The sequence below is a fragment of the Symphalangus syndactylus genome, chromosome 17 (assembly GCF_028878055.3).
Source record: "Symphalangus syndactylus isolate Jambi chromosome 17, NHGRI_mSymSyn1-v2.1_pri, whole genome shotgun sequence".
In the NCBI taxonomy this organism is placed as follows: domain Eukaryota; kingdom Metazoa; phylum Chordata; class Mammalia; order Primates; family Hylobatidae; genus Symphalangus; species Symphalangus syndactylus.
The window spans coordinates 20655587-20726279 of NC_072439.2; the positions used below are offsets into that span (position 1 = coordinate 20655587).

The 70693-nt window shown below is 44.9% G+C and overlaps 2 protein-coding genes and 1 pseudogene across 8 annotated transcripts in view; all 3 read right to left on the bottom strand.

Annotated features, from left to right (window-relative positions):
- Nucleotides 1-266: 266 nt before the first annotated feature.
- Nucleotides 267-1033, bottom strand: LOC129466792 (heterogeneous nuclear ribonucleoprotein A1-like; annotated as a pseudogene).
- Nucleotides 1034-17644: 16611 nt separating this feature from the next.
- Nucleotides 17645-30936, bottom strand: CEACAM6 (CEA cell adhesion molecule 6). 2 transcript variants are annotated; one of them, XM_055250373.2, is made up of 6 exons: nucleotides 30764-30936; nucleotides 29523-29882; nucleotides 24957-25235; nucleotides 24261-24515; nucleotides 20193-20309; nucleotides 17645-19050 (listed from the first exon to the last, which is right to left on the bottom strand). In XM_055250373.2, the coding sequence occupies exons 1-5, from the start codon at nucleotides 30825-30827 to the stop codon at nucleotides 20233-20235; spliced, it is 1035 nt and encodes a 344-aa protein (XP_055106348.1). In that variant the 5' UTR covers nucleotides 30828-30936; the 3' UTR covers nucleotides 17645-19050; nucleotides 20193-20232. The 2 variants fall into 2 exon arrangements, with proteins under 2 accessions (XP_055106348.1, XP_063477132.1); XM_063621062.1 differs by having other exon boundaries at nucleotides 17650-19070.
- Nucleotides 30937-56615: 25679 nt separating this feature from the next.
- Nucleotides 56616-70693, bottom strand: part of CEACAM5 (CEA cell adhesion molecule 5) — a 21741-nt gene continuing 7663 nt past the window's right edge. Inside the window, exons 5-10 of one of the 6 annotated variants that reach the window (XM_055250326.2) lie at nucleotides 69273-69551; nucleotides 68625-68879; nucleotides 66801-67079; nucleotides 65844-66098; nucleotides 59713-59831; nucleotides 56616-57854 (exon numbers count right to left, since the gene is read on the bottom strand). In XM_055250326.2, coding sequence (XP_055106301.1) covers nucleotides 59749-59831; nucleotides 65844-66098; nucleotides 66801-67079; nucleotides 68625-68879; nucleotides 69273-69551 — 1151 coding nt within the window. In that variant the 3' untranslated portion in view covers nucleotides 56616-57854; nucleotides 59713-59748. Of the gene's footprint in view, nucleotides 57881-59712; nucleotides 59841-65843; nucleotides 66099-66653; nucleotides 66683-66800; nucleotides 67080-68624; nucleotides 68880-69272; nucleotides 69552-70693 lie in introns of those variants that run through there. The other 5 variants (XM_055250327.2, XM_055250329.1, XM_055250328.1 and 2 more) reach the window with 5 other exon arrangements.

Below are 70693 nucleotides of genomic sequence, written 5' to 3' on the forward strand. Positions count from 1 at the left end.
TTCAAAAATTGAACACACCCAGGTTCAATAGTAGCTAGATCAGGAAACAAAACCTTCCCAGCACCCTAGAGGCTCCCTCATACCCCCTTCCACTTATAGATTTCTTTTTTTCTTTTTTTTTAAAAAAGACATTTATTCAGTGTCACGATCAGACTATTACATTTAGCAATCAACAGCATTGATGCAAAAAAAAAATCTACATTAAAACTCTTTGTTGGAATGCTTTACATTTTCCACAGAACAGAGACTAAAATAACCTGTTTTACAATTAGTTGCAAATACAGTCCACGAGTTTTTTGCCCATACACACGAGTATTTGTCTAAAACATGTCTTCTTTGTAGCAGCTAGGCCCTGCCACCACTGTGCTTGGCTGAGTTCACAAATCTGTTGTAACTTGTAGCTTCCCTGTCACTTCTCTGGCTCTCCTCTCCTGCTAAGCTTTGTTTCCTAATTAAAATCTTCTGCCACTGTCATAGCTACTGCTGCTACTGGAACCGCCATAGCCACCTTGATTTCGTGGTTTGGCAAATATTGGCCTCCACCACTATAGGGGCCAGAGCTTCTGCCTCCAAAGTTTCCTTTCTTCATGGGTCCAAAATTTGAAAACTAATTGTTGTAATTGCCAAAATCATTGTAGCTTCCACTATGTCCAAAGTTGCTTCCATCATTACCAAATCCGTTATAGCCATCCCCAATGCCACCATATCCACCACCAACAAGGCTGCCACCAAAGCCACCATGACCACTGAAGTTTCCTCCATGACCAAAGTTGTCATTCCCACCAAAACCACCTCCATGACCACCACCAAAATTTCCAGAACTGCTTTGATCTCTTTGGCTGGATGAAGCACTAGGCATCTCTTGCTTTGATAGGGCTTCTCTAATTTCACAGTTTTGGCCATTCACTGTATAGTATTTCTGAATGATAATCTTACCCACGGAGTCATGGTGATCAAAGGTTACAAAGGCAAAGCCCCTTTTCTTGCCACTGCCTCGGTCAGTCATGATTTCAGTCACTTCAATTTTTCCATACTGTTCTAAAAATGGTCTCTGCCTTCAGGAGGCTCAAGTCTAACCAGGGAGATGACATCCACTTCGTAAAACCTAGAGATATGAGTGCAGTCATCTCTTGAAGTGGCAGGAGTGCGGGGTGACTGAGAGGGACTTGGCCGGGTGGAACTTGAGCTGGAGGTGGGGGAGGATTTGGGTTGACAGAGGGCAGAGAGGAGGGCCATGCAGAGCAGGGGTGTGTTGTAGGAGAGGTGCCCCTGGAGCTCATTGGATGGGGATCTTAGAGGACAGGAGCTGTTTGTGTTCATTTTTGTATTGCCTGAACTTACACAGGGCCTGACACTTTGGGAGTATTCTATAAATGACTGTTGAATGGAATGATGGTTTGTAACCTGTTAACTTGTCCTGATGTGTTAGAAAGTGTGCAAAAGTGAAGCCCATTAGCAGAAAGAAAATCTTACTGAAAAATGATCCCATGTATGCATATAGCCTGGTGCGGCCACTGTACTTAGGCTGCTGAGTTCTGCATCAGTCCACACCGAGGCCACCGCAGGGGCCGGGAGCTCCTCCTCAGACCTCCCTCCGGGTGCCTCGGTCTCTTTACCCCCTGTTCTTTCAGGTCCTGCTCCCTGTCAATTCACTCCATCTGGTTTCCCCTCCATGCACTTGGGGTGGGTGTTGCAACCTGTGTCTCATCGGGGGGGCTTCGGGTCCCTCAGTTCCATTGATTAAAACATCCCCAAGACAAATGGACTTTCCTCTTGCTAACATGACAACTTCTTATAATGCATCTTGAGAACATTATCTGTGTCAAGAGTCTCTCTGATGTACAGAGGCCCTCCCTCCCCCAGGAAGGAGGTCAGAGGAAGTTAGGAGAAAACACCACCCTGCCTGGGTTACTTATTTCCCTATTCTACAGTGTACTTGGTAGACTTTCAAAAATATTTGTTGACTTTGTCCATGATCCACACAGCTCTCATATAGTCATTTATTCACACACACACATTCAGTGAGGCTTTGAGCACCTAGTGTGTGCCTGGTATTTGCTAGATGGGGGATGCTGAGATCAGGTGTGCTGCTGTCTCTGAGGAGCTCTCACTATACAGTGGCACCTAGGGTGACCGAATCCACCTGCTCCACTTTACAGACATGGAAATTAAAGTGCAGGGAAGTTATAAGATTAGTTCAATGTCACAAAGTCACTGGCCTCAAAGTTACCGGAATAAATCAAGTTTCCTGACTTCGTGGATTTTCTGTTAGTGTGCAGCCACCTGGCTGCTGCAGGTGCAGACATGTGAGCTCCAATAGGAGAGAGGACGCTCAGAGTGAAGTGGGAGCCCTGAGCACCCTGGATTAGCCAGGAGGACATGTCGGGTTCAGCTGTGACTGCACAAAGGACTATGGGGGACATTTGCATTGTCTTTTTCACTTTGAGCTTGAAATGACGAAATCTCAGCTCAGAAATGATCCCATGTATGCGTGGAACCTGGTGAGAAAACCAAGAGTGGGAGATTTTTCACAGGTGAGATGGGTCGGAGAAGCCTGTGCTGACATCTGTCACGGTGTTTCTCACTGAATGGTAATGGTCTGACTTTGAGTGGGTTTCATCCATAGCCTGGAGCTCTGTGAGGCAGGGACCGGGTGTGATTCACCTTTGTCTCTCCAGTGACAGTACACAGCAGGCTCCGATAAATATTTCTTACAAAATAAAACTGAATAAAAAGTAGACACCTGCACAGGTGTAGGATGACTGAGCAGCAGCAGAAGCAGGAAAAGTCAGCGTCCCCAGATCAGCTGACAGCAGGTTCAGCTTCTAGATGGGGGTGAGGTGCCAGAATGGGGATGGGGGTCCTGTGGCTCTGTTGCTCTGGGGAACACCCCTAGGATTCGGAGCGTCTGCTGTGGTTGCTGCACTTCACTCGTCCGTGGGAAAGGGACCGGAGGGCGTGGTACTTCACGTGACCCCACGTGGGAAACCACCAAGGGAATTTGGGATGGGTGGCACATATTTTTTTTTTACCCAATATTTGAAGGTGGGTTGTACAAAGAAGTGTTAGACTTATTTCAGCCTATGGAGGACACAGGACAAGGATTGGTGAGTGCGAATCACACATATTTTGGCTCAGGATGTGAAAGAACTGTCACAGTAAAGTAAGTTTCCTTGGGGAATTACCCGTTTACTGGCAGAATTCAGGCTGAGGCTGATGTTGTGGCCTGGCGCGGTGGCTCACGCCTGTAATCCCAGCATTTTGGAAGGCTGAGGCGGCGGATCATTTGAGGTCCGGAGTTCAAGACCAGCCTGGCCAACATGGTGAAACCCTGTCTCTACTAAAATTACAAAAATTAGCCAGGCATGGTGGAATGCGCCTGTAATCCAAGCTACTCGGGTGGCTGAGGCAGGAGAATCGCTTAAACCCAGGAGGCAGAAGTTGCAGTGAGTAGAGATCACGCCGAGATCACGCCAAGATCGCGCCACTGCACTCCAGCCTGGGGGACAGAACGAGACTCCGTCTCCAGAAAAAAAAAAAAAAAAGAGAAAAGAAAAGAAAAGACCCATTACAATGATTTTTAAGGTTACAAGGGCAGAACTTGGCTTGGAACCGCTTCTCACTGATCACATATTGTTATAAAAACTGTTTTTTGCAATGGGTCATTGCTCTGTGATGCAGGCTGAGCTCTCTCTGACAGTCACTTCCAGTCTTTGTGGGCGGTTATGGTTCTCTTACCTCATCTGTGACTTGGACTTCACCTCCTACATCCTGCCCGCTCCAGCCCCATCCCCTCCACGACTGGTGAGACCGCTAAGAGTTAAGTGCATTTACTGATGATGGTCACAAGGTGGCAGCACAGCCTTTCTGGTGTTTTCTAAATCCTCTACCTGGATGTGGGTGAGTCTAAGAGGCTGTTTTAAGAAAAGGTCACAAATGAGGCGGAGGTAAATGTTATTTTCCTTCTTTCTCCTGTAAGGTGACGGAGTTCGGATGACTGTGAAATCATTGCATTTTAGAACTGGAAGACACTTCAGAAAACTGCTTCACAATCTTTAATGTGCTCACAGATCCCCCAAAGATCTTGTTTAAATACAGATTCTGATCCTTCTGGTGGGGTCTGAGATTCTGCATTTCTAAGGAGCTTTTGGACATGTCGTTGCTGTTGGTTGGTGGGCCGCACTTTGAGTAGCAAGGGTTGAGGGTCATTTAGACATTAATTCTCACTGCACCTGATTATAGATGAAGAGAGACTGAACTGCACAGAAAGAATGTAACTTGCCTCACCCTGCCATGCCCTTACTGCATGACTTCTTGTATTTAAACCCACAGCTTTAGCCTCTCCGACTAGTTCTTGCTCCATGCATCACGTGGTCCTGTCACTGTTGTTGGCAGCATCTCTCTAGCTTAGGAATCCAGACTCCCCTTTTCACCACCTTCTTTGTTCTTGGCTCAAGGTTTCACTTTGGCTGCTTCTGCCCTCTCAAAACCTTCAGTGGCTTTTCTGTAATCAGATCAAGTTTGAACGTCTGTCTAGTGTTCATTTCTCTGCAACATATGATCCCCGTTTAGCAAGCTTACCTAACTTCCCTGTTTTAAAATGGTTTCTTTCTGCTTCAGCTCTCCCTGCTCCTTCCTGTTCCCTACACATAGCCTGTCCATGTCTCTCCGTGGTAGTGGTGGTGGCATGGGTTCCGGTGTTAGACTTACTGAGGTTCTAATCCCACATCCACCAACAACCTTGGCAAGTTACTTCCCCTTTCTGAGGATCAGTATCCTCCTTGTGAAATATCCCCATATCGTGTGTGAGAAGAGTAAATAAAATAACATCTGCAAACCCACTCTTATTCCTGGGACCCTCTTCAAAACTAGCATCTCCACTGGGGCCTGTGTGCATCTTTGTGCATCTAGAGTGGTGCAAAGTGTGCATCTTTGCATGCGTTGTGTATTTCTATCACATGATTCATAATTTCCTTCCCGTCAGTGGCAATTAGGAGCTCATCTCAGGCTTAGGATAGTAAAATTCTAAGGCATGTGTTTTCACTACAATAAAGGTCCCTCTGAGGTCTGAGGAGGAAATCGGCCAGGAGTCCTGGATGCTTTACTTAGGTTCCCTTGGCTTCTGTTTCTCTTTGTGTCTGCTTTCCTAAGCCTGAATCTTTCAGGGCCTAACCCAAATCCTTCCTGTTTTGTGAAATCTTCAACCATTTTTGACCCAGTTGATTCCACCCTTCTGTAACTTATTTCATCCATGTATTGGCATTTAATTATGTGCCAGCCCTCCCAGTGAGACCCCCATAGAGAGGCTGGAAGGGTACTGGCTGTGTGAGAATTGAAGGTTGAGTGAGTTCTTTTCTTACTACTCCCTGAGTGTTAGAGCTGCTTTCTTTTTTTTCTTTTTTTTTTTTTTTTTTTTGAGACAGGGTCTCACTCTATCGCCCAGGCTGGAATGCAGTGGCATGATCTTGGCTCACTGCAAACTCCGCCTCCCAGGTTCAAGTGAGTCTCCTGCCTCAGCCTCCCAAGTAGCTGGGATTACAGGTGCCTGCCACCATGCCCGGCTAATTTTTGTATTTTTAGCAGAGATGGGGTTTCACCATGTTGACCAGGCTGGTCTTGAACTCGTGACCTCAGATGATCCGCCTGCCTCAGCCTCCCAAAGTGCTGGGATTATAGGCGTCAGACACTGCACTTGACCCTGCCTTCTCTTTTTTTCCAGCTATTGCCAGCAGCAGTTCCTCCTGCACCAGCAGCACCAGACCATGGCAGGCATGTGAATACCTTAGGGATTGCTCTTGTCAGGGTCCTTCCTGCCTCTGGGTTTTGGTTACAGTGGCATTTTTTTGGCATGTTATCAGATGGCCCCTCTAAGGAGGGGACTGATGATATCTCCTTATAAAAACCTCAGGATGATAACTCTAAGGAAGTTAAGCACAGTATCCTCTTGCTTAAACAGCCGGGTGACAGGAGATGTGTACATTTTCCTATTTTATGCAATTTATAACAGTCTTTATTCTCTTACTTCAAAAGAAATTAAGGACAAAGGACCAAGTGGCGAGGACAGGGTTGTTTAGGGGAGGTCATGTATCTCCGATGTGGATTTTGTGAATTTTTCATTCAATTATACCCAGAAGTGTGCATCTTGGCATATGTGGTCATATATTTCCATGACATAATTCATAATTCCCTTCCCGTCAGCGGCAATCAGGAGTTCACGTCAGGCTTGTGATAGTAAAATTATATGGTGTGGGCCAGGCGCCCTGGCTCATGTCTGTAATCCCAGCACTTTGGGAGGCCGAGGCCCACCGATCATGAGGTCAGGAGATCGAGACCATCCTGGCTAACATGGTGAAACCCCGTCTCTACTAAAAATACAAAAAATTGGCCAGGCATGGTGGCAGGAGCCTGTAGTCCCAGCTACTCGGGAGGCTGAGGCAGGAGAATGGTGTGAACCCGGTAGGCGGAGCTTGCAGTGAGCCAAGATCGCACCACTGCACTCCAGCCTGGGCAACACAGAGAGACTCCGTGTCAAAAAAAAAAAAAAAAAATTATATGGTGTGTGCTTTCACTACAATACAGGTTTCTCTGAGGTCTGGAGAGAAAATAGTCCAGAAGGGCTGGACACTTTTCTTGGTGTCCTGCCTCTCTCTCTCTCTCTTTTTTCTTTTTTTTGAGACAGGGTCTTTCTCTGTCACCCAGGCTGGAGCACAGTGGCGCAGTCTTGGCTCACTGCAGCCTCAACCTCCTGGGTTTGAATGATCCTCCCACCCCAGCCTCCCAAGTAACTGGGACTACAGCCATGTACTACCATGCTTGGCCAATTTTTTTTTTTTTTTTTTTGTAAAGATGGGGTTTCACCATGTTGCCCAGGCTGGTCTTGAACATCTGAGCTCAAGTTATTTGCCTACCTTGACCTCCCAAAGTGCGGGGATTACAGGCATGAGCCACCGCACCTGGCCCTGCATTCTCTTTTTATTGGATAGCAGTCTACTCACCCATCATTTTCTCAGTTAGGAGATTTTTTTGCCCTCCTATTCCCCTATCATGGGTCCATGCCAAATATTGTGTCTGGAACTGGATGTTAGGCCCAAGGAATGGCTTCTTAGCTGATTTCCAGGATTCTAATCTTCATGGTGTAAGCTGTAGTTGCTGGTTAGAGTCACCTATATGGCATTTAAAACTTACCAGTGCCTGTGTGTTCCCCTAAGAGAATCTGATCTGATTGGTACATCATGTGGCCCAAGTATTGGTCACTTACAAATGCTTCCAAAGAAAATAGCCATTTTACAGTGGGGGAACTTTAGCCCAGTGCTCAAAGTTAATGTCTCCAGTAATCAGAGATACTGACATCTTAGAACATCCTAATATGATGGATGGAGAAGGTGCAGCATCACCTCTGTGGTGTTCTTGTCTAACGTGTACAACCTAAGTTTAATCATGAGTAAAAAATAAGAGCCCAAACTGAGGGTCATTCTACAAAATAACTCCAATACTCTTCAAAAATGTTAAGGTCATGAAGGCAAAAGAAATTCTGAGGAACTGTCCCAGTTTAAAGGAGACTGAGAGGATAAAAAATGAGATGCAATGTGTGATCTTGGATTGGATCCTGGTCTAGAAAGAGGACATTAGTGGGGAGATAGAGGAGATTTCAATAAGGTCTGCAGATTCATTCATTGTACAATGTCAGTGACTAATGTATTTATTTTATTTTTTAAATTTAAATTTAATTTAATTTATTTTTTGAGACAGAGTTTTGATCTTGTTGCCCAGGCTGGAGTGTAATGGCATGATCTCGGCTCATTGCAACCTCTGCCTCCCGGGTTCAAGTGATTCTCCTGCCTCAACCTCCCAAGTAGCTGGGATTATAGGCATGTGCCACCACACCCAGCTAATTTTGTATTTTTAGTAGACATGGGGTTTCTCCATGTTGGTCAGGCTGGTCTCGAACTCCCCACCTCAGGTGATCTTCCCACCTCGGCCTCCCAAAGTGCCGAGACTACAGACGTGTGCTACTGTGCCCGGCCCATCTTTTGATTTTAATGATTGCACTGTGGTTATCTAAAACAATATTTGGGGAAATTGAGTGAAAAGTATATGGGGACTCCATTTTTGGAACATTTTTGGAAGTGTGAAATTGTTTCAAAATGAAAAATTTAGAAAAAGAAAAAAGGTTGTAGATAATTCTGTTAAGTCATCAGAGTTCAGAACCGTGTCTCTAAATTATCTTGCCTAACACTGTTGTAACCAAGTACCCCTATTTTTCTAGAGGTGGCTTAATCTTTTTTATTGTTTTAACAGAAATAATGATTTCATTTCTCCTAACCCCACACAGTTACTGACCAATGGGTAGTGTCCTGATTTGGGTCAGGACCATCCTAGGAGCAAAAGCTGCTTGTAACATTGGCCCTGCTTGCAGGGATAGGTATATCCCTCTGGTGTGGAGCTTCCTGATACTATAACCTGTGTATAAAAATACAAGGCACGCTTTCCCAGAGACCGTCTAGACCTCACACCATAATGCTCCAACCAATATAATCTATAAGTCCGGGTACTCATAAATATTTCCAACTCCAGGTAGATTAGTTTCATTCTGATGCTCAATGACTATACCCCCTTTCAGCAAAAAGTACTCAGAACAAATATGGCACCCAGATCCCATAAAGATAAAAATAAAGCTTGGCAGTGGAAAATGGTAACTGAGTACCCCCATTTTTCTAGAGGTGGTTTAATTATTTTTTTCCTCCCTCTGTCTGCTGTCTCATTTCCCTGGCTACCCATTTCCTACTTAGCCCTTCAGAAATGCATATATAACCTTCCACCTCCCCCATCACCAGACATTCCCTACAGGGCAAGTTCCTCTAGCTATGTGCTCCATGATGAATCTCTCAAGAGTTGACAGTCCATTAGTGGACCAGAGAATACCTGCCATGGAACTTTCACCTCCAGAGGGTTGCCTCAGAGCTTCCATCCTGGGTCACCTCAGAACTTACACCCACTAGGGGGACATGTCAGAAGCATGCCCACTTGGCCATTTTTACAACTTACTTCTGTCCAGGAAGGCACCATCTCAACTGCCCGGTAGATAACTGCCCAGTAGCAGGGGAACGCTTGTTCTTGCTCATTTTATCCTTTACCTTCTAAAAATGCCTGCTTTCTGCTCCAAAGGTGGAGCAGCACATTTAAAGGCAGAATGCTTTGTGCTCCTTCCTCCAAGCTAGCTTTAGAATAAATTCACTTTTTTTTTTTGTATCGGACCTCACTCATGTTGATGGGACTCTACATGCAGCATGCGACTAACCTGGTTTTCGTTACACTGGTTTTTGGTTACACTGTCAGAGTAATCTTCCTGGAAATGCTATTTGTCATGTTACTGAGCTTCTCAAAGCTTTCCAGTGACTCCTATCATCCATAGGATGAAGTTCCAATTCCTTAGGCTGCCATTCAAAGGCCCCATAACACAGCCCCAGTCTACTCCCTTGGTCTGTGTAGAAAGACTTGATCCCCATTTTATGTTTTCATGTCTGAACTTATTCTAATTCTTTCACTCCTTCCCACAATACCTTCAACTGTCTTCTCAGCCTCCCGAGCTGTTCTTTGTCCTAAGGCTTATTTCGGACCCTGGCTCTTCATTGAGGACTGTATGGTTCTTTTTGTTAGAAGCAGTTATTCTGTCTTTCTTTCAATTCATATAGGCTCAATCGCTCTGCAGTGAAACATGACCTTTAGATTCAGAAATATGTGAGTCGGAATCCTGGTTCCACCTTTGACCAATTCTGAGGTAAAGGACAAGTTAATTGATGTCTTGGGATAGGGGGATAATAGCGCCTACTTAAAGCGTCATTGGGGGCATTAGATAAGGTGGAAATATAAAGGTTCCAGCATGTAGCAGGTTCCTTCCCCATCACTTTTGTAGCTCAGTGCTCCCCAAAGCTACTGTGGGTTGTGCAGAGGCTCTTATCAACATTTTCTGGAGAGCCTTTAAAAAATATTTGTTCCTGGTTATCATTAAAATGAGAGACACTCTTGAACTGAATTGAATGCTTGGGGCTTTAAGGAGTTCAACTGAGATTTTTTTTCCCCTGGAAAACAACTCAGTAAATACATGATCTGTGGACAGAGGAATGTAACCCAATAGGGGAGAAGGAAGGGTCAGTGGGTTTCTAAATAGGAAAAAGCTGTGATGCCTTCCACACCCATCCCTTTGACCTCAGCGGAACAGCATCGAGGAAGTATGGCCCTTTTTTTTTTTTGAGATGGAGTCTCGCTCTGTCGCCTAGGCTGGAGTGCAGTGGCGTGATCTTGGCTCATGCAAGCTCCGCCTCTCGGGTTCACGCCATTCTCCTGCCTCAGCCTGTCGAGTAGCTGGGACTACAGGCACCCGCCACCATGCCTGGCTAATTTTTTGTATTTTTAATAGAGATGGGGTTTCACCGTGTTAGCCAGGATGGTCTTGATCTCCTGACCTCGTGATCCACCCGCCTTGGCCTCCCAAAGTGCTGAGATTACAGATGTGAGCCACCGCACCCAGCCCCTTGACTCTTAAAATTCTGTAAAGGAAAGTAAAAATCTCAGGACTGTCAAACTCATTACACCAAAGGGATAGTTCAGTCTGGAGGCTGAGTCATGTGACTCCACCATCTTTTCCCCAGATGATCAACTGTTATTACACAACCTGTGTCAAAGCATTGTACATTAGCCAAACCCCCACAGGAAGGCAAAAAGACCTCGGACATCTCTGGGTGACTATCCTCACAGATTGTTCTTTACTGGCATTGGAACTTTTCAAGATGTATATCCTCCATAAAACAAAGACAAAGCGGCCGGATGCGGTGGCTCATGCCTGTAATCCCAGCACTTTGGGAGGCTGAGACGGGCGTATCACGAGGTCAGAAGATCGAGACCATCCTGGCTAACGTGGTGAAACCCTGTCTCTACTAAAAAAATACAAAAAAATTAGCTGGGCATAGTCGTGGGCGCCTGTAGTCCCAGCTACTCGGAAGGCTGAGGCAGGAGAATGGCGTGAACCTGGGAGACGGAGCTTGCAGTGAGCCGAGATCGCAGCACTGCACTCCAGCCTGGGCGACTGAGCGAGACTCTGTCTCAAAACAAAGAACAAAAACCAAAAAAAAAAACAACAACAAGGACAAAGCAATTGTAACGATAGGTGTGCAAGCTAAATCTAGCTTCTAAAACTAAAGCCTGTTAGATTTCACAATGATAGTGCTTATATTTCCAAGTACAGAAGAAAGACTAGATGAGACCAATTATTCTTCCCTCTACTTGTCTCTTCCTATCTCCCTTCTCCACTTTAAGCAGATGTATAAGTATCAGGCCTCCTGAAAATCTCTTCAAAGATGAGACAAGCTATGGAGCGTTTTTATGACTTATGTTTTTCCAGGGCGTGCCCTCAAGCTCTGGTTTAATAAATGGACTCAGACACTTGCCCCAGTCACTCATTTTGGTTAACATTTTGGTGACCATGAAGGAACCCTCTGAGTGGAGCTAATTAGCCCTTTAGGCCTGCAGCGATACTCCTGTTTATGCTTGGTACCAACTATCAAGCTTTAGCTTTGAGATTTTGTGACTTTCTGAGGATCAGATGCTACTCCGTCTTGAGGTCCCTGCTCTCCCCAGTTGATTGTTTGAGATCTGAGTTTTGTTTTGCCATGAAACTCCTTTACTCTTGGAGCTTTGCTCACTTCCCATAAGGAAGGTGAGTTTTCTTCTCCTGTGCCAATGGAGAGCAGCCTTCAGCTCGGTCCCCTCCCAGGTAAGGAGCTGGGTTGGGGTTTTGTTTTAGCATTTGATAGCTGCAGGTTAAGGTTTATTGCTAGTTGACTCTAACCTTTCTCTCTCTTTTTTTCTTTTTTTTTTTTTGAGATGGAGTCTCACTCTGTGGCCCAGGTTGGAGTACAGTGGCATGATCTCGGCTCACTGCAACCTCTGCCTCCCGGGCTCATGCCATTCTCCTGCCTCAGCCTCCCGGGTAGCTGGGACTACAGGCGCCCGCCACCACGCCCGGCTAATTTTTTGCATTTTTAGTAGAGACGGAGTTTCACCGTGTTAGCCAGGATGCTCTCGATCTCCTCACCTTGTGATCCGCCCGCCTCGGCCTCCCAAAGTGCTGGGATTACAGGCGTGAGCCACTGCGCCCGGCCGGCTCTAACCTCTCTTTATGCTTAGAGTTTTCAACAGTACGTAATTTGTGCAATCACTTGTTGTGTTTTTTATTTTTGTCATTCTTCCTTTGGATTTGACCAACTGTTGACCCTGCATAGTGTCCAAAACACCTTCCAACTTGGTCAAATCCAGCAGAAGCTCTACATATGGTGAACCGTCCTCAAAATTGTCTAAAACCCCTGCAACTGCAGAACACCAAGTTAAACCTCTAGAAACATGTGTCAGCTGAAGGAAATAAGATGTTTAACCCAAAATATATTTTTTGACCTATTTTGAGATGTCTGTCGGAGGGCCAGCAAGCAGAAGTGGCCCTGCAAAGCTGTCTTTCATGAGATAATTGGCATCTGTAGAGAATCCCTATTAATACAGGCAGCCTTTCTCTTGTCTGGATCCAGGAAAAATGAACTGAGCCTGATACCTTAAAGATCTGAAATAAATATTTACCATCTACTCTTTCTGGGAGCTGCTACCTGTGAAGTTTCATCTACATAACAAGACCATCTTTGTTAGCTGAGCCTTCTCCTTTCTCCCTCCCGTAACCTGTCTTGCTACTAAAACCCGATGTACAACCATAACCTGTTTTTGGCCATGACGGAATCCAGGAAGATGATCAGCTAGCAAAAGGGTAAGAATTTATTTCCAGTGAGGCTCCTGGCTTCTCTTTCTCTGTGCAATCTGGTCAAGCAGACAATAAAAATCACCATTTCCTCTGGAAAATTTTGGTTAATCCGAGAAGATTTGTGTAGGACTAGCCTTGATGTAGTGACTCCGCTGTACTTTTTGGTACATTTTTGTGTATCAAAACTAACGTTTTCAAAATTTTCTTCCGTTTTTCTGACTTGGAATCATTAGAAATTAAAACAGTGCTTTTTCCTAAAGCCCTGCAACCTGAAGCTAGACAATTTAAGTAAACTTCTGGAGAAAACACGGCATTATATATCAACAACCTTCATGCTTGCTGATGTGTGGACTACTGAAAAGGCTCAGTTGTACACCTGATTCAGACTACAATCCAGAGGAATCTGCCACTGGAATTTGAAGATGCTTCAGAGACTCTAAAAAAAGAAAACAAACAAAAAAAAACTAGCCTATAGTCTGCTCCACATATTACAAGTGAGCCAACATATAACTGAAAGGGTTAGAGTGATGATTGCCTAAAGAATTGCTTTAGTTGGAGAGGCAGCTGTGTAGCTTGAATAGGGTTCCAGGATTACTTTCCCTTTGTTTTTGACTTTGGTCTTTTTCTAATGAACTTCATGCCCTTCTCTATGGAACACAATGTCCTAAGAATGAACCTTCCTAGTGATGTAGGATCAGACGAAACATACAGCCAAAATCTCATTTTGAAGAACAGGTGCAGTGGCTTATGCCTGTAATCCTTGAACTTTGGGATGCCAAGGCGGGTTGACTACTTGAGCTCAGGAGTTCAAGACCAACTTGGGCAACAGGGTGAAACCTCGTCTCCACAAAAAAATACAATAACAACAACCAAAAAAAATGTAGCCAGGTGTGGTGGCATGTGCCTGTAGTCACAGCTACTTGGGAGGCTGAGGTGGGAGGATCGCTTGAGCCTTGGAAGTGGAGTTTGCAGTGAGCTGAGATTGTGCCACTGCACTCCAGCTCAGCTACCTGGGTGACAGAGAAAGACTCTGTCTCAAAAAAAAAAAAAAGGGAGGGGGGTAAATGTAAAGGGGAAAAAAATCTCAGAACCCCCAAACTCTTTATGCCAAAGGGAAGTTCAACCTGGAGACTGAGTCATGCAACACCATGATCATTTCCTAAAATGAATAGCTATTACTACACGACCTTGTGTCAAGGCATTGTACATTAGTCAGACCTCCATGGGAAGGTGAAAAGGCCTCAGGCATCTCTGGATAACTGCCCTCACAAATTGTTCTTTGATGACCTCAAAACCTTTTTATTTTTTATTTTTTTGAGATGGAGTCTCGCTCTGTTGCCCAGGCTGGAGTGCAGTGGTGTGGTCTCGGCTCACTGCAAGCTCTGCCTCCCAGGTTCACGCCATTCTCCTGCCTCAGCCTCCTGAGTAGCTGGGACTACAGGCCCCTGCCACCATGCCCGGCTATTTTTCCTTTTTTTTGTATTTTTAGTAGAGATGGGGTTTCCCATGTTAGCCAGGATGGTCTCGATCTCCTGACCTTGTGATCTGCATGCCTCAGCCTCCCAAAGTGCTGAGATTATAGGCGTGAGCCAGCACGCCCAGCTTCAAAACCTTTTAAGATGTATATTCTCCCATAAAACAAGAACATGTCGATTGTAACTTTAGTTCTGCAATCTAAGTCTAGTTCCTAAGAATAAAGCCTGTTATATTTCAGACTGATAATACTTATCTTTCCAGGTACAGAACAAAGGCAAGATTAATCATTCTTCTGCCTACCCCACCTCTTCCTATCTGCCTTCCCCACTTTAAGGAAATGTATAAACACCTGGCCTCGGCCGGGTGCAGTGGCTCATGCTTGTAATCCCAGCACTTTGGGAGGCCAAAGTGGGTGGATCACTTGAGGTGAGGAGTTCGAGACCAGCCTGACCAACGTGGTGAAACCCTGTTTCTACTAAAAATACAAAAATTAGCCAGGTGTTGTGGCACATGCCTGTAATCCCAGCTACTTGGGGGGCTGAGGCAGGAGAATTGCTTGAACCTGGGAGTTGGAGCTTGCAGTGAGCCGAGATCATGCCACTGCACTCCAGCCTAAGAGACAGAGTGAGACTCCATCTCAAAAAAAAAAAACCAAACAAAAAAAAACCTGGTCTCCTGAAAACCACTTCAGAGAGAATGCAAGCCACAGAGGTTTTCTAGGACTCATGTTTTCCCAGGGCGTGCCCTCAAGCTCTGGCTTAATAAACCTCAGTTGATTCAGACCCTTGCCTCAGTCACTCATTTTGATTAATTACCATGAGTCCCACACAGGTCTTCACGAATCCACTTTCTGCCCAGGTGATGTGTACCTAGGTGAGTCAGACGCCCATAAGTTAAACATTCTTCTCCCTTTTTAGCTCCTCCACCCTGACCACTCAGTGCTATGTGCTCTGCTCTGGCCACAGCTCCCAGGTGGTTAGTATTGATCTAAGAAAGCAAGGGCAGGAGGGGCAGGCTGAGAAGGAAGATAGAGGCCACCAGGCATGGAAAGAGACAGGTGGGGCTCTCATTATTCAAAGGCCATACTCTGGGTGTGTTTCATGACTGCTTCTGGATTTGAAATCTTCTCCTCTTTGGGACCATTCCAGGAAGTCACCCTCCTCCTACTTCCTTCTCATTACACTTTCTGTCCCTAGCGTACCTCATTTGTGGCCAGGGAATGGCTGTGTAAGTAGTTGACAATTGAGTAAAAATGACTTTTTATGTGATTGGGAACCTGGCCCTGTTTTCTTCCAAAAGAGACTGAATTTCATAAAAGCCAGGTTTTATGCAGATCTGAGCAGTTGTGAGTGTGGTGTTAGGGAACAGGTGCATAAGTGAAGGGTGAGACAGAAAACAAAATGCTGGCTGTTTGTCAAATCCTAAAAGTAGAGGGGGCAAAAATTATGGAAGGTGGATGTCATTCAGGAGACCTTGGAAATCTTAGGGTGTCTTCTTCCCAGATAAAGTGGAGGATGAGGTTAAATCAGTTGGGTGACACTGGGTACACTACTTCACTTCTCTGCCTCAGTTTTACAAATCTGTAAAAATGGGGATGGTGGCACTCAGGATGTTTTGTGAGGACTGTAGCTAGCTGGAAAGCTCTTAGGATAGTGCCTGGTGCACAGTGAGTGCTGCATCAGTGTCAGCTATTATAATTATGGGAATAGGCAAAGGTGCCACCCTGGCCATCCAGCATGGGAGGTATTTTCCAGCCAGAGTCCTGGCAGTCCACCTGGTGATGAAGATGGTTAAGGAGGAAGTTTAACTTCCAGGAGTGGAAGTACTGGGGAGGAGTAACTCATGCTCAACATTCTGTGAAAATACATTTATCCAACAGCAGGAATATGCGGAGTGAATGTGGCTTCTGTGGTAATTATCGTCTCCTGGTTGGGGAGCATCTAAGAATGTGTTGTAGGCTCAAATGGTTTTTCCAAAAGCCAAGCCTAAAAACAGGCTCCGAGGTGCCTTGCAAATTAGCATTCCTTTTGCCAAAAAAAGGCATTGATTTTTTTTAATGGAAAGCATTCATCTTGCTAAAAAAAAAATCCCTTCTTGTGGCCTAGGTCATTAGTTTTGTCTCTGTGCTATCCTAGATTATAAGGTATAAAGAGAAAGACTAAAGAAGAATGAATAAGGAAGTGCACGTATAAATTAACAGGGCAGAATTGGGACGGGTATGTGTAAGTTAAGGGGACGTATGTATAAATTTTTTTTTTTTTGAGACAGAATTTCACTCTTTGTTGCACAGGCTGGAGTGCAGTGGCGTGATCTTGGCTCACTGCAACCTTTGCTTCCCGGGCTCAAGCAATTCTCCTGTCTCAGCCTCCCAAGTAGCTGGGATTACAGGCACCCTCCACCACGCCTGGCTAATTTTTGTATTTTTAGTAGAGACGGGGTTTTACTCTGTTGACCAGGCTGTTCTCGAACTCCTGACCTCAGATGATCTGCCCGCCTCGGCCTCCCAAAGTGCTGGGATTACAGGCGTGAGCCATTGCGCCCAACCACATGTACACATTTTATGTGAACATAAAAAGGACCTCTTGTTCTAAACAGACCTCTCCATATAAATAACGTGGGCTTTCTTGAGTAGATAGCAGACTCCATCACAAGAACATTCCAGCAGAATCATGAGAGAATGGGTAGTTGGCTTCTTTGCTAACTGGTAGGGTAGACTGTGTAAGTTGCTGAAGAGAAAGAAGATGAAAGGGCAGATGGGTGAGTTTGAAAGAAATGGGATGTTGAAAGAACGGGATGTTGAAAGGAAGAGACTGAAAGGAATGTTTACTGAGGGCTCATCAGGTACCAGGCTCTGTGTCTAGTACCTTAATTTACTCTTGCACTGTCATTTTCTGATGCAATAAGTGTCATCCTTGTGCTGCAAATGAGAAGAGACCGTGGGAGGTGAAGTGAGTGGTCCAGGATCATCCAGGCAGTTCATAGCAGAGCTGGTGTGTTTCACCTTGAAGTTTGTGCTCTGGCCTGTGATTCAGACAGAAGGAAGGCAAAGCAAATTTTTGTTGTGGGTGATATTTATGAAAGTTACTTGTGTTAGGCAGAATAATGACCTCCTAAAAATGTCCACATCCTAATCCCTGGAACATGTGCGTGTTACTTTATTTGGCAAAAAGACTTTGCAAATAAGATAAAGTTAAGGATCTTGAGATGGGGGGTTATTCTGGATAATCTGCGTGGGCTCAGTGTAATCAGAAGGGCCCTTGTAAGTGAAAGAGGAAGGCAGGAGGGTCGGGGTGAGAATGATGCAGCCAGAGAGACTCCACTGGCTGTCGCTGGCTGTGAACCCACATCAAGAGACAGAATTACAACAAATTTAGTTATAGATCTAATTGGCTTTTATTTGTGATTTATGAATTAAAGCAGCTCCACTCTACAAGTACAGAGATAGCTCCCCCTGGGCAATATAATACAAGAACAGTGGGTTTTGTCAAATCGGAACAAGGAAACAGAACCGCAGAAATAAATACCTTGGTTAACATCAGATTACTTCAGGTTACTTTTTTGTAAAAGTTAAAGTAGAGGGGACTTCTGTATTATGCTAACGCAAGTAGACTGGAATCTCCTGTGTTCTTTTTTTTAAATTGGTTTTAATTTTTTTTTTAATTGGATCTATCTGCTTCCTTAACATTTCAGTTGGAGTATGTAGCATTTAGCACCACTGGCTCTACATGCTCACCTAGGTGAGAGTGTGACCAAATCTTAAAGCATTAGTGCTATTATCAGTTACCACCATTTGGGGCTTTTATCCTTCATAGGTTATGATGGTCTCCTGATGACACATTTCTTTGAGTTTTGTAATTCCAGCCAAAGAAAGACCATGCACTATTTGATGGCTGGCTGCATGCAAACATTTAAAGCTTTTAGAGAATACACTACACCAGGGAGTATGACTGCTAGTATGATTATTAGGAGGGTAATACCAAGAGTTGGACTATGCACCTTAGGCAAGATGCAAACCAACTAAAATATAATAAAGAATGAGCCAGATGAGTGTAGCCATTTTAACCAAGCAGCACATTTGTTAATTTCTACAACTTAGTCTCAGTGATACCCATTGTATTTAGCCATGTTCAACAAGAAGTGTCAGAAACTGCACGGACTCCTCCCTGTTCAGCTGGTAGGGAGCAATTCTATTATTTGGCATTGCATGGCTGGGTTAAATTAAAATAGGTAGTGAGAACAGGTGAGTCTAGAAGTCCAACTCTGAAAAGGACCACTGTACATTTGAACACAGTTGTGTTAAAGATGCTGCTAATGTCAGCCATTGGGTGGACTAAAGGATCTCTTATTTTATGTAAAATGTTGGGATCGACAAGATAGATCTGACACTCTGTTAAGTTACCCCTGAAGCTACTTCTTGTGAAATACTAATGACAGCATTATCCTGCCAAGTGAAAGAGGCAGGCATAAGCAAGGACAAATTAAAAGGGGGTGAGAGCCTTATCATGATGAGGAGTCTTGTTTTGACATCTGGGGAAAAGTTGTCCATAGTGTGAAGTCGTCAATTTCTCACCATGGTTTGCAGTTTGACCGTCTTTAGTTAGGTGAATTCTCTGAGTGGCACACACCTCAGGCATGAGGGTTTTCCCTTTAAATTTTCATTGAGTTGTCCATCTCCAGCACACAGGGCTTCAGGAACAGAGTAGACCTTGTTTTTAGTGGTTCCATGGGATAAAATGGGATTGGAGGAGCTAGAAGAATTCAGGATCTGGTCCAATCTACAGGTGGATAATGAAAACTAAAAAACAATAAGCAGAGCTGTGGTGTCATAACGGGTGTACTATAGTTTTTTTCAACATAATTTTTCTCTTCATAGGCATTTCTATTTCTACCAAAGATAATCCCGGTAAGACATATTTGTTTTCCAAATAAGTTTAGTCTCATCAAACTTGGCCTCATTCTTTATATAAGTGCAACAGGAGTAGCAGTTGACCACATAGTCTTTTTTTTTTTTTTCCTTTTGAGACGGAGTCTCGCCCTGTTGCCCAGGTTGGAGTGCAGCTCACTGCAACCTCTGCCTCCCAGGTTCAAGCGATTCTCCTTGAATAGGAGTATAGGCCTACATATAGGCCTATGTATCCACATGAATAGTATAGGCCTATGTATGCACTCCTAGGCTGGAGTGCAGCTCACTGCAGCTTCCCCCTCCCAGGTGGAAGAGACCCACCTCCCAGGTGGGTCAAGAGATCGAGACCATCCTGGCTAACACAGTGAAACCCCGTCTCTACTAAAAACACAAAAAATTAGCCGGACATGGTGGCGGGCACCTGTAGTCCCAGCTACTCAGGAGGCTGAGGCAGGAGAATGGCGTGAACCCAGGAGGCGGAGCTTGCAGTGAGCCGAGATCGATTCTCGATCTCTTGACCTCGTGATCCGCCCGCCTTGGCCTCCCAAAGGGCTGGGATTACAGGCGTGAGCCACTGTGCCTGGCCCTCTTTGGCTCCTTAAGTAGGTGAGTGAACTAGATTTTAGGAAGGTAATGAGGCAGTCATATGCCAGAAAGATTCCAACCTTAAAACAAGGAGTCAAGCAGGATATTGAAGAATTATTGAGGTTTATGGGAATGGAGAGACTGACACAAGTGAGAGATGTTGAAAAAGGATTAAGAGGCTTTGACAATGTACTGACTCTAGAAACAAATGAGCAGAGGCTGGGGATAATTATATCTAGGAGACAGTGGGGTACAGGGAGCATGAAGACCAGGAAAAAAAGAGACCTGCAGGAATTAGTGCTGAGAAGCAGGAGTTTAGGGACAGAAGGAGGGGATCCAGTCCCAGATATAAGTGAAGAAGTTTTTTCCCTCTCCCAAGCATGGTGGTCAGCCCTGCAGGAAACATGACAAGAGGAAAGGCCATCATACCTGCCAGTCTTCCTGAAATACCAAAAATACACCAGGGCTGCTATATCAGAGCCACCCTGGCCAGCACTCCAATCATGATGCCGACAGTGGCCACAGCTGAGAGGACGGGAGCACTTCCTTGTGGGAAGAAAAGAGAAGGAATGAAGGTGATGTTATTCTACAGTGGGGTCCCCAAGAACTAGCTGTCAACATGAAGCAGTCTTGACTTGTTCCTTCAAGGAATACACTAGTTTTGTGGGAAAGTTGCAATTTTTTTTCTCTCTTACCACCTTTGTAGGTTGGTGATCAGTCTTCTGTCAATTTCATCCTGTTCTTTCTGCACTCAGACATTTTTGAAGGCTTTGAAAATTTGAGAAAGTCTGATTGCTATTTTTGCATGTCATTAGAACTTTCTATACTTTTATGGTTGCATCTTTTTCTCAGTGTCTCAGTTGTGGCAGCCATAAATAAGAGCCTGTTGGATCTCTATGGCGGGGACTTGATTGACAGAAGGCCCAGGCTAGTGCATTCTGAATTTACCATGTTCTTTGCACAGAGAACTCACTTCTCATGGGCTCCCACCAGGGGAAAGAAAGCAAGCCCAGGTCTGTGAGACCCTGCTTCACTCTCATGGGTGAGGGGTTCAAGGACTCCCCATCGGTCTTGGGGAAACTCAGAACTGCACTGCTATCTAAAACTTCCCTCCTTCTCTTTCTCCTTCTCAGGAATCAGATCTGCATCGTGGTCTGAGGGCTCTCTTAGGCTCTCCTCTCACTGCTGCTCCATTTTCCCTCATGGCTGTTTTCCCCAGTGAATTATCTTGCACCTCTAATCCCATCTTGGCTGCATCTCGGTGGATGAAAGCTAACATACCAGGCTTGATTCTTTGCACTGTTTTTCCTCTCTCCCATGTTTAGCCAGTAACCATGTCCTAGTGGGTTTCCATTTGGTGCTTAGCCCTCACCGGTCAACTCAGTGTGATGGTTAATGCTATGTTAGCTACTGTTGAGGGGCACGTCCTAGCTACCAGGCCCTGTGCTACGTACTTTACCTGTATCTCATTTGATTTATACAGTAACCCTCTTGGGTAGACATTATTTCCATTTTACAGATGAAAAGACAGAGGCGTAGAGTGATGAAGAAACTTATCAAAAGTCACATGGTTAGCGACAAGTGGATTTCGAATTGGACTCTAGGACTACCTGACTTCAGGGTTAATGGTAACAGTAGTAATAATAATAGCTAATATTTGTGAAGCTTTTCTTTGTGTGTGGCATTTTGCTGAAGGCTTAATCAAATATTACATTAAATCTTCAGAACAATACTATGAAACAGGCACTGTTATTTCAATTTTCATTTTTTCCACCCATTTCTTAGCGATGAGAATTATTGCAATTTTCAGTTGAAGAATTGAAGGCTCAGAGAAGTTAAGAATCTTGTACAAGAAATTGATAGTGGTAAATACTTACATTAAAGTAAAGAGAGACCTCAAATCGACAACCCAACTTTACAAATTCAGGATATAGAAAAAGAACAAAATCAACCCAAATATAGTGAATGAAGGAAACAATAAGAGTTATAATTGAAATAAATAAAACGGAGGCTAGAAAAACAATAAAGGGAGTCAATGAAACCAAAAGTTAGTCCTTCAAAACGGATCAACAAAATTGACAATCATTTACTAGGTTGACTAAGAAAAAAAGAGAAGATTCAAATTACTAAAATCAGAAATGAAAATGGGGGCATGGTGGCTCACACCTGTAATTCCAGCACCCTGGTAGGTCAAAGGAAGATGGTTGCCTGAGGTCAGAAGGTCATGACCAGCCTATGCAACATAGGGCGACACAGTCTCTACAATTTTTTTTTTTTAAGCTAGCCAGGCATGATGGCACATGCCCGTAGTCCCAGCTACTCAGGAGGCTGAGGTAGGAGGATCACATGAGCCCTGGGGGTTGAGCCTGCAAGTAAGCTATGATCAAGCCACTGCACTCCAGCTTGGGTTGGGTTACAGAGTGAGACCTACTCTCAAAAAAATTGATGACATTGCTACCAATTCTACAGAAATAATAAAGATTAAAAGAGTGCAGTAAATAATTGTATGCCAACAAATTGGACAACCTAGATGAAACGGACAAATTCCTGGAAAACACAAAAAAATCTGAATAGACCTATAATTAGTAATAAGATTTAGTCAATAAAAGCATTTGACAAAATTCAACATTCTTTTATAAATAAAAACACTCTGTAAATGGAAGGAAACCACCTCAACATAACAGAGGGATACTCAATGGAGAAAGACTGAAAGCTTTCCCCGTAAGACCAGGAATAAGACAAGGATGCCTGCTTTCACCACTTCTCTTCAACATAATATTTAAAGTCCTAGCTGGAGAAATTAGGCAACAAACAAACAAACATCCAAATTGGAAAGAAGTAAAATTATCTCTGTTCACAGATAACTTAAACTTATATGTAGAAATCTCTACAGGTTTGGAGTTGTTGCTGGTGACGGAGGGCTTGGGCAGCTCCGCTGTGCAGATAACAGAGAGAAGATTGCCCTGTGTGGCACTTTTGATTCCTCTGCAGGCATCGTTCAATCAGAGTTGGCATCTCCCACCCCTCAGCCCACCCAAGTCCTTAAGATCCCAGGGCAGGTGTGTGTGTCAGAAGATGGATGCACGAGGATTTGAGGGCTCAGAGATCATGAGGCCACCTGCTTTGTGTGGGGGGGAAGCACAGACTTTCTCAAATGTGAATAAGACAGAAGCATTGAGTCTTGGGCAGATACAGGACTGAGAGCCACAGCCTCTGGCACCTCTCCTGTTTCTTCCCTGACTGGCTGACTGCCTGGTCTTTTGGGGTACTCACCTGGAACATGCAGGTGCTATTTCTTTCACCTGCACAGTCCCACACCACCCAGCCAAGGTGTGTTTTTTTCTGAGGCTTTGCTATTTAAGGACATCCTGGAGATGGGTGACGATGGGGATGGGGGTTTGAGCAGGAGACCAGAAGCAAGTCTAGAGGTGAGTTCAGGGGTCAGGCTGTGGGTCACAGGTGGGCAGCTCTGCCCAGGAGTTTGATGGGAGCAGAGTTTCATTTTGGGAGGAAGAAAAGAGTTCTGTGGGTGGATGGCAGTGATGGTAGCAGAACAACGGGAATGTGTTTAATACTACGGACCTGCACACGTGGAAGGGTTAAAAAGGTAAGTCCTATATTAGATATATAGTGGCTGGTAGTCTTATCCTCTCTATAAATACACACTTTTTGGCACTGCCCCTTCCCTGCCATGCAGAGTCCCCATGGCTGAATCTCCCTATGTCTCCAAGTGTGCGTCACTTGCTGTCCTCTGTGCTGTGTCCCATGTGCTGTGCCCACAGCCTTATATAGTCAGTGACTTCAGAGCCAGGACACAGCTCAGCAGTCTGTCCTGAGGCTCCATGTCTTCCCATTTTCCTGCAGCCTGATCCAGGGGAGGCTTTGGTGTCAATTAGCAGCTTGATTTAGCCTGATTCAGGACAGACACCTGGGCACCTTCTCCATATGCCCCAGTTCCACCTTAGGTGGCTTCAGGGTAGGGTCAGTCAGTCACTGGGGGCGCTGGGAGCAGAGATGGGGGCAGAGTCTGAGCTGCTCCTGCATCATCCAAGGGGCTTCCTCTTCTCATTTAAGGAAAAAGTGTGAGCTCATTTCAAAGCCTCCTTGTCCCTTGTAGCTTATGGAGTAGGTAAAAGAAGACAAAGAAGTGACAGAAAGGGAATTGTTGGTGACAGAGAGCAGCAACTTGACCCTGAGGACCCTTCCTCCTTTTTTCTCTGTGAAGCCGCTTTCACTACACAGGGCTCAGGGCTGAGGGAGCCCCCTCCTCTCATTCCAGGATGGACCCAAAGTCAGACATGAGAAATCAAAAAACAAAAAACAAAAAAACAAGGGGAAAAGAGTCTGCAGAGGTGAATTGGGAGGGTTCAGGGGAGAATTTGGGATTTGCTTGTGCCCCTTGGACACAGGTTGGGAAAGAAAATTTCTTCCTGGCTCTTCTCTGAGAGCCAGACTCCACCTGAAAATGTGATGCTAGTGCTTCATGGATCCACTTACCAGAGACTGTGATCGTCGTGACTGTGGTCCTATTGAGGCCAGTGGCTGAGTTATGGGCTTGGCACATATAGGATCCGCTATTATTCACAGTGATGTTGGGGATAAAGAGCTCTTGTGTGGATTGCTGGAACGTCCCATTGATAAACCAAGAGTACTGTGCAGGTGGGTTAGAGGCTGCGTGGCAGGAGAGGTTCAGATTTTCCCCTGGATGGTAATTGGCCTTTGAGGGGGAAATGGTGGGGGCATCCGGACCATCTGGAGGAAAGAGAATAAAGCCACAGGTGATGTTGTCAGAGGGAAGCATAAGTTCCTGGCCTGTGGAAGGGCCACAGTGTCCCCCTGAGCCATGTCACAACCCTGAAGTCTCAACCAAACTCCCGCTATGTCCCCCGAGACAAAGTCTGAGACATTCACCTGTTTCTCCCGTCAGAAAATGTGAACCCCGAGCCTTAAGGACATCCTGGAGATGAGTGATGATGGGAATGGGTGTTTGAGCAGAAGTAGCACAGGAGACAGTCCCTCCCCTCCCATTCTTGGTCAAGGCCTGGGCTGCCCAGGTTTGCTTGGGGCAGGAAGTCATGGCCAGCCTGGGTTAGGGTCTGAGTCCTTAGACCTGAGAGGGACTGAGAGACCTGGCCTCTGGCTGTGTGGATTTGGGCTGGCAGCCTGGGCCATAGAGGAACAGAATATACTCACAGAGGACATTCAGGGTGACTGGGTCACTGCGGTTCACACTCACTGGGTTCTGTATTTCACATTCATAGGATCCTGCATCATTCCTTTTGACGCTGAGTAGAGTGAGGGTCCTGTTGCCATTGGACAGCTGCAGCCTGGGACTGACCGGGAGGCTTTGACCATTTACCCACCACAGGTAGGTTGTGTCCTGAACCTCAGGTTCACAGGTGAAGGCTACAACATCCTTGTCCTCCACGGGTTTGGAGTTGTTGCTGGAGATGGAGGGCTTGGGCAGCTCCGCTGTGCAGAAAACAGAGAGAAGATTGCCCTGTGTGGCGCCTTTGATTCCTCCACAGGAATCTTTCAATCAGAGTTGGCATCTCTCATCTCTCAGCCCCCTTGAGTCCTTAAAAGCCCACGGCAGGTGTGTGTGTCACACAACAGATGCATGATGATCCGAGGGCTGAGATTGTGTGAGACCACCTGCTCTGTGTGGGAGAAGCACAGTCTTTCTCAAGTGTGAATTGAGCAGCAGCATTGGGTCATGGAGAGACACAGAACCCGGGGTCACAGCCCCTTGTGCTTCTCCTGGTTTCTCCCTGACCAGCTGCCTGCCTGGCTTCCCTTGGGGTCCTCACCTGAAACATTCAGGTGCTGGGTCTTTTCAAGCTTTAGTCCTACTTTGCCCCCCTGGCTGTATTTTCTGTGTGGCTTCCTTTTCTAAGGACATTCTAGAGATGGGTGATGATGGGACTTCTTATTGTCCTTAAACCCCAAGGATACTGTGCGGCCTGGCCTGGGATTGGATGTTTCAGCAGAAATAACACAGGGGACACCAGGGGCAAGCCTGGAGGTCAGTCCAGTCATCAGGCAGTGGAACCACAAGGTGGGGCAGTTTTTCCCAGGTGTTTAATAATGACTGACTTGAGCCTGTGACCCCTAAAGATAGAGCAGAATTCAGAGAATGATCTAGAAGACAGTGAGGGGGACAGGCAGAAGCTGCCTGAATTTAACAGCGGAGCCATGTTCCTTTTCTTTGGCCTTTACTGTTTCTTCTCCCTCTGCGGAGGGCAGGTGAGGACCCTGTGGCTCTCTCTATAAATACATGTGGATGTTTGCAAATGCACAGCTGAGTGGTGGAAAGGGGGAGCATGAAATCCTGCAAATCTGACTCTCAAGGACCATGTGTGTTTGACAGATATGAGACAGAAATTTGAGAAGAAGTTTTGCAAATATTTTCTCCCATTGGACATTATGCTAAATGCAATAAGTCACTCACAGGACAGATACTGTAAGGCTCCACTTATGTGAGGTCCCTAGAGTGGTCACACTCATGGAATCAGAGTAGAACCATGGTTGCCAGGGGTTGGGAGAGGCAGAATGGGGAGTTAGTCAATGGGTGTGCACTTTCAGTTACACAGGATGAAGTTCTAGAGATTTGCTGTACAGCTTGGTACCTATAGTTCATACGGATTGAGTATCACTTACACATAAGGCTTAGGACCAAAAGTGTTTTGGATTTCTGACTGTTTTTGGATTTTTGAATATTTGCAGTAGACTTACCCATTTAACATCCTAAATCTGAAAGCCCAGAATCCAAAATGCTCCAGTGAGCATTTCGTTTCAGCATCACTTTAGTGGTCAAAAAGTGTTGGATTTGGGAGCATTTCAGATTTTGGATTATTGGATGTGGGATGCTTGACCTGTAGTGCTGTAATTTGCTTTGAAAAATTTGTCAGGAGTTTAGACCTCATGTTATGTTCTGAATATAGTACAAAACAAAAGAAATTTGGGGGAAACATTTAATTTTTTCCGTAAGTGGAGATTGTTACTAATGGCCTAAAGATCGAAGATCAATGGCTGGAAGTAGTATTTTTCTTGATAACATACTAAGGTTTAGGTGTGCTGTGAATTCCAGCAGGATCATATTGTCCTCAAATGAAGATGCTGAAATTGGTTTGAAATTAGCAGCTCCCTGAGTAGAGGCACATGAGTCCTCTTAGGAGGATAGAACCAGTAGGAGAGGAAGTCTTAGGTGTGTGTCAGTTACATAAAGGAAGGAACGATGCCAAATTAGAAGCAACGTGTGTTATGTTAGTAAATTTAGAAAGAGCTCCCTGCCCGTAATTCCTGTGCAGTTAGGCAAATAGGGAAGGAGCCCAAAACAGTCATGTGAAATGCTTTCTTCCTTTCCTGTTAACCTCAGAAAACACCATGAGAGTTTAAGTTCATCTAAACTGGGCAGAGTCTATGTGAGACTCCAGTGGCTGGTGCACTTCTCAGTCCAAGGGACCCCACTTTATGACAATGGCGTCATCATGAGGACACAGTAGTGTATGTGGAATGAGCAGCAAACCCATCAGACAGCACCTGCCTGGCCAGCTGCACCTGGGGAAGGTCCTGGGGAATGACTGGAAGATGTGAGCCTCACACCAGGATGAGGACGGAAGTCAACGGGTGAAATTAGCCTCTGGGCCTTGGGGAAAGCAGACTTGTCATCCTGCCTCTGACTCCCTGGTGAGTCAGTAGAAACTGTATGGAGGAGTCGCTTGTCCCTGTCCCGTGGCCTGTTCCACATGTCGGCCTCACTGGAAGAAAGAGCCCTGGATGGGGACACAGTGGAAGCTCGTTCTCCTGTTGACTTGGGGACATTGGCTAGTGATGGAGCCTGGCAGGGGCGGCTGCTTCGGCTGATTTCTGTGCCTTCCCTGTTACCTGGGAGGTGGGCCAGTACACAGTGTGAGCGGGAAGGGAACAGGACAGCCAGCCTTGTTAGAGAGGTTTTCTGGGGAAGGCCTAAGGGTGGAGGAAGCTGTGCAGGGCAGGGCATCCCAGCTAGAATGAAAGGGGAGGAAAATGAGGGACATAGAGGAGCAGAAAGAGCCAGAGATACCCATGGCAGTGAGCAGTGGGGGCTACAGTGACCTCAGAGACCTCAGGGACCTGGAGCCTCTTGGCTGCCCCAGACCAGGACCAGGGAGACCTGAAAACCCTCTAATGACCAAGGAACCCCAGAGTCACATGAGATGGGGTAGGTTTAGGGACAGGGGTTGAGAGGGATGGAACATGGGTGTCAGTCCTTGAGGGACAAGAAACAGGTGTGGCCAAAACCTCATAGGATTCTGCATCCAGGAGCTGGTCTCTAAAGAGATTATGGATCCTTTTTTCATTCCTTCTTCCTTTCTTCCCTTCTTCACGAGAGAACTCCTGAGCGAGCGTGTGTCTCACTTTGCGCCTGTGCTGGTGCAGGGCGTGAGTGGGGAGAGAAAGCAAAGTCCTCTCCTTTATCCTCCCATGGGAGTGACACCAACACATCGGGAAACACAGGATTTCAGGTGCAATGAGGGGACTGTGGATCGAAGGGAGAGGCCTGGACAATCCCAGCACTGACTCTGTTATTTGAGGCAGGTGATTTAGTTCTAGAGTAAAACTGATTAATTCTCTGTTTGCTTCTTACTTTCCAGACCAGAACCTCCACTTCTGAGCTGCGGATGCACAAGACAAAAGGAAGTGAACCCATGACTGGTCTCAGGTCTGCAGAGGCCTAACAGCAAACAGCCCCATCCACCCCCAGTTGAGGAGAGGAGGGGGCTGTGGCTGCAGACAGACCTCACGTGACTTCAATCTGCCACCTATGGCCTGTTTGACCCTTGTTAGTGACTGTCTCCCTGTCCCTCAATTTCCTTTCAATAAGTAGGATAAGTGCTATTTGGCTGTGAGGTTGTTTGTGAATTAACCTCAAAATATTTACAATTACTTGATCTCAGCTCTGCACGGAGGAGCTGCTCAAATGAACAGCATCTGTGATTATTTGCTTCCAAGACAGAGGGTTCTGGGCCTGATCCCTGGTGGACATGGAGCTGCCAGGAGCATCCTCTCTTCTCTGTTCCTCCCCTTGGGGACTCTGAACTTCCCAGGGAGTAACCTATGTCTCCCAGGGCAGTGGGCTCACGCACTAGTAATTTTTTCCATCTGTCCTTTCCATGCTGAGCCTCAAGTGAAGGAGGAGGCCCTATCCTCAGCTAGATGACGCTCCGGGTGCTCGGCCCTGCCTGGTGACCAACTCCAGGAGTCATGGCCCTTGGATAGCTCACATCCTTGCTCCCAGCCAGCCCTGCTCAAGAGGCCGCCACACAGCCCTGGCACAGACTCTCCAGGATCACCTGGAATCAGGAACCAGGGACGGGGCTTTGTACAGGGGCTCAGTTCTGGGAAGAGTTGAGCTTCTCTCTGAGGATCCCAGGGGGCCCTTCACAGGCCAGGCCTTGACCCAGTTCTCCAGGGTCTTTCTCAGGGTCAGGTCCATGGGGAGACAATGGGGTGCTTGTCTGACACTGACCTCGCCCTGCTGAGTACCCCCATCAGACTGTCCTTCCTCTGCAGCGAGTGTCTGCAGGGTCTGGATCCAGGAAAGGAATTCTGATCTGTGGAAGTTTGCCTCCCCCGTGTGTGTCCTGCACTAAATGTCCAAACCCTAACACAGGATGTAATGCAGAGAGGGCCAGAGGCACAGCCCAGGCCTGACAATCCCGTATGTGGGAAGTACAACTGACCCCCAATACCCAGAGGTCATGGGGAAGTACTCACGGTATACATGGAACTGTCCAGTTGCTTCTTCATTCACAAGATCTGACTTTATGACTTGTAGGGTGTAGGATCCTGTGTCATTCTGGGTGACGTTCTGGATCAGCAGGGATGCATTGGGGTATATTGTCTCTCGACCACTGTATGCGGGCCCTGGGGTAGCTCGTGCAGTTTCTATTGCATATGCTACGATTAGACGGTTGCCATCCACTCTCTCCCCTTTGTACCAGCTGTAACCAATACGATTCTGGGGCAGATTGCGGGCGAGTAGAAGAACCTCCTTCCCCTCTGCAACATTGAATGGCGTGGATTCAATAGTGAGCTGGGCAGTGGTGGGCGGGTTCCAGAAGGTTAGAAGTGAGGCTAGGAGAGAGGAGAGAGTATCGGTCAATATTGGGACCTATGCATTAGGGTGGAAAAACGGGGCCCTGGGTCCTGAGCAGGTCTCTTCACCCCTCCACCTTGGAGCGTGTGTGTGTGTGTGTGTCCGTCCTACTGGGTCAAAGTCAGCAGTGTGACACCCGCATTCCTTCAGCACCTCTGACCTTAGCATTCCCCTGTGTGGAATGCTCTTCCCCAGGGGTCTGCATGGCTCCCTCCCCACTGGCCTCAAGTCCTGCTCACATCAGGGCACCTTAGGGAGACCCCTCCCCTGACACCTCCTCTAGAGACCCTGGGTCTTTTCTTTTTGACCTTTCCCTGCTCTGTTCCTTCCAGGGCTCTTGTCAACACCTGACCTCACATTCTAGATCTCTTTGCGTGTGTGTTTTCCTCTTCATGACAGCATGAGCTCTGTGATGACTGAGACTTGTCTGATGCTTGTTGTATGCCATTGACTAAAATTGATTGCAAATACTTGTGGATGAGTTAATGAGTGTACCTGGTGGTTATTTTTCAACTTCTGATTGGTGAGTAAGGCCAGCGTTTTGTGCCCTCGTTATATTTTTATTTGGAGTGTCACCCTGATGCAGTTCTGATTTCTATCATTTTTCTCTTTTTTCAAATTGTAGTGACAAATGATGATTAACTTGGAAAACATGATCAATTGATTTTCCTCCCTTTTTATTTCAATCCCAGTTTAGTGTGACTTCCCTGTTGTGACCCCTGTCCCTCTCTGGTGTTCTGCTTCCTCAGGCTTCAACAGAAGCCCTCTGTCCCCTCTCAGAGACTTGTTTTCCCCAGGAGACCCTAGCCAGTCTCTGTGCTCCCTCCTCCCATCCATTCCCAGGGAGTCCTCCCCTCACCTGTGAGCAGGACCTCCTTCCAGGGGATATGCACTCTGCAGGGAGGGGCTGAGGGGAGCCCCATGGTCTCTGCTGTCTTCTCTGTCCTCCTCTGTGTAGAGGAGTTTGAGCTCCAGGAATGCTGTAGTCAGGGCTGCTGTGACTGTTGGCTCCGCTGTCCTTCCTCCTTCTGTGCTGAGCCTCCTCTCAGGGCAGGAGCATTTCCCAGGGTCACATGGGTCATGGGTGTGGTCTCTGTTCAGGAATCCTCTATCCCCTCCCCTCTCTTTTCTGTCTCTTTTGTCCCTCCTCTTCTTCCTCTTCCGTTTATATTCGGTTCCCCAGAAGACACCCTGAGAAGCAAGCTTGTTTGGACCCCCGTTCCATAACAGGATGACCCGCCCTCCCCAGCACGGACCTCTGCTGTGTCTGGGCCTTTGGTCTGTCAGCACCACACAGAGAGTCCCTGGGGTCCTCAAACCTGGTGTTATTTTCTCCGTGACAGAGAAACCCCTCTATGTGTGCAGGATGTTTCTACTGTTCTCACATGTCTGAGAAGGTTGAATTTCCTCCCAGCAAGGAGGTCACAGAGATGTTTGGGGTCCTAGGAGTGGACACATCTAGGGCTAAAGCCCGGGTCTAAGATTCTGAGTTGTTCTTTCTGCAGTGCTATGTGACCCTAATTTCCTGGGAGTAACTGAGAATGAAGCTGCATGGTGCTGTAGTGTTATGTCATCCACGCCCCAGATGCTTCTAGACCAATTTTATGATTTTCTCTACAGCTTTACCACCTTTATTATTATTTACTTCATACTTTTTTGTAATTAAATTTAGTTTACAAAACATCCTTGTCTTAGCAGGGCTCGGTGGCTCACACCTGTGATCTCAGCTACTCAAGAGGTTGAGGTGAGAGGATGGCTTGAGGCCAGGAGCTGAAGACAAAATATTTTTGTCTTACGCAATGTTGTCCATGAAATTAGAGATTTGATGTGTGCTTAATTTTTTTCCTATCATGCATTAAAATAAACACAGTTAAACTTAAAGTTTATTTATGTTTCACCTAAAATCAGTCTTGGGAAACGCTTATATAGTGGCATAAGCGTGGAATTTATATCCAGGTAGACTTGGGCTCAGCTACTGGCTCTGTCACTTAACTATGTTGACTTGACAAGTCACTTGGCTTCTGTGATTCTTGATTCCCTGATTTGTGAAAGGAGGATGGTAAAATCCACCCTCCAGAGTTGTTGGGAATAAGTGAGCTGCTGTGGGAGCCCAGTGCCCAGGCAGGTGTTGAGTACGTGATGGTTATCATTGTGGTTATTGCTGTAGAATTCTGGTTATTTTCCAAAGAGAGTGTCTGCTGGAATATCGGGCTTGTGGCTTTCTGCTGACGTGCATGTGTGAAGAAGTTACTTTCGCTTTTTAGGACTTGTGCATCTGTCACTGTTTTTGTTTCCCAGTTCTACTACCTATTTTCTCTGTGATATTGGTCAGGTTGTCTAACTTTTCTGTGCCTCATTTACCTAATTTGTGAAATGTGGGTTACAGTACACTAGTGTGCGTGTGTTATTTCCCAGCTCCGACCACTAGAGGGCACAGAAGCACCGGCACCTACTAGCAATGGGCATATGGGCGCCCACGGTCTGCAAACATCATTTTCCCATGAAAGGAACCAGGGGTCCCTGGAGAAATAGCTGATCCAGGGCTGGGCAAGAAAGCACAAGAGGAGCCTTGTGGGGCCAGAAGTAAACATTTTGTGGGGCCAGAAGTAAGGAACTGCTTGAAAAATGATGGGGTTGTGTCAAAAGTCACAGAAACCAACTAGAAGGAGCTCGCAATGGCCAAATTTTGGACAATATCAGCGACATAATAAATAATGCCAGCCACTGGGAGCGGTGGTTTACGCTTTGGCACTTTGGCAGGCCGAGATGGGCGGATCACTTGAGGTCAGGAGATCGAGACCAGCCTGGCCAACACGGCGAAACTACGTCTCTATTAAAAACATGAAAATTAGCTAGGTGTGGTGGCAGGGACCAATAGTTCCAGCTACTAGGGAGGCTGAGGCAGGAGAGTAGCTTGAATCCAGGAGGCAGAGGTTGCAGTGAGCCGAGATCGCGCCACTGCACTCTAGCCTGGGCAACAGAGCAAGACTCCATCTCAAAAAAAAAAAATAAAAAGGGATATAAAATAAGATTAGATTTTGAGATTTATTTTGGGAATGGAGGAGCTATTATTTCTTCCAGCCACTAAGTAGCTCGGACTCAGGCCCGCATTACAAACTTTACTTGGCTGGGAAACAAAGCTAGAGCCCAGCGCCACCCCCGAGGTGGTTTGTGATGGCGCCCCCTGGCGGCGCAGCGAGCTTCCCCCAGTTCCTCACCCTAGTGTTTTAGGAGCGACTTGAGAAATTCCACTTAGTCCATTTATTGAACCCTTTCTAGGTCACACTGCGGTTCATCTAATCTTCACAACAAGTCTGTGTGAACAGTGGTATTTATTCATCTTAAGACAATAAAAAGTCTAAAAAAAGTGAAGCAACTTGTCCAGGGTTGCAAAGGGAGTGACAGAACCAGGATTTGGATCTAGGCCCCCCTGACTTCCAGGCTGAGGGTAGATGCCTAGATGAGTGTAAACGTGTGGCCAGGTGGAGAACTATTGGTATAAAGCAATGGTTGTCGACTGGGGGTGGTTTCCCTCAAGAAGACATTTGGCAATATCTAGAAATATTTTTTGCTTTCATGAAGGAAGAGGGTGCTTGGGGGAGAGGGAAGGCTGCTATTGGCATGTAGTGGAGAGAGGGCATGTGGATGCTGCTGAACATCTCACAATGCACAGAACAGCCCTCACCACAAGGAATTGTTCAGCCCAGATGTCAGTAGAGCTGCTCTGAAGCCCTGGTTTGATTTAGAAACCTGAGGACGCATTCGTGCGGTTAGCTAATGTTTGCTGAGGGCTGAGCTGGATAGCACGAGGGTTATGGAAACAGTGCACCAGTCTGTGCTGCCAAGGAGGCTGCAGCCTCGAAGGGCAGTGGGTGGAGGCAGGAGAGACACAGGAAGGTCTTCAATATAAGGCAGCAGATAAGTGCAAGAAGACAGAGTCCAGTAGGGCTAAGCCAGCTCTCAGGACGGAGAGCGATTGTCTGGGTGTGGGAGGAGCTGAGCACTTGCCTGGCCTGTGGGAAGATGGTTTTTGAGTTGAGTGTATCAGCAAAGTTGAACTGGTGGGAAAACACAAGCTCTGTTCAGGGAAGGGCAAACAGTCTAGTTTGGGTTGAGAGAGAGTAATTTTTAGTGAGTGGAGGGGGTTGCACTGGAAACGGAGGTTGGGGCTAGAGCTTTTAGTCTAGGCTGAGGACTCTAGCTTGGGTGTCTGTCATAGTGATGGAAAAACCTTTCCTTCCTGAATGGTGGTTTAGGCCCCAGGGCTATGGTGCTCAGCAGCTTCCAGAGTGCTCTCTCTACAAAGCAAGGAACATTGGAAATTGGAGTGGAGAAGGCTGAACGTCTCCTGATTTTAGGACCAAGTTGATGCTGAGTATGTAACAAAGCTGTTTCACCTCGAAGTGGCCCTTGGGGAGATGGTGCTCCCAAGTGGAAATATACACGGGGCTAAGCTGTCTTCTGCATGATTTCTTTGCAAAGGGCTTGGCCACTTTGGTTGTAGTGAAAACTGGAGCAGATTAGAAAGCCTTAGCCAAAGGTCTGCTACCCAAATGGTGCACTGTTGCAGCAGGGCTTGGTGTGGCTAAAGCTTCAAATATGGACACTACCCGGTGATAGGATTTTCTTCCGTTTATTAGCTACCACCGAATAGCATTAAAATATGTCATGCTTGGTGCACTCTAAAGAATATAAAGAATATAAAGAATACGAGCAAAGTTTGAGATCTGACTGAGCAACATAGTGAGACTTTGACTCCAAAAAAAAAAAAAAGGAAAAACTAGGCAGGCAGACTGGTGCACACTTCTAGCCCTACTTACTTGGAAGACTGAGGCAGGAAGACTGCTTGAGCCCAGGAGTTTAAGCTGTAATGAGCTATGATTGCACCATTGTACTCCAAGCTTGGGCGACAGCGTAAGATCCTGTCTTAAAAAAAAAAAAAGAATATAAGCAAAGAGTTCCTTATCTTTTATGAATATATGGTTGCCTTCAATACCTTCCCACTACTGCCACCAAGTTTGATCCTGGGGAAATGCATTACTCTTCTGGAAAAGGCTTAGGGGTGAAGGCATGGGAGCAAATATTTGTTAAACCAGTATGTACATATGTATATATCTGCCAGCTGTAGCTGCAGACACTTTCACATACAATATCTCATTTAACCCTCACAACACTGGGTGTAAGTACAGTTTGCTCCTTTCAGTAAATGAGGAAACTGGCACTGAAAAAGGCTCACTTGCTCCCAATCCCTGTAGCTGAAAGGGCTACATTTTGATGCACCTGTGGCCTGTTTTGCTCCATTTCCTCCCCCTGTTTTCCCCTTCATAGACCGTCTTCTTTACCTGGATTCGGGCTGCTAGAGACCGTGGACATCAGCATTGGTGGCAGCAACAGGAGGAGGGAAGAGACTAGAATTTTTATTGTGACTGTCAGTGGAGCTGTACGTCGCTTGAAGAGTGTATGAAAGGTTCCCAGTTGGAAGCTCCTGACCTCTGGGGATGGCTCAGCCTGGCGGTCTGTGGTATAGTCCCAGGGCAGTGTTCCTATTTGAGGGCGAGAACAGGTGAGGCGACGCTGTCTTGCTGTTAGGTAACAGATTAGACCATGTGCTTTACTGGAATCTGGGAAGTGAAACTGGTCAAACAAAAGAAATTCAGCATTCTTAAGAACAAAAGAAGGTGACTGATAACTTGGCAGCCGTGCCAGTTCTCTCCTGTACTCCTTCCAGCCTTCCCACACCCTAATGCCTCATGGTTTCTTCCTCAAGTCTTTTTTCTCATTTGAATTTTCTTGTACCTTTCAGTGACCTTCTGTATCTGAGTATTTGGCAGGAAAATGGGTGTTACGTGTTGGTGGAGGAGACGTTGACAAGGTCTGTTTCCCCTCTGTGCTCCTGCTCCCATCCTTGGCAAAATATCGGCAATAGTAGTGTTGTTGCCTGGGAAGTTGCCCTGTCCTCTCTCTGTTCACAATTCCCTCCAATTCTGCAGCCACGTAAGGTTGCAGCAGAGCAGGATCCAGGACAAGAGGCAGCTCCCCTGCCCAGAACACCGCCCCTGGAGCAGTGGGTGACACCAGGCCTCCTTGTGTGTCCATCGGGAAGGTGGCCATGGCTTAGTTGTTCTGGTCTAAAGGGGAGGGAACTGGGTTGGGGGAAGAGACCCCCAGAGCTGCAGGTCCCAGAGGGTTTGAGAAACAGGAGCCATAGGAGGGAAGGAGCCCTGAGGTGTGTTTGCCCAGCTGCTGGGGCGCCTGGCTCCAGCACTTGTTTGGAAATGGCCCCGGGCAAAAGAAGAAAGGTAATAATACTTGAAGTTAACATTAGGGGCATAGAATATCAGCACTCACTAAACTTGACATTTATTTGAGACTTTAGGAAATGTGCTCGAAGGAAGAGGAGAGGCTGGGCTTGAATGCTGGGTGATACTCATGGGGGCTGAAGGGAAGGCTAACAAGGGAGCCCTCCCTGGAAGCCTCCAGGCAGGAGTGAGAGCAGGGAGTGTGACTTTGTTTCCCTGAAAAGAGGGAAGAGGCAAGGCATGAGTCAAAGCCCTTTGATTTTTGTTTGACTGTTCTTCTCTCTCTGTGTTTTCAACTTATCCCAGCCTGTCGACTGAAGCAGAGTTGATTGTGGACTTTGCTACTGCAGGATTTATAAAGCACTGCAGGGGCCAGGGACTGTGCTAGGCAGTGGAGCCTGTGTCCAAGTTGAAGGCTCAGGGTGGGCCTAAGATTGTTCTGATGCAAATCACTGATGTGGCTTCTTTCTGGAAAATTCTAAAAATGGTCTCTGCCTTCAGGAGGCTCAAGCCTAACCAGGGAGATGACATCCACTTCATAAAGCCTAGAGATATGAGTGCAGTCATCTCTAGAAGTGGCAGGAGTGCAGGGGGACTGAGAGGGACTTGGTCGGGTGGAACTTGAGCTGGAGGTGGGGGAGGATTTGGGTTGGTGGAGGGCAGAGAGGAGGGCCATGCAGAGCAGGGGTGTGTTGTAGGAGAGGTGCCCCTGGAGCTCACTGGATGGGGATCTTAGAGGACAGGAGCTGTTTGTGTTCATTTTCGTATTGCCTGAACTCACACAGGGCCTGACACTTTGGGAATATTCTATAAATGACTGTTGAATGGAATGATGGTTTTGTAGCCCATTAACTGGGCCTGATGTATTAGAAAGTGTGCGAAAATGCAGCCCATTAGCAGAAAGAAAATCTTACTGAAAAAATGATCCCATGTACAAATGGAGCCTGGTGCGGCCACTTTACTTAGGCTGCTGAGTTCTGCATCAGTCCACACCGAGGTCACCGCAGGGGCCGGGAGCTCCTCCTCAGACCTTCCTCCGGGTGCCTCAGTCTCTTTACCCCCTGTTCTCCCAGGTCCTGCTCCCTGTCAATTCACTCCATCTGGTTTCCCCTCCATGCACTTGGGGTGGGTGTTGCAACCTGTGTCTCATCGGGGGGGCTTCGGGTCCCTCAGTTCCATTGATTAAAACATCCCCAAGACAAATGGACTTTCCTCTTGTTAACATGACAACTTCTTATAACGCATCTCAAGAACATTATCTGTGTCAAGAGTCTCTCTGATGTACAGAGGCCCTCCCTCCCCCAGGAAGGAGGTCAGGGGAAGTTAGGAGAAAACACCACCCTGCCTGGGTTACTTATTTTCCTATTCTACAGTGTACTTGGTAGACTTTCAAAAATATTTGTTGACTTTGTCCATGATCCACATGGCTCTCATATAGTCATTTATTTACACATACACATTCAGTGAGGCTTTGAGCGCCTAGTGTGTGCCTGGTATTTGCTAGATGGGGGATGCTGAGATCAGGTGTGCTGCTGTCTCTCAGGAGCTCTCACTATATAGCTGCAGCTACGGTGACCGGATCCACCTGCTCCACTTACAGACGTGGAAATTCAAGTGCAGGCAAGTTATAGAAGTAGTTCAGTGTCACAAGGTCACTGGCCTCAAAGTTACAGGAGTAAATCAAGTTTTCTGACTTGCTGGATTTTCTATTAGTGTGTAGCCACCTGGCTGCTGCAGGTGCAGACGTGGTGAGCTCCGATAGGAGAGAGGACGTTATGATTCTCTTACCTCATCTGTGACTTGGACTTCACCTCCTACACTCTGCCGGCTCCAGCCCCATCCCCTCCACAACTGGTGAGACCGCTAAGAGTTAAGTGCATTTCCTGATGATAGTCACAAGGTGGCAGCACTGCCTCTCTGGTGTTTTCTAAAACCTCTACCCGGATGTGGGCGAGTCTAAGAGGCTGTTAGGATTAAGAAAAGGTCACGAACGAGGTAAAATGTAAATGCCATTTTCCTTCTTTCTCCTGTGAGGTGACAAAGTTCAGATGAGTGTGAAATCATTGCATTTTAGAACTGGAAGACATTTCAGAGAACTGCTTCACAATCTTTAACGTGCTCACAGGTCCCCCCAAGTTCTTGTTAAAATACAGATTCTGATCCTTCTGGTGGGGTCTGAGATTCTGCATTTCTAAGGAGTTTTTGGACATGTTGTTGCTGCTGGTTGGTGGGCCACACTTTGAGTAGCAAGGGTTGAGGGTCATTTAGACATTAATTCTCACTCCATGTGATTTATAGATGAAGAGAGACCAAACTGCAGAGAGAGAATATAACTTGCCCTCCATAGCCATGCCCTTACTTTATGACTTTTTGCATTTAAACCCAGGGCTTCAGCTTCTCCATCCAATTCTTTCTCCACGCATCTCATGGCTCCTTCACTGTTGTTGGCAGCATCTCTTTAGCTTAGGAACCCAGAGCCCCATTTTCACACCCTCTTTTGTCTTGTCTTTTCTGTAATCAGAAGATCAAGTTCACACGTCTGTCTAGTGTTCATGCCTCTGCAACATATGATCCCCGTTTAGCAAGCTTACCTAACTTCCCTGTTTTAAAATGGTTTCTTTCTGCTTTAACTCTCTCTGCTCCTACCTGTTCCCTACACATACCCTGTTCAGGGCTCTCGGTGGCAGTGGTGGTGGCATGGGCTCCGGTGTTAGACTCACTGAGGTTCTAATCCCACATCCACCAACAACCTTGGCAAGTTACTTCCCCTTTCTGAAGACGAGAATCCTCCTTGTGAAATATCCCCATATGGTGTTTGAGAAGAGTAAATAAAATAACATCTGCAAACCCACTCTTCTTCCTGGGACCCTTTTCAAAACTAGCATCTCTGGTGGGGCCTGTGTGCATCTTTGTGCATCTAGAGTGGTGCAAAGTGTGCATCTTTGCATGCGTTGTGTATTTCTATCATATGATTCATAATTTCTGTCCCATCTGTGCAATTAGGAGCTCATCTCAGGCTTAGGATAGTAAATGTATATGACATTTACTTTCACTATGATAAAGGCCTCTCTGAAGTCTGAATAGAAAATTGGCCAGGAAGGCTAGATGCTTTTCTTAGGCTTCTGTTTCTCTTTGTCTCTGCTTTCTTAAGGCTGAGTCTTTCACGGCCTAACCCAAATCCTTCTGGTTTTGTGAAATCTTCAACCATTTCTGACCCAGTTGATCCCGCCCTTCTGTAAATTATTTTACCCATGTATTGGCATTTAATTATGTACCAGTCCTCCCAGTGAGGCCCCACAGGGAGGCTGGAACGGTGTTGGCTGTGTGAGAATTGAAGGTGAACTGAGTGAGTTCTTTTCTTACTACCCCCTGACTGTTAGAGCTGCTGTCCCTTTTTTTTTTTCAGCTATTGCCAGCAGCAGTTCTTCCCGCACCAGCTGCACCAGACCCTGGCAGGCAAGTGAATACCTTAGGGATTGTACTTGTCAGGGTCTTTCCTGCCTCTGGGTTTTGGTGAAATTGGCATTTCCTTTTGCATGTTATTAGACGGTCCCTCTGAGAAGGGGATTGATGGTATTCCTTTATGGAGAACCCGAGATAATAACTCTAGGGAAGTTGAGCACAGAGTCCTCTTGCTTAAACAGCCAGGTGACAGGAGATTGGTACACTTTCCTATTTTGTGAAATTTACAACAGTCTTTGTTCTCTTACTTCAGAAGAGATTAAGCAAAGGACCAAGTGGGGAGGGCGGGGTGGTTTAGGGGAGGTCTTGTACCTCTGACGTGGATTTTGTGAATTTTTCATTCAACTGTACCCGGAAGTGTGCCTCTCTGCATATGTGGCCATATATTTCTATCATATGATTTATAATTTTCTTCTTCTTAGTGGCAATTAGGAGTTCACATCAGGCTTATGATAGTAAAATTTTATGGTGTGTGCTTTCTCTACAATACAGGTTTCTCTATAGTCTGGAGAGAAAATACTCCAGAAGGGCTGGACACCTTACTTAGCATTTTGCCTTCTCTCTCTCTCTCTCTCTCTTTTTTTTTTTTTTTTTGAGACAGGGTCTTGCTCTGTTGCCCAGGCTGGAGCACAGTGGTGCAATCATGGCTCACTGCAGCCTCAACCTCCTGGACCCAAGTGATCTTCCCACCCCAGCTTCCCAAAGTACAGGCACGTACTACCTATTCCTGGCTACATATATATATATATATATATATATATATTTTTTTTTTTTTTTTTTTTGTAGAAATGGGGTTTCACCATGTTGCCCAGGCTGGTCTTGAACGCCTGAGCTCAAGTTATCTGGCTGCCTTGATCTCTCAAAGTGCTGGGATTACAGTCATAAGCCACCACACCTGGCCCTGCCCTCTCTTTTTATTGGACGGCAATCTACTCACCCATCATTTACCCAATCAGGAGATTTTTGGCCTTCCATTCCCCTATCATGGGCTCATGCCAAATATTGTGTCCGGAACTGGATGTTAGGCCCAAGGAATGGCTTCTTGACTGATTTCCAGGATTCTAATCTTCACTGTCTAAGTTGTGGGTTTCCAATTCTGGATGCTGGTTAGAGTCACCTGTAGGGCATTTAAAACCTACCAACGCCTGTGCCTTTTCCCAGGAGTGTCTGATTTGATTGGTCCATAGAGTGGCCTGGGGTATTGGTCACTTAAAAATGCTTCCAAAGAAAATAGCCATTTTACTGTGGAGGAACTTTAGCCCAGTGCTCAAAGTTATCGTCTCCAGTAATCAGAGATATCGACATCTTAGGGCATCTTAATACGATGCATGGAGAAGGCGCAGCATCACATCTATGCTATTCTTGCCAAAAGTGCATAATCTGAGTTTAATCAGGAGAAAATATTAGAAAAGCCCAAACTGAGGGCCATGCTACAAAATAACTCCGATACTTTCCATAAATGTTAAGGTCATGAAGGCAAAAGAAATTCTGAGGAACAGTCCCAGATTAAGGGAGACTGAGAGGACAGAACAATGAGATGCAATGTGTGATCCTGGATTGGATCCTGGTCTAGAAAGACGACATCACTGGGAAGATAGAAGGGATTTGAATAAGGTCTGCAATTTATTTACTGTACAACGTCAGTGATCATTTATTGATTTTAATGTTTGCACTGTGGTTATCTAAAACAGTATTTGGGGAAGTTGAGTGAAAAATATATGGGGACTCTATTTTTGGAACATTTTTGAAAGTCTGAAATTATTTCAAAATAAGAAATTTAAAAAAAGAAAAAAAAAAGATGACAGCTTCCAGATAATTCTAAGTTGCCAGAGTTCAGAACCACTTCTCCGTTATCTTGCTTAAGACTGTTGTAACCGAGTACCCCTATTTTTCTAGAGGTGGCCTAATTTTTAAAATTATTTTAACAGAAATAATTATTTTAGTTCTCATAGCCCCACATTGCTGCTACACCAATGGGCAGTGTCCTGATTTGGGTCAGGACCATCCTAGTGGCAAAAGCTGCTTTTAACATTGGCCCTGCTTGCTGTTTTGGAGCTTCCTGCTTTTACATCCTCTATATAAAAATATAAAGCAGGCTCTCCCAGAGACCTTCTAGACTTCATATCATAATGCTCCAACCTATATCATCTATAAGCCTGGATACTTATAAATATTTTAACTCCAAGTAAATTGGTTCCATTCCGCTGTCCAATGACTATGCCCCCTTTCAGCAAAAAGTAGGCAGAACATATGTGCCACCCATATCCCATAAAGATAAAATAAAGCTTGGCAGTGGAAAATTGTAACTGAGTACCTCTATTTTCCTAGAGATGGTTTAATTATTTCCCTCTGTCTCTTTTCTCATTTTTCCAGCACCCCATTTCCTACTTAGTCCTTCAGAAATGTATATATAACCTTTCACCTCCCCCATCACCAGACACTCCCTAAGGGGCAAGTTCTTCTAGATAGGTGCCCCATGACGGGCCTCTTCTCAAGAGTTGACAGTTGATCAGCAGACCATAGCATACCTGCCATGGACCTTTCATCTTTAGGGGATTGCCTTAGAACTTCCATCCTGGGCCACGTCGGAACTCACACACTTTCGGAGGGCACGTCGGAAGCATATCCACTTGACTGTTTTTATAACTTACTTCTGTCCAGGAAAGTGCCAACTCAGCTGCCCAGGAGACAGCTGCCCGGTAGCAGGAGGACCGGCAGTTATCTACTTCTCATTTCCTCTTTTGCTCACTTGTTGGTCATTCTTGCTCATTTCCTCTCTTACCTTATAAAAATATCTGCTTTTTGCTCCAAAGGTGAAGCAGCACATTTAAAGGCAGAATGCTTTGTGCCCCTTCCTCAAAGCTAGCTTTGGAATAAAGTTACTTTTTTGTATCAGACCTTGCTTTTTTTTTTTTTTTTTTTTTTGAGACGGAACCTCGCTCTGTCGTCCAGGCTGGAGTGCGGTGGCGCGATCTCGGCTCACTGCAAGCTCCACCTCCTAGGTTCACGCCATTCTCCCGCCTCAGCCTCCCGAGTAGCTAGGACTACCGGTGCCCGCCAACTCTCCTGGCTAATTTTTTGTATTTTTTAGTAGAAACGGGTTTTTACCGTGTTAGCCAGGATGGTCTCGATCTCCTGACCTCATGATCCACCCACCTCGGCCTCCCAAAGTGCTGGGATTACAGGCCTGAGCCACCGTGCCCGGCCCAGACCTTGCTTTTGTTAATGGGACTCTACATGCAGCCTGCAACGAATCTGCTTTTTGGTTACACTGTCAGAGTAATCTTCCTGGAAATGCTGTTTGTCATGCCTCTGACCTTTTCAAAGCTTTCCAGTGACTCCTATCATCCATAGGATGAAGTTCCAATTCCTTAGGCTGCCATTCGAAGGCCCCATAACACAGCCCCAGTCTACTCCCTTGGTCTGTGTAGAAAGACTTGACCCACATTTTATGTTTTCATGTCTGAACTTATTCTAATTCTTTCACTCCTTCCCACAATACCTTCAACTGTCTTCTCAGCCTCCTGAGCTGTTCTTTGTCCTAAGGCCCATTTCAGACCCTGACTCTTCATTGAAGCCTGTGTGGTTATTTCTGTTAGAATCTGTCTTTCTTTGAATTCATGTAGGCTCAATCGCCCTGCAGTGAAACATGACCTTTAGATTCAGAAATATGTGAGTCGGAATCCTGGTTCCACTTTTGACCAATTCTGAGGTAAAGGACTCAGATTGATGTCTTGGGATAGGGAGATATTAGTGCCTACTTAAAGCATCATTGGGGACATTAGATAAGGTGGAAATATAAAGGTCCCAGCACGTAGCAGGTTCCTTCCCCATCACTTTTGTAGCTCAGTGCTCCCCAAAGCTACTGTGCGTTGTGCAGAGGCTCTTATCACAGTTTTCTGGAGAGCGTTTTAAAAATATTTGTGCCTGGTCATCATTAAAACGAGAGACACTCTTGAACTGAATTGAATGCTTGGGGCTTTAAAGAGTTCAGTTGAGATTTTTTTTCCCTTGGAAAACAACTCAGTAAATACATGATCTGTGGACAGAGGAATGTAACCCAATAGGGGAGAAGGAAGGGACAATGGATTTCTAAATGGGAGAAAGGTGTGATGCCTTCCACACCCATCCCTTTGACCTCAGTCAGACAGCATCAAGGAAGTACAACTCCTAAAATTATGTAAGGGAAAATAAAAATCTCAGGACTGTCACACTCATTACACCAAAGGGATAGCTCAGTCTGGAGACTGAGTCACATAATGCCACCATCTTTTTTCCAGATGAACAACGGTTACTACACAACCTTGTGTCACAGCATTGTACGTTAGCCAGACCCCCACAAGAAGGTGAAAAGGTCTCAGGCATCTCTAGATGGCTGCCTTCACAAATTGTTCTTTGCTGGCCTTGAAACCTTTCAAGATGTATATCCTTCCACAAAACAAGAACATGTCAATAGTAACTTTAGGTTTGCAATCTAAGATTTCACACTGATAATGCTTGGCTATCCAAGAAGAAAGACAAGATGAGACCAATCATTCTTTCCTCTACTTGTATCTTCCTACCTGCCTTCCCCCCTTTAAGGAGAAGTGTAAGTACTAGGCCTCCTGAAAGCCTCTTCAAAGACAACACAAGCCACAGATGGTTTCTATGACTTATGTTTTTCCAGAGTGCACCATCAAGCTCTGGCTCAGTAAACCTCAATGGACTAAGACACTTGCTTGCCTCAGTCAATCATTTTGGTTAACATTTGGTGACCATGAAGGGATCCTCTGAGTGGAGCTTAGCCCCTTAGGCCTGCAGCAATTCTCCTGTTTACTCTAAGTACTAACTATCGAGCTTTAGCTCTGACCAAATGTGTGACTTTCCAAGGACTGGATCCTACTCCCTCTTGAGGTCCCTGCTCCCCCCAATTTTTTGTTTGAGATCCGAGTTTTGTTTTGCCATGGAACTCCATGGAGCTTTGCTACTCATGGAGCTTTGCTACTCATGGAGCTTTGCTCATTTCCTATAAGGAAGGTGAGTTTCCTTCTCCTGTGACAATGGAGAGCAGCCTTCAGCTTGGTTCCCTCTCAGATAAAGAGCTGGGTTGTGGTTTTGTTTTAAAATGTGGTAGCTGCAGGTTAAAGTTTATTAGTCGGCTTTAATCTCTCCTCATGCTTACAGTGTTCAACAGTATGTAATATGTAAAGTGCAATCACTTTTTGTGCTTTTGGTTTTTGTCATTCTTCCTTTGACTTTGTCCAACTCTTGGCCCTGTCTAGTGTCCAAAGCACCTTCCAACTTGGTCAAATCCAGCAGGAGCTCTACATTATGGTTAGCTGGCCTCAAAATTGGCTAAAACCCCTGCAACTGCAGAACATCAAGTTCTGCCTCTAGGAATCACCTGTCAGTTGAAGGAAATAAGAATACTGTACCCAAAAATATATTTTTTGACATATTTTGAGATGTCTGTCAGAGGGCCAGCAGGCAGAAGTGGCCCTGCAAAACTGTCTTTCACGGGAAAATTGGCATCTGTAGAGAATCCCCATTAATACAGGCAGGCTTTCTCTTGTCTGGATCTGGGAAAAATGAACTGAGCCTGATACCTTAAAGACCTGAATGAAATATTTACCATCTATTCTCTCTGAGGGCTGCTACCTGTGAGGTTTCATCTATATAACAAGACCATCTTTGTTAGCCAAACTTCCTCCTTTCTCCCTCCCATAACCTGTCTTGCTACTTAAACCTGATTTACCCCCATAACCTGTTTTTGGCCATGCAGGAATCCAGGAAAATGATCAACCACCAAAAGGGTAGACTTTATTATCAGCGAGGTTCCTGGCTTCTCCCTGTGCAATCTGGTCAAGCAGACAGGAAAAATCAGTTTTCTCTGCAAAATTTTGGTTAATGGGAGAAGATTTGTGTATGACTAGCCTGAGTGCAGAGATTGTGGTGTAGTATTTGGTGCATTTTCCCATATGAATATTTATGTTGTTTAATCCGTTTCCTTCCAGAAATAGTCTTTTCCTCTGTCTCTTTCATTCTGTGTTGCTTATAAAGAAGGGTACCAAATAAAATTCCCTCTCATCTTGTTTTATGTCCTTGAAGGCTTGATTTGTCACCAAGTGGGAGCACTTACTCTTGGTCCCCACCATCTGGGAGGTGTGATTTTTGAGTCACATCAGGTGATCAGCCTGAGAATGACTGGGACCTGAGATTTTTTTGCTTTGCTTTGTTTGTTCCAAATGAGTTGAACTCCCAGGATGATTTGTTATAAGAAGTCCCATCTATAAGGGGTTTTTGTTGTCCCAACCCTTGTTGCCTGGTTAGTGCTATGGAAACAAAAGTCTTTTGCTGTCCTGTTCTATTCCTGGGAGTGAATATTTTATTTTGTTGGGGGGACAGATCTTTGGGATTGCTTCATCGCTGAAGAAACTGCTGGATTGAGTAATTATTGGGATCAGTACACCACTGGAATTTCTAATTGCTAATGGCCAGAAGATGGATCCTTTAAATTGGACTTCTACATTAAAAAAAGACTTTGGAGATCTTTTATTTTAAATAGGTGATGGAAAGATAAAATTAAAAGAAAAAGACACATCATAGTGTTGTGGCTAGCTTTAAAAATTCTCTAGAGTAAATTACAAAAATTTGACCTAAAACAAAGTTAAAATATTTTGTAAGCTGAAACTGCTTGCTATAGATCTCCTGAGAAAATACGAATAAAAGGCACTCCACCTTCTCTTCTAATAGTTAAGATTCTGTGCTTTAACTACTGCAGCTTGGGTTTAATTCTAGTCAGGAAACTAGTCCCTTTTGGTTTTATATTTCTGTGATTTTTGACTTTTTTGGGGGAGTACTCATTCACTTTTTTTCTTTTTTTTTTGAGGCGGAGTCTCACTCTGTTGCCCAGGCTGGAGTGCAGTGGCAAGATCTCCGCTCACTGCAAGCTCTGCTTCCCGGGTTCACGCCATTCTCCTGCCTCAGCCTCCCGAGTAGCTGGGACTACAGGTGCCCACCACCACTCCCGGCTAATTTTTTGTATTTTTAGTAGAGACAGGGTTTCACTGTGTTAGTCAGGATGGTCTCGATCTCCTGACCTTGTGATCTGCCTGCCTCGGCCTCCCAAAGTGCTGGGATTACAGGCGTGAGCCACCACGCTTGGCTCATTCATCTCTTTGGATATGCCTTGTACATCCTTGGTTAAGTCACAACCCTGGTTAAGCCTTATTAGTTTTAATTGGGAGGGCACCTTAGGTTAAAAAAAAATTCAAAAACCAGAAATAGCAGTTGTTTGTCCCAGCTAAAATCTGATAACAAGAAAAAGAAACAAAAAAACCTAAAAGATTTTTTTTTAAAAAAAAAAAACTTCTGTTTTCCCTCATGAAGCCTCAGGAATTTTTTTTTTTTATTTTTTTATTTTTTTATTTTTATTTTTTTTTAGAAGGAGTCTCGCTCTTTCACCCAGGCTGGAGTGCAGTGGCGCAATCTCAGCTCACTGCAGACTCCGTCCCCCGGGGTTCACGCCATTCTCCTGCCTCAGCCTCCTGCGTAGCTGGGACTACAGGCGCCCGCCACCTCGCCCGGCTAATTTTTTTGTATTTTTTAGTAGAGACGGAGTTTCACTGTGTTAGCCAGGATGGTCTCGATCTCCTGACCTCGTGATCTGCCTGCCTTGGCCTCCCAAAGTGCTGGGATTACAGGCGTGAGCCACCGCGCCCAGCCGAAGCCTCAGGAATTTTAAGTGACCAGATTTCTCTCAGGTCTAACACTCTGCTCTTTTCTGTTGTGTCATCTGATGTTTTTGGCTTCTGGAGGCATCAGAGATTACACCGTACTCTAAAAATACTTGGCCTTGTGTGTGTGATGGCTGCTGGGTCAGGGGTGAGAGCTACAGTTTTGGAGATGACTGACAGTGGTTACAATAAATAATTATTACTTCAGAAGGCTACTCATTTCTTTGCATGTTCAGATAAGAAAGACACGGTTTAAACAATTAGAAAAATGCCTTTGTAGCAAAGTACACTGTGGAAGGGTTGTACAGCATGGTCCTTTTTGCATTTTCCTTTTTTGGGGAACCTGGGGTTCAGTGGAATCCTTAATGTTTAAAGATCTAAATGCTCCGCTTTCCGACTGTGCCCACTTTTCCCATATTTAAATTATTAGGCCCCGCAAACTGCAAATACTTTGTTGGCCCTGCAGGGCGCCATCTTGAGCTCAGTGGTCCAGTTGGAAAACACACCCTCAATCAAGAGTGACCTGTCTAAAGAAAATAAATCTCCTCATAAAATCCTAAGGTAAATATCTATCATTTTGTGTTACCTTGGTGTCTATTTTTTTCCTAAGCTAATTAACACAGGTGGCATCTTTTTTTTTTTCCTTTTTTAAAAATTATACTTTAAGTTCTAGGGTACGTATGCACAACGTGCAGGTTTGTTACATATGTATACATGTGCCATGTTGGTGTGCTGCACCCGTTAACTTGTCATTTACATTAGGTATATCTCCTAATGCTATCCCTTTCTCCTACCCCCACCCCATGACAGGCTCCGGTGTGTGATGTTCCCCACCCTGTGTCCAAGTGTTCTCATTGTTCAATTCCCACCTATGAGTGAGAACATGCAGCGTTTGGTTTTCTATCCTTGCAATAGTTTGCTCAGAATGACCGTTTCCAGCTTCATCCATGTCCCTGCGAAGGACATTAACTCATCCTTTTTTATGGCTGTATAGTATTCCATGGTATATACGTGTATATGGCATCTATTTTTAATGTTCCTTGAACACACCTACATTCCTCAAAAAGGCTTAAATTCTTTCTCAGTGGTTTGAGGTGTAAATTTGTTACCCATTTTATCTCAAAACTTGGTGAGGACTTCTCCAGATAAATGTTAACCACTTCCATTTCCAAAGGTACAATTTGAATCCAACTGCTCTTTTAAACTAGTGAGTTCTATTGGTCCCATGGGTAAAGTTCTAAAATCAAAACTCTAAAGTCTTTGTGTTTGTCTCTATCTTTATGTGTATGTGTGTATGTTAAATGTTGTGTCAAGGTATATATATGTCAGTACATATGTTTATATGTTGTCTACACATGGTATCAAATTAATATAAAGACAAATGAGTAATCATACATTAAACAAATAAACCTAAATGCTTTTCAAGTTCATGTGATTTTAGCAATCTTTGGTAAACAAGAATTGTTTCAGAATTGTTGGTAAAAGCAAGTAGAAACGTCTTCAGCATTTAATGTAGACATTTTTGCCTGGGTCTATTGGACAGACAGGCTTATACTGTCTCTAATAGATGTTTTAAAGTCATAAAATTGTTGCTTTTATTAATATATTATATATATAAAATATGTACAATATATATAAAACAATAATTATATATAAATTAAGCAAGTTATATATATTACATATTTATATAGTAAATTGCTTAATTTGTCTGTGAGTTTATGTCTTTGGATACAAAGGACCATGATGAGGACTGCGGGCAATACCTGGCCTATCTCCCAGCTGTGCCTCTTGCCCATGCTGAGCGAGATTAGGCCCTCCAGGCATGATCATCACAGATCTGTCATTTGTCCTGCATTCATTCTACATCTGGTACATAGTCAAAATTGCTTTCTTCCTATGTTTTTCACTGAAAATAAGGGTGTCTAAGTGTTAACAATGTAATTAATGTAGGTATTTAGACTGCTAGATATGAGAGAAACAACTCTATAACAAAGTGTATAAGGAAAGTTAGGATGTGTTTTTGGTCAAACAAAATGTATAAGAAGTGATAAAAATATAATATTTGTTAAAGGAAGAGTAGTTTTGTCTGGTTTAGAGCTTTTTAAGGATTATTTTAAATTGAAGGAATAAAAAGAATGATGGGTAATACTGAATGGAGTCAGAAAGTTGGAGAAAGAAAGAGAATGAACAAAATGATAAAAGGTTATAAAATTTCTTATGGAAATCTTACATTGTAGTCAAAACTGATACAAATTAAATAGATTTGTTTATAAGGTTTTATTAAAATTAGCTTCAGCATTAATAATACATTAAAACAAAGGTAGCATTTGTTTTTATTTCTTTTAAACAAGATTTTCATGTAGCATTAATAGGAGATAGTAAAATTTTTTTGTTCACCTTTTGAGAAAAAAGCGGGGGGAGAGAGAGATTCAGTTTGCCTCATGATGTTTTTATGAAGCCTTATGATTCTTTGGGAAATAAAATCTCCTATCAGAGTACATTTTTGTCAAAGAATGAAAATTTTTGCTGGTCAGGCATGGTGGTTCATGCTTATAATCCTAGCACTTTGGGAGGCCGAGGCAGGGAGATGGCGGGAGTACAGGAGTTTAAGATCAGCCTGGGCCACAAATAAAGACTCTGTCTCTACAAAAAAACAACAACAATAACAAAATTAGCAAGGTGTGGTGGCATGCACCTGTGGTCCCATCTACTCAGGTGGCTGGGTTGGGAGAATTGCGTAAGCCCTGAATGTCAAGGCTGCAGTGAGGTATGATGGTGCCACTGCACTCCATCCTGCCTGGGTGACAGAGCGAGACCCTGACTCAATAAATAAATAAATAAATAAATAAATAAATAAATAAATAAATAAAAATAAAGATTTTTCCTCTTAAAATTTTTGAATTATCACTTTGGCTAAATTAATAACTATTATTTTACAGTGACCTATGACCAATTTTGAACAAGTGTCTTAAACCTTTGATATTTGACAAACTTTCCAAAATCAAAATTTCAGGCCAAGTATAAGACAAAAACTTATTTTGCAAATAATTTGGGTCCTACTATAATTTGCCTGTGGTAAAAATGGAGAACTGGAGGGAGAAAACATGTTTCAGAAGAAACTACAGTACAGCTGTTATTAAATTCTGGTGTTGCTCATTGTTTTTGAGTTTTGTTATTTCCTTACAATTTGTACTGAATCCTGAATTCTTTCCTGGCTACATGTCTTGAAACTAACATTTTCAAATTTTTCTTCCATTTTTCTGACTTGGAATCATTAGAAATTAAAACTGTGCTTTTTCCTAAAGCCCTGCAATCTGAAGCTAGACAACTTAAGTGAATTTCAGGAGAAATTACAAATTATGTATCAAAAACTTTTGTGCCTGCTGATATGTGGACTACTCAAAAGGTTCACTTCAACACCTAATTCAAACTCCAATCCAGAGAAATCTGCTACTGCAATTTCAAGGTTCTTCAGAGGCTCTAGAAAAACTAGTCTACAGACTGCTCCAGATATTACAATCGAGCCAACATACAACTGAAATGGTTAGGGTGATGATTGCTCAAAGAATTGCTTTAATTGAAGAGGCAGCTGTGTAGCCCAAATAGGGCTCCACAATTACTTTCCTTTCGTTCCTGTAACTTGGCTTTGGTCCTTTGCTGATGCAACTTCACCCCATTCTCCATGAGACACAGCTTCCTAGGAATGAGCTTTCCTAGTGATGTAGGATCAGATGAAACATACAGCCACAAACTCATATCTTCTGTAATGCTTTCTCTGAAAGATTCTGAGGAATAGGGGTTGGCCAGGTGCAGCGACTCATGCCTGTAATCCTAGCACTTTGGGAGGCCTCAGTGGGTGGATCACTTGAGCTCAGGAGTTCAAGACCAGCCTGGGCAACATGGTGAAACCCTGTCTCTACAAAAAATACACACACACGCACACACACACACATTAGTTGAGTGTGGTGGCATGGGCCTGTAGTCCCAGATACTACTTGGGAGGCTGAGGTAGGAGGATTGCTTGAGCCTGGGACGTGGAGGTTGCAGTGAGCCATGATCACACCACTACACTCCGGCCTGGGTGACAGTGAGACCCCGCCTCAAAAAAAAAAAAAAAAAAAAAAAGAGAATAGCAGGTCATGTAGCAGGTAAATGTAAAGAGAAAGAAAAACTTCAGGTCCCTCTTTAGGTCAAAGGGAAAGTTAAGATTTGAGACTGAGTCATGCAACATCATCATCATTTCCCCAGATGGATCGCTGTTACTATAAAACCTTGTGTCAAAACATTGTACATTAACCAGACCTCTATAGGAAGGCAAAAGGCCTTAGGTATTTCTGGATGACTGCCCTCACAAATTGTTCTTTGCTGGCCTTAAAACTTTTAAGATGTATATCCTCCCATATAACAAGGACATGTCGATTGTGTCTTCAGTGCTGAAATCTAAGTCTGGTTCCTAAGGCTTTAGTCTTAGTCCTCAGAATTTCAGGCTGATAATGCTTATCTTTCTAGGCACAGAACAAAGACAAGAACAATCATTCTTCCACCTACCCGCCTCTTCCTACCTGCCTTCCCCCCTTTAAGGCTTCCCGAAAACCTCTTCAGAGAGAACAGAAGCCACAGAGGTTTTCTGTGACTTGTGTTTTCCTAGGGCGTATCCTCAAGGTCTGGCTCAATAAACAATTAATTTAGACACTTGCCTCAGTCACTCATTTTGGATAACCACCATGAGTTCTGCACAGCCCTTCACTAAACCATTTCCCGCCCAGGTGATGTGTACCTAGGTGAGTCAGGTCTCCATAAGTCAAACACTCTTCTCCCTTTTCAGCTCCTCCACCCCACCACTCAGTGCTGTGTGCACTGGTCTGGCCCCAATTCCAAGCTATTAGTATCAGTTTAATAAAGCAAGGCCAGGTGGGGCAGGCTGAGAAGGAAGTCAGAGGCCACCAGCCATGGAAAGAGGCAGGTGGGGCTGTCATTGCTCAGAGCCCTCACACTCTGGGTGTGTTTTATGACTGTTTCTGGATTTGAAATCTTCTCTTTGTGACCATTCTAGGAACTCATACTTTTCCTATTTCCTTCTCATTACACTTACTGTTCGTAGTATACCTCATTTATGGCCAGGGAATGGCTGTGCAAATAGTTGACAATAGAGTACAAATGACTTTTTATGATGACTGGGAACCTGGCCCTATTTTTTCCTCAAAAAGATCGAAGTTCGTAAAAGCTAGTTTTTATGCAGGGCTGTGCAGTTGTGAGTGTGGCATTAGGGAACAGGTGCTTCAGTGAAGGGTGAGACAGAAAACGAAATGCTGGCTGTTTGTGAAGTCCTGAGAGTAGAGGGGGCAAAAATCATTCTGGAAGGTGGATGTTATTCAGGATAACTTGGAAATCTTAGGGTGTCCTCTTCCCAGATAAAGTGGAGGATGAGGTTAAATGAGTTGGGTGACACTGGGTACATTACTTCACATCTCTGCCTCAGTTTTTTTTTTAATCAGTAAAAATGGGGATGATAACACTCAGGATTTTTTGGCGAGGACTGTAGCTAGCTAGAAAGCTCTCAGGATAGTGCCTGGTGCATAGTGAGTGCTGCACCAGTGTGAGCTATTATAATTATGGGAATAGGCAAAGGTGCCACCTTGGGCATGGAAGGTGGGGAGGTATTTCCCAGCCATAGTCCTCGCAGGCCAGCTGGAGATGAAGATGGTGAAGGGGGAGGCTTAACCTCCAGGAGTTGAAGGATTGGGGAACAGTAATTCATGCACCACATTCTGTGAAAATGCAGCAGGCATACTAAGAGTGGATGTGGCTTCTGTCACAGTTATTACCTCCTGGGATCTAGAATGTGTCCTAGAGTGAAATGATTTTTCTTTTTCTTTTTTTGTCTTTTGAGATGGAGTCTCACTCTGTTGCCCAGGCTGGAGTGCAGTGGTGCAATCTCGGCTCACTGCAAGCTCCACCTCCCCGGTTCACGCCATTCTCCTGCCCCAGCCTCCCGAGTAGCTGGGACTACAGGCGTCCGCCACCATGCCTGGCTAATTTTTTGTATTTTTAGTAGAGATGGGGTTTCACTGTGTTAGCCAGGATGGTCTCGATCTCCTGACCTCATGATCCGCCCACTTTGGCCTCCCAAAGTACTGGGATTACAGGCGTGAGCCACCGTGCCCAGCCAGAGTCAAATGATTTCTCTAAAAGCCAAGCCTAGAAACAGGTTTCAGGAGAGCCTTGCAAATTAGCATTCATTAAGCCAAAAGAAAGCATTCATCTTTTTAAAGGAAAGCATTCATCTTGCTAAAGGAATCCTCTCTTTTGGCCCAGCTCATTATTTTTGTCTCTGTACTACCCAAATTTATAAGGTGTAAAGAGAAAGACTGAAGAAGAGTGAAATAAGAAAGTGCATGTATAAATTAACAGGGCAGAATTGGGACTGGTATGTGTAAATTAAGAGGAAACATGAATAGGTTTTACGTGAACATAAAAAGGACTTGTTTTAACCAGACCTCTCCATATAAATAATGTGGGCTGTCTCCCGTGGATAACAGACTTCATCACAAAAATGTTCCAGCAGAATCACGAGAGAATGGGAAGTGTGGCTTCTTTGCTAACTGGCAGCTTAGACTGAGTAAGTCACTGAAGAGAAAGGAGATGAAGGAGCAGATGGATGAGGGTGACAGAAATAGGATGGTGAAAGGAAAGCACTGAAAGGAATGTTTACCGAGGGCTCATCGGGTAACAGGCTCTGTAACTAATGCCTTACACATCTTAATTTACCCTTTCATGTAAATTTTCTTATGCAGTAAGAATCACCCTTGTGCTTCAGATGAGAAGAGGCTGAGGGAGGTGAAGTGAGTGGTCCAGGGTCATCAGGCCAGTTCACAGCAGAGCTGGTGTGTTTCACCTTAAACTTTGTGCACAGACAGAAAAGTGAGACACAGAAGGCAGGCAAAGCAAACTTTTGTTGTGGGTGAAGTTTATAAAAGGTACCTGTGTTGGGCAGAATAATGGCCTCCTAAAAATATCCACATCCTAATCCCTGGAGCCAGTGCATAACACTTTTATTTGGCAAAAAGACTTTCCAGATGTGATGAGGTTAAGAATCTTGAGATGGTGAGGTTATTCTGGACTATCTGGGTGGGCTCAGTGTAATCAGAAGGGTCCTTGTAAGTGAACGAGGAAGGTAGGAGGGTCAGGGTGAGAATGATGCAGCCTGAGAGACCGCTGGCCATCACTGGCTGTGAACCCATATCAAAAGACAAAATTACAACAGCTTTAGTTATAAATCTAATTGGCTTTTATTTGGGATTTATAATTTGGGGCAGGTCCTACTTTACAAATACAGTGATATCTCCCCTTTGGCAATACAATAACAGAACAGTGGGTTTTGTCAAATTTGAACAAGAAAAGAGAGCAGTAGAAATAAATATATTGGTTAACATCAGGTTAATTCAGGTTACTTTTTTATAAAAATTAAAGCAAAGGGGACCTCCTTATTGTGTTAATTCAAGTAGATTGGAATCTCCTTTTCTTTTTTTTTTTTTGAGGTGGAGTCTCACTCTGTCATCCAGGGTGTAGTGCAGTGGTGCAATCTCAGCTCACTGCAACCTTCACCTCCCAAGTTCAAGTGATTCTTCTGCCTCAGCCTCCTGAGTAGCTGGGATTACAGGGCATGTGCCACCACACCCAGCTAATTTTTGTATTTTTAGTAGAGACGGGGTTTCATCATGTTGGTCAGGCTGGTCTCAAACTCCTGACCTTGTGATCCGCCTGCCTCGCCCTCCTAAAGTGCTGGGATTATAGGTGTTAGCCACCGTGCCTGGCCTTTTTATTTTCTAGTTATTTTATTTTTTATTTTTATTTTTTTAAATTGGTCTGTTTTGGGATCTATCTGCTTTCTTAAAATTTCAGTTGGAGTATGTAACATTTAGCATCAGTGGCCCTATTTGGAGTCTCTATGCTCTCATTTAGGTGAGAGTGTGACCAAAACTTAAAGCACTGATATTACTTTTAGCTACCATCATTTTGGGCTTCCATCATTCATAGGTTATGATGTCCTCCTGATCACACATTCCTTTGAGTTTTGTCATTCCAGCCAAAGAGAGACCATTTGACATTCGATGGATAGCTGCATGCAAACATTTAAAGCTTTTAGAGATTACAGCACACCAGGGAGACTACTACTGTGACTATCAGGAGAGTAATACCAAGAGTTTGGACTATGCACCTTAGGCAAGATGCAAACCAACTAAAATGGAATAAAGAATGAGCCAGATGAGTCTACCCATTTTAACCAAGCAGCATGTTTGTTAATTTCTGCAACTGAGTCTCTATAATACCCATTGTATTTATCTATGTGCAACAAGAAGTGTCAGAAACAGCACAGGTTCCTTCCTGTTCAGCTAGTAGGTAGCAATTCTATTATCTGGCATCTCATGGCTGGGTTACATTAAAACAGGGAGTGAGAACAGGTGAGTCTAGAAGTGTAACTTTAAAAGGGACCACCGTACATTTGAACAAACAATTGTATTAAAGACGCTGCTAATGTCAGCCGTTGAGTGGACTAAAGGATCTCTTATGTAAAAATTTGGTAGTGATATCATAGATCTGATACTCTGTTAAGCTACCCTCAGAAGATTCTTCCTGTGAAATTCAAATTACGTCATTATCCTGCCAAGCGAAAGAGGCAGGCATGAGCAAGGACAAATTGAGAGGGGTAGGAGCCTCATCCTAGTGGGAAGTCTTGTTCTGACATCTTGGGAAAAGCTGTCTACAGTGTGAAGGTGTCAATTTCTTGCCCTGGTTTGCAGTTTCAGTGTCTCTAGGTATAGTGTTGAACATATTGGTGAGCTCTGAGTGGCCCGCACCTTAGGCATGAGTGTTTTCCCATGAAATATACATTGAGTTATCCATCTGTAGCTTATAGAGCTTCAGGAACAGAGCAGACTTTGTTCTTAGTGATTCCATGGTAGAAAATGGGATTGAAGAAAGTGGAAGAATTCACGGTCCACTCTAGTCTACAGGTGGATAATAAAAACTCAATAACAATGTACAAAGTGACAGTCTCCTAACAGTTGTACTATAGTTTTTTTTTTTTCAACACAATTTCTCTCCATAGGCATCTCTATTTCTACCAAAGATAATCCCAATAAGATAAATTTGTTTTCAAAATAAATTTATTTTCATCAGACTTGGCCTCATTCTTTTCATAACTGCAGCAAGAGTAGTGACTGACCACACAGACTTTTTTTTTTTTTTGACAGAGTCTTGCTTTGTTGCCCAGGCTGGAGTGCAGTGGCATGATCTCGGCTCACTGCAAGCTCTGCCTCCTGGGTTCATGCCATTCTCCTGCCTCAGCCTCCCGAGTAGCTGGGACTACAGGCGCCCGCCACCACGCCCGGCTAACTTTTTTGTATTTTTAGTAGAGACGGGGTTTCACTGTGTTAGCCAGGATGATCTCGATCTCCTGACCTTGTGATCCGCCTGCCTCCGCTTCTCAAAGTGCTGGGATTACAGGTGTGAGCCACCGTGCCCGGCCCACACAGACTTTTTTAAAGTTGCTTTGCTGGAAGTTTTTATAAGGAATCTCAGATTAAACTTTTAGAAGTTTAATTGACACTAGGAAGCCAAACCAAGGCTGACTTCAGACTTTGTTTGTAGTACCTATGGGTTTATTGCCTATGGGTTTATATCCTCAAATATGACATTCTAGTCAAAGTCTTGGTAATATAACCAATGTTTTCAAATGTATTCTGTTATACAAAGAGCAGATTTTTATTGAACTTGTGCAATAACTATATTACCATACAATATAAATATTCATGAATAGTTTCCCAAGTCTGGAGCGATCACATAGGGAGAAAATGTAAATGTCTCAATTTTTGTTCACAAAAGTGTATTTTATCAAATTGCTGTAAGCTGTGGATAGCTTAAAAGAAAAAAAGTTTCCTGAAATCTGGGAAACAAGACATTTAAAAATCAGCAAAATTTCAAATTAAAAATTATGAAAATATTATCCTCATTAGTTCATTTAGTCCCATGAAATTAATTATTTTCTCTGCTTGATCTTGGTGGACAGTTTCATGAAGCTGTCAGTTTGTTCGTTAAAGTTTTGGAAATTCTCAGACAGTGCAGTGGTATCAGAAACTTGTATTCAAGAGTACAGGTCAGAGTCTTGTCTTGTCTTTTCTATCTTTCTTTTTTTTTTTTTTGTGATGGATTCTTGCTCTGTTGCCAGGCTGGAGTGCAGTGGTGCGATCTGGGCTCACTGCAATCTCCACCTCCCAGGTTCAAGTGATTCTCCTGCCTCAGCGTCCCGAGTAACTGGGACTACAGGTGCACGCCACCAAGCCCAGCTCATTTTTGTATTTTTAGTAGAGATGGGGTTTCACCATGTTGGCTAGGATGGTCTCGATCTCTGGTCAGTCTTTTCTATAAATATCCTTGGTAAAGAAGCAATTTTAGACTGTAGTTGTTGCAAATGCTTTAAGGAAGAATCGAAACAACTATCTGTGAATGACAAAGATTTAAAATGAGTACGGTTAAAAATCTGATGATAATTTATTATAATAAGAACACAACTCACATAGAAATTTAGTTACTTCTGTGGCATATGACATTATGGCTGATAACCTATTAGATTTCTAGAATTTCTTATGTAACTTTTGGAACACATCAATAACATACTCATAAATATAACTTAGAGAAGGTTCAACATCACTAATGATTTGACAATGCTTCCCATATAATTTAACATATCAAATAAGGTGGCCTTTCCATTTAGCTTCTGTTTCTCAACTAGATTCCTAAGTTCCTGGTGGAGCCCATTAATGAACAGGGCCAACAAAGTGTAGGCCTACGTATGTTGAAAAACTCCATAGGCAATTCTTTTTTTTTTTTTTTTTTTTTGAGATGGAGTCTTGCTCTGTCGCCCAGGCTGGAGTGCAGTGGCACGATCTCAGCTCACTGCAATCTCCGCCTCCTAGGTTCAAGCGATTCTCCTGCCTCAGCCTTCTGAGTAACTGGAATTACAGGCATGTGCCACCATGCCCAGCTGATTTTTTTGTATTTTTAGTAGAGAGGGGGTTTCACCATGTTGGTCGGGCTGGTCTCAAACTCCTGATCCGCCCGCCTTGGCCTCCCATAGTGCTGGGATTATAGGCATGAGCCACTGTGCCCGGCCAGAAAAACTCCATAGGCAATTCTAATACTCCTAGCTGAAAGTCATGGGTTCAGCCCGAAGTCCTACCTATTTAGAACAGGGTTTCTCCATCCTGGCTACACATTAGTAGCATCTGGGGAGGCTTAAAAATTACGAATGCCTGGGTCCCACTCCAGACCCATAAATCAGAATTTATGGGTGGGACTTAAGTATCCATTTTATAAAATGTTTCTGAGTGATTCCAATGTGTAGCTATATTTTCCATCAGATTTCTCTGATTTCTTGTGACGTTCACTCCTTTCTATTTTGGTATTATGATTATTTTTCAGGTTTTGTCTCCTGCCATAGAATTAAGGACCTTGCCTTCTTCATTTCTGTATCTGTTATGAACACATGAATTGGTTATCAGGAAAAGGTTCTCAGCCATAGGCAGGTTGTGTCCCGAGCTTAAGACTCACGTGTTAATGCTACAGTCTTTGTTCTTCATGAGGTCAGAAGTTGCTTGTGATGAAGGGTGTGGGTAACTCCACAGTGCAGACGGTGGAAGGAGGTCACCCTGTTTGACATGTTTTTAGGTGTAACATTGGAACTAAGAATTCTATGTACATGTGGGGTGGAGAGGCAGGGATGTGTAGGGAGACAGATCTATTAGGATGATGGAATTATATAAGGGAGTGGTGGTAAAGGAAGTGAAAAAGATTAGTAAAGAGAAGAAATGTGAACTTATCTAACAGACCACAGTAGGCCCCTGTGTCTTCTTGAGTAGGCGAGTGAACTAGATTTCAGAAAGGTAATGAGGCAGTCATATGCAAGAAAGATTTCAAAGACTGGCAACAAGGGGTCAAGCAGGACTTTGAGCAGTTGTTGAGGTTTATGGGAATGGAGAGAATGACACAAGTGAGAGGTGTTAAAAAAGGACCAAGAGGCTTTGATAATGTATTGAATCTGGGAAACAAATGAGCAGAGGCTGGAGATAATTATGTCTGAGAGACAGTGGGGTACAGGGAGCATGCAGACCAGGGAAGAAGAGACCTGCAGGAATTAGTGCTGAGAAGCAGGAGCTTGGGGGTAGGAGGAGGAGATCCAGTCCCAGATACGGGTGAAGAAGTCCTTTCCCTCTCCCAAGCATGGCAGTCAGCACTGCAGGAAACAGAACAAGAGGAAAGGCCGTTATACCTACCGGTCTTCCTGAAATGCAGAAACTACACCAGGGCTGCTATATCAGAGCAACCCCAACCAGCACTCCAATCATGATGCCGACAGTGGCCCCAGCTGAGAGACCAGGAGAACTTCCAGATGCTGAATCGTCTGTCGTGGAAAGAAAAGAGAAAGAAGGAATGTGATGTCATTTTACAGTGGGGTGCCCCAGGTTCCAGCTCTTAGCATGAAGTAGTCTCTACTTGTTCCTTCGAGGAATGCATTAGTTTTGTGGGAAGGTTGCAACTTTTTCTCTCTCACTGCGTTTCTAGTTGGTGATCAGTCTTCTGTCAATTCCACCCTGGCCTTTCTGCACTCAGATATTTCTGAAGGCTTTGAAATTTGAGAAAGACTGATTGCTGTTTTTGCATGTCATTAGAACTTTCTATCTTTTCATGGTTGCATCTTTTTCTCAGTGTCTCAGTTGTGGTAGGCATAAATAAGAGTCTGTTAGGTCTCTATGGCAGGGACTTGATTGGCAGAAGGCCCAGGCTAGTGCATTCTGTATTTACTAAATCTGTTACACAGAGAACTCGCTTCTTATGGGCTCCCAACAGGGGAATGAAAAGCCCAGTTCTGGGGGACTCTGCTTCTCTCTCACGGGTGAGGGCTTGAGGACGCCCCACCAGCCTTGTGGAAACTCTGAGAACTGCATCACTATCTAAAACTCTCCTCTTTCTCCTTCTCAGGAATCAGATCTGCATCGTGGACTGAAGGCTCTCTTAGGCTCCTCCCACTTCTACTCCACTTTTCCTCGTGGTGATTTTCCCCAGTAAATTATCTTGCACCTCTAATTCCATCTTGGCTGAATCTCAGTGGATGAAAACTAACATACCAGGCTTGATTCTTTGCACTTAACTTTTTTTCTCTCCCCCATTTTTAGCCAGTAACCATGTCCTAGTGGGTTTCCATTTGGGGCTTAGCTCTCATCAGACAACTCAGGGTGATGATTAATGCTATGTTAGCTACTGTAAATGCTTTTCTGGCATCTCATTTGATCCACACAATAACCCTGTTGGGTAGGCATGATTTCCATTTTACAGATGAAATGATAGAGGCTTGGAGTGGTGAAAAAACTTATCCAAAGTCATATAATTAGTGAGAAGTGGGTCTAGGATTTGGCTCTAGAACTGCCTAACTTCAAGCTAATAATAACAGTGGTGATAATAGCAGCTAATATTTATGAAGTTTCCCTCTGTGTGTGGCATTTTGCTGAAGGCTTAATCGGATATTACATTAAATCTTTAAAACAATACTATTAAATAGTCACTCTTATTGCAATTTTCATTTTTCCCTCCATTTCCTGGTGATGAGAATTATTACAATTTTCAGTTGAAGAATTGAAGGCTCAGAGAAGTTAAGAATCTTGGGTGGGAAATTTAAAATGGTAAATACATTAAAAATAGAGATCTCAAATCAACAACCTAACTTTACAACTTCAGGATATAGGAAAAGAACCACCTCAAACCACAGATAGTACATGAAGGAAATCATAAGGATTAGAATTGAAATAAATAAAATGGAAAATTGAAAAACAATAGAAGGAATCAATGAAACCAAAAGTTGGTTCTTCAAAAAAGATCAACAAAATTGACAGTCATTTATTAGATTGATGAAGAAAAAAGAGAGAAGATTCAAATTACTAAAATCAGAAATGAAAATGGAGTCATGGTGGCTCACACATTTAATCCCAGCACCTTGGGAGACTTAAGCAGGAGGACTGCTTGAGGTCAGGAGGTTGACACCAGCCTAGGCAACATAGGGAGACACAGTCTGTACAAAATTTCTTAAAAAAAACTATCCAGGCATGGTGGCACATATCTGTAGTCCCAGCTTCTCAAGAGGCTGGGGTAGGAGATCACTTGAGCCTTGGAGGTTGAGGCTGCAGTAAGCTATGATGGCACCACGGCACTCTAGCTTGGTCTGGGCTGCAGAGTGAGACCTTGTCTCTTAAAAAAAAAGGGAAAAAAAAAAAAGAAAATGGAGATATTGCTGCCAATGCTACAAATTCTACAGAAATATTCAGGACTACAAGAATGCTATGAATAATTGTATGCCAACAAACTGTTGAATAACCTAGATGAAATGGACAAATTCCTGGAAACACAAAACAATTTAATAGACTTATAATTAGATAGAACCAATAAAAGCATTTGACAAAAATCACCATTCTTTCATAAGAAAAACACTCTAATTATGAATGGAAGGAAACCACCTCAGCATAATAAAGGCAACGTGTGAAAAGCCCAACGCTAACACGATACTCAATGGAGAAAGACTGAAAGCTTTCCCTGTAAGACTAGGAACAAGACAAGAATGCTTCCTTTTGCCATGTCTATTCAACATAGTATTAGAAGTCCTAGCCAGAGAAATTAGGCAAGAAAAAAAAAGACATCCAAATTGGAAAGAAGAAGTAAAATGATCTCTGTTCTCAGATAACTTGGACTTATATGTAGAAAACCCTGAAGATTAAAAAAACTTGTTAGAGTTAATAAATAAATTCAGTAATGTTGCAGGATACAAAATCAACATGCAAACATCAGTTGTACTTCTACACATTAACAATGAACAATCTAAAAGGAAATTAAGAAAAAATTTCCAATTCACATTAACATAAAATAGTATAAAATAGTTAGAAATAAGTTTAGAGGTGAAAGGATTGTACCCTGAAAACTATAAAACACTGCTGAAGGAAATTAAAGACAACATCAATAGATGGAAAGACATTTCTTTTTTCATGGATGGGAAGTCTCAATATTGTTAAGAGGGCAATACTACCCAAAGTGAGCTGCAGGTTCAATGCAATTCATACCAGAGTCCCAGTGACATTTTTTGCAGAAATAGAAAAACATATCCTAAAATTCATATGGAATCTCAGGACTCTAAATAGCCAAACAACCTGGAAAATAAAGAATGAAGCTAGAGGACTCACACTTCCTGATTTCAGCATTTGCTATAAAGGCACAGTAATCAATACAGTATGGTACTGGCATAAAGGAAGATATTGAAACCAAAGGAATAGAATATAGAGCCCAGAAAGAAATGCTTGCACATATGGCCAAATGATTTTTGATAAGGGTGCCAAGACCATTTAATGGGGAAAGGACAGTCTTTTCAACAAATGATACGGGGAAAGCTGAATATCCATGCATAAGAACAAGTTGAATCTTTGCCTGACAACATATATGAAAATGAACCTAAAATGATCGAAGACCTAAATGTAAGAGTGAAAAGTATAAAACTCTGAGAAGAAACCATATGGAAAAAAGCTTAATGACATTTAATTTCACAGTGATTTCTTGGTTATAACAACAAATATGCAACAAGAGAAAAAAACGGGTAAACTGGACTTCATGAAAACTAAAACCATGTTTTTTTTTTTTTGATGGAGTCTCGCCCTGGCTGGAGTGCAGTGGTGCGATCTCAGCTCACTGTAAGCTCTGCCTCCCGGGTTCATGCAATTCTCCTGCCTCAGCCTCCCGAGTAGCTGGGACTACAGGTGCCCACCACCACACCCAGCTAATTTTTTTGTATTTTTAGTAGAGACGGGGTTTCACTGTGTTAGCCAGGATGGTCTTGATCTCCTGACCTTGTGATTCACCTGCCTTGGCCTCCCAAAGTGCTGAGATTACAGGCCTGGCCACCGCACGGGGCCTCGAAAATTAAAAAATTTATATATGAAAGAACATTATCAAGAAAGTGAAAAGGCAATCTATGAAATGGGAAAAATATTTGCAAATCATATATCTGATAAGGGATTAATTTCCACAATATATAAAGAACTATCACAAATCAACAAACACAAAAATCCAAAATCCCAATTAATAAATGGACAAAGGACTAAAGTAGAGATTTCTCCTAGGAAGATATACAAATGGCCAACAAGCACATGCAAATATGCTCAGCATCACTAACACTTAGAGATATGCAAATCAAAGCCACAATGATACTCCGCCTCACACACATCGGGATGGCCACGAAACAATAAGTGTTTTCAAGGAGGTGGAGAAATTGGAACTCTAGTGCACTGCTGATAGAAATGTGAAATATTAGCTACTGTGGAAAATGGTGTGGTGGTTCCTCAAAAAATTAAATAAATAATTAACATTTGAGGCTGGGCATGGTGGCTCACGCCTGTAATCCCAGCACTTTGGGAGGCCAAGGTGGGCGGATCATGAGGTCAGGAGATCGAGACCATCCTGGCTAACACTGTGAAACCCCGTCTCTACTAAAAATAAAAATAAAAAATGTAGCCAGGCATGGTGGCAGGCACCTGTAGTCCCAGCTACTCGGGAGGCTGAGGCAGGAGAATGGCGTGAACACGGGAGGAGGAACCTGCAGTGAGCCGAGATTGCGCCACTGCACTCCAGCCTGGTTGACAGAGCGAGACTCCATCTCAAAAAAAAAAAAAAAAGAATTAACATTTGATCCACCAGTTCCATTTCTGGACATACACCAAAAAGAACTGAAGGCAGTGATTTGAACAGATAATTGTACACTGACATTCACAGCAGCATTGCTCACAATAGCCAAAAGGTGGAAACAACTGAAAAGTCCATTGAAAGATAAGTGGATAGAAAAATGAGGTGTATCCGTACAATGGAATGTTCTTCAATCTTAACAAGGAAGAAAATTGTGATACATGGTGCAAAATGGACGAACCTTGAAGACATTACCCTAAGTGAAATAGGGCAGACACAAAAGGACAATTATTATATAATTCCATTTATGTAAGATCGTTAGAATAGTTGATTACCTAGAGACAGAAAGTAGAATGGAAGTTACCGGAGTTTAGGGGGAGAAGGAGTTACTGTTTATTGGGTACAGAGGTTTAGTATGGTAAGATGAAAAAGTTCTGGAAATGGATAGTGTGATGTGATGGTTAGACAAGAGTATAAAGAGACTTGATTTATTTTTTCCTTTTTTTTTTTGTGATACAGTCTCACTCTGTCACAATCTGGCGCAATCTCGGCTCACTGCAACCTCTGCCACCCAGGTTCGAGCGATTCTCCGGCCTCAGCCTCCAGAGTAGCTGGGATTACAGGCACCCACCACCATGCCTAGCTATTTTTTTTTTTTTCCTGTATCTTGAACTCCTGACCTCAGGTGATCCATTCCCTTTGGCCTCCCAAAGTGCTGGGATTACAGAGATGAGCCACCACACTGGGCAATATACTTGATTGATATTTATGCTGTTTCACTTAATTGTACACTTAGAAATGGTTAATGGTAAGTTTTATGTTAGATATATATAGTGGCTGGTAGTCTTACCCTCTCTATAAACACACACTTTTTGGCACTGCCTGTTCCCTCCCATGCAGAGCCCCTGTGGCTGAATCTCTCTATTTCTCCAAGTGTGTGTCACTCACTTTCCTCTGCTGTGTCCTCTGTGCTGTGTCCACGGTCCACAGCCTCATACAGCCGGTGACTTCAGAGCCAGGACACAGCTCAGGAGTCTGTCCCGAGGCTCCCTCTTTTCCCATTTCCCTGCAACCTGACCCAAGGGAGGCTCTGCTGTGGATTGGCAGCTTGATTTAGCCAGATTCAGAACAGGCCACCTGGACACCTTCTCCACATGCCCCAGTCCCACCCAAAGTGGAGCCAGGGCAGAGCCAGTCACCGGGTGAGCTGGGCGTAGAGCAGGGAGCAGAGTCTGAGCTGCTCCTGCCTCATCCAAGGGGCTTCCTCCTCTCATCTGGGGAAAAAGTGTGGGCTGGTTTCAAAGCCTCCTTGTTCCTTGTAGCTCATAGGGTATAGGTGAAAAAACACAAAGAGGTGACAGAAAGGGACATATTGGTGATAGGAGCAACTCGACCTTAAGGACCCTTCTTTCTCCTGGACTATGAAGTCTCTTTCACTATTGGGGGCCTTCTGGGGCTAAGGGAGCCCCCTCCCCATATTCCAGGCTGGACGCGAGGTCAGCCATGAGATATCAGAGAAGCCGGGGAGGAGAGAGTCAGCCGAGATGGAGTGAGGGGGCTCAGGATAGAATTTGAGATTTCCTTGTGCCCATGGAACACAGACTGGGAAATAAAATGTCTTCTTGGCTCTTTTGTGAGAACCAGATAGACTCCACCCCAGAACATGATGCCGATGCTCCAGGGAGCCACTTACCAGAGACCGTGATGCTCTTGACTATGGAATTATTGCGGCCAGTAGCCAAGTTAGAGACAAAACAGGCATAGGCCCCGTTATTATTTGACGTGATTTGGGAGATAAAGAGAACTTGTGTGTGTTGCTGCGGTATCCCATTGATACGCCAAGAATACTTCGGGGATGGGTTAGAGGCCGAGTGGCAGGAGAGGCTGAGGTTTGCTCCCGAATGGTAAGACGAGTCTGGGGGGGAAATGATGGGGGTGTCCGGGCCATCTGGAACAAAGAGAACAAAGCCACAGGTGATGTCATTAGAGGAAAGGGGAAGCTCCTGCTTGTAGAAGGGCCACAGTGTCCCTCTAAGTCCTGTCCCAATCCTGTGTTAAAAAGTCCAAACCAGCCAGGCGCAGTGGCTCACGCCTGTAATCCCAGCACTTTGGGAGGCCGAGGCGGGCAGATCAGGAGTTCGAGATCAGCCTGACCAACATGGTGAAACCCCGTTTCTACTAAAAATACAAAAAAAATTAGCTGGGCATGGTGGCACGTGTCTGTAATCCCAGTTACTCGGGAGGCTGAGGCAGGAGAATGGCGTGAACCCGGGAGGTGGAGCTTGCAGTGAGCCGAGATCGCGCCACTGCACTCCAGCCTGGGTGACAGAGCGAGACTCTGTCTCAAAAAAAAAAAAAAGTCCAAACCATAACCCTCATGTCCACTGAGTCTGGGTCTGAGACATTCACCTGTTTGTCCCATCATAGGCTGTGGACCCTGAGCCTCCCAGAACAGGAGCAGCCCCTCCCCTCCTATTCTTGGCCCAGGCTGAGGTTGCCCAAGTTTTCCTGGGGCAGGAAGTTATGGCCAGCCTGGGTGTCCAAGGGTGGGGGTCTGCCTCTTTGGACCTGAGGAGAACTGAGAGTCTGGCCTCTGGCTGTGTGGATTTGGGTTGGAAACCAGGGCCACAGAGGAACAGAAGATACTCACAGAAGACATTCAGGATGACTGGGTCACTGAAGTTCGCACTCACTGAGTTTTGGATTTCACATTCATAGGCTCCTGCGTCATTCCTTGTGACACTGAGTAGAGTGAGGGTCCTGTTGCCATTGGAGAGCTGCAGCCTGGGACTGACCGGGAGGCTCTGATTGTTTACCCACCACAGGTAGGTTGTGTCCTGAGCCTCAGGTTCACAGGTTAAGACTACAGCATCCTTGTCCTCTATGGGGTTGGAGTTGCTGCTGGTGATGTTGGGCTTGGGCAGCTCCGCTGTGCAGATAACAGAGAGAAGATTGCCCTGTGTGGCACTTCTGATTCCTCACAGGCATCTTTCAACCAGAGTTGGCAACTCCCACCCTTCAACCCACCTGAGTCCTTAAAGCCCACGGCAGGTGTGTGTATCACAAGACAGATGCACGATGATCTGAGGGTTCAGAGACTGTAAGCCCGGCTGCTTTGTGTGGGGGAAGCACAGACTTTCTCAAGTGTGAATTGGGCAGCAGCGTTGAGTTGTGGACAGACCCAGGACTGGGAGTCACAGCCCCCAGCACCTCCTTTGGTTCTTCCCTGATGGCTGACAGCCTGGCCAACCTGGGGACTTGTGGGTGCTGAATCCCGTTCAGCTGCACAGTCCCACACCACCCAACCATGGGGTGTTTTCTCTGAGCCTTTTGTTTCAAGGCTATCCTGGAGATGGGTGATGATGGGGATGGGTGTTTGAGCAGAAATAGCTCAGGAGACCAGGAGCAAGTCTAGAGGTGAGTTCAGGGGTCAGGCTGTGGGCCACAGGTGGGCAGCTCTGCCGAAGAGTTTGATGGGAACAGAGTTTCATTTTAGGAAGAAGAAAAGAGTTCTGTGGGTGGATGGTGATGATGGTAGCAGAATAATGGGAATATATTTAATACTACTAAACTGCATACATAGAAAGGTTAAAATGGTATCTTATGTTAGATATATATAGTGGCTGGTAGTCTTACCCTCTCTATAAATACACACTTTTTGGCACTGCCCCTTCCCTGCCATGCCAAGTCCCCATGGGTGAATCTCTGTGTGTCTCCAAGTGTGTGCCACTCACTGTCTTCTGTGCTGTGTCCCATGTCCTGTGCCCACAATCTTATACAGCCGGTGACTTCAGACTCCAGGATACAGCTCAGGAGTCTGCCCCGAGGCTCCCTCTCTTCTTATTTCCCTTCAGCCTGTCCCTGGGAAGGCTTGGCTTCAACTGGCAGCTTGACTTAGCCAGATTCAGGACAGGCCACCTGAGCACCTTCTCCGCTTGCCTGGGTCCCACCCCAGGTGAAGTCAGGGCAGGGCCAGTCACCGGGGGAGCCCGGAGTGGAGCCGGGAGCAGAGTCTGAGCTGCTCCTCCCTCATTCAAGGGGCGTCCTCCTCTCATTTGGGGAAAAAGTATGAGCTTGTTTCAAAGCCTCAGATGTTCCTTGTAGCTCATGGATTAGGTAAAAGAACACAAAGTGGTGTCAGAAAGGGACATATTGGTGACAGAGAGGAGCAACTTGGCCTTGAGGACCCTTCTTGCTTCCCCCTCTATGACGCCACTTCCACTACATAGGGCTCGGGGCTGAGGAAGCCCCCTCCCCACATTTCTCAGGGTGGACACAAGGTCAGCCATGAGAAATCAGAAAAACAAGGGGAGAGTGTCTGTAGAGACAAATTGGGAGTGCTCAGGATTGAATCTGGGATTGCTTGTGCCCATTGGATGCATACTGGGAAAGAAAATTTCTTCCTGGCTCTTTTCTGAAAGCCAGACAGATTCCACTCCAGAACCTATTGCTAATGGTCTAGGGATCCACTTACCAGAGACTGTGATTGTCTTGACTGCAGTCCTGTTGTGGCCACTGGCCGGGTTATTGGCATGGCAGGTATAGGGTCCGCTATTCTTCTCAGTGATGTTGGAGATAAAGAGCTCTTGTGTGTATTGCTGGAGGTTCCCATCAATCAGCCAAGAATACTGTGCAGGTGGGTTAGAGGCTGCGTGGCAGGAGAGGCTGAGGCTTACCCCTGGACGATAATAGGTGTATGAGGGGGAAATGGTGGGGCCGTCTGGGCCATCTGGAGCAAAGAGAATAGAGCCACAGGTGATGTCATCAGAGGGAAAGGGAAGCTCCTGGTCTGTGAAAGGGCCACAGTGTCCCCCTGAGCCAAGTCACAATCCTGAAGTCCCAACCAAACCTCTAGTGTATCCACTTAGCCAGAGTCTGAGACATTCATCTGTTTCTCCCATCACCAGCTGTGGAACCCGAGCGTTACAGGACAGGAGCAGCCCCTCCCCTCCTATTCTTGGTCAGGACTGGGCCTGCATGGATTTGCTGGGGGTAGGGCCAGCCTGGAAGTCCAGGGGTAAAGGTCTCTGTCCTTGGGCCTGAGAGGGACTGAGAGGCCTGGACTTTGGCTGTGTGGATTTGGGCTGGCAGCCTGGGCCACAGAGGAACAGAAGATACTCACAGAGGACATTCAGGGTGACTGGGTCACTGCGGTCAACACTTAATTCGTTCTGGATTCCACACTCATAGGGTCCTACATCATTCCTTGTGACACTGAGTAGAGTGAGGGTCCTGTTGTCATTGGACAGCTGCAGCCTGGGACTGACGGGGAGGCTCTGATTGTTTACCCACCACAGGTAGGTTGTGTTCTGAATCTCAGGTTCACAGGTTAAGGCTACAGCATCCTCATCCTCCACGGGGTTGGAGTTGTTGCTGGTGATGAAAGGTTTGGGTGGCTGTGCTGTGCAGATAACAGAGAGAAGATTGCCCTGTGTGGCACCTCTGATTCCTCCATAGGCATCTATCAATCAGAGTTGGCATCTCCCACCCCTCAGCCCAACTGAGTCCTTTAAAGCTCATGGCAGGTGTGTGTGCGTCACAAGACAGATGCACAATGATCTGAGGGCTCAGAGACCATGAGGCCAGATGTTTTGTGTGGGAGAAGCACAGACTTTCTCAAGTGTGAATTGGGCAGTAGTGTTGGGTTATGGACAGACACAGGGCTGGGGGTCACAGCTCCCAGCACTTCTGGTCCTTTCTTGACCAGCTGGCTGCCTGGCCCATTGAGGTTCACCTGGAATTGGAAGGAGCTGAGTTTCTTCCAGCTGCACAGTTCCACACCACCCAGCCAAGGTGTGTTTGCTCTGAGGCTTTGCTATTTAAGGACATCCTAGAGATAGGTGATGATGGGGATGGATGTTTGAGCAGAAATAGCGCAAGACTAGGAGCACGTCTAGAGGTGACAAGTCAGGGGTCAGACTGTGGGCCACAGGTGGGGCAGCTCTGCCCAGGAGTTTGATGGGAACAGTTTCATTTTGGGAGGAAGAAAAGCGTTCTGTGGGTAGATGGTGGTGATGGTAGCAGAACAAGGGGAATATATTTAATACCACTGAACTGCACGTGTAGAAAAGTTAAGATGGTAAGTCTATGTTAGATACGTACTGTTACCCTCTGTATAAATACACTATTTTTGGCACTGCCATTCCCTGCCATGCTGAGCCCCTGTGGTGAATCTCCTGATTTCTCCAAGTGTGGGTCACTTGCTGTCCCTTGTGCTGTGTCCCATGTGCTGTGCCCACAGCCTCATATAGCTGGTGACATCAGAGCCAGGACACAGCTCAGGAGTCTGCCCTGAGGCTCCCTCTCTTTCCATTTTCCTGCAGCCTGACTGGGACGAAGGGAAGCTTTGGTATTGATTGGCAGCTTGATTTAGCCGAATTCAGGACAGACCACCCGGGCTCCTTCTCCACACACCCGGTTCCCACCCAGGTGGAGTCAGGCAAGGCCAGTCACCCAGGGGAGCCCAGAGCAGAGCAGGGAGCAGTCTGAACTGTGTCTCCCTCACCCAAGGGGCTTCCTTCTCTCATTTGGGAAAAAAGTATG

What these genes read in the sequence shown, in the direction of transcription:
- CEACAM6 (XM_055250373.2), bottom strand. Translation starts at nt 30,827, where the DNA reads ATGGGGCTCCCCTCAGCCCCTCCCTGCAGAGTGCATATCCCCTGGAAG. An exon ending in AGTCACCCTGAATGTCCTCT is followed by an intron (nt 24,516 to 24,956) that starts GTGAGTATATTC and finishes TCTTTCCTCCAG; the next exon opens with ATGGTCCGGATGCCCCCACC. An exon ending in CACGACGATCACAGTCTCTG is followed by an intron (nt 20,310 to 24,260) that starts GTAAGTGGATCC and finishes TCTTCCCACAAG; the next exon opens with GAAGTGCTCCCGTCCTCTCA.